Source organism: Elaeis guineensis, chromosome 1 (genome assembly GCF_000442705.2).
Source record: "Elaeis guineensis isolate ETL-2024a chromosome 1, EG11, whole genome shotgun sequence".
NCBI classification, from domain to species: domain Eukaryota; kingdom Viridiplantae; phylum Streptophyta; class Magnoliopsida; order Arecales; family Arecaceae; genus Elaeis; species Elaeis guineensis.
In genome coordinates, this window is record NC_025993.2 from 85,714,760 (window position 1) to 85,786,848 (window position 72,089).

Sequence of the window (72,089 nt, forward strand, 5' to 3'; positions counted from 1 at the left end):
TGGAGCCGTTGGAGAGTATTAAATAAGCATTAAATACAACCAAAATGAGCTGAAAAATTAGTCATTATGGAGATTTTTCGTCGCAGGGATCGACTCATAGGGTCGTCCCCTGCATAGGGGTCGATCCCAGGGGTCGATCTCTGTGGTGCAGAACAGAAAGTGACTGTTCTGTATCTTTGACTTGCACAGACAATAGAGGTCGATCCCAAGGATCGTTCTCTTTGGGTGTGCCAGCCAAAAATAGCGTGCCGTTCAGCTCCTTTTGACAGGGATCGATCCTAGGGATCGATCATTTTCTTTAAATTTATTTTTTTTCTTAAAATATACATCTAAAAAATATGAAATTATCTTCAATAGATCACAAATCTTCTATTCTTGCTCTTGAGGCTTTCGAATCAAAACTTGATAAAATTATGATTTTGCTCCTGAAATATAATAAACTTTTTTCAAGCCAAAATCATTAGTAACCCTCTCAAATATTTTATAATCATCAAAATCAATTCATGGAGCAATAATCTCTTCCTTTTTTATGATGACAAATCACTTGAGCAAAAGCAAAATATAACATATATAAAATATTGATTAAGAATCTTCAAATTTATGAAGATGCATCACTTAAACATTATAGCCAATTATTTGAATAAAATACATCATGAGTAGTTTGAAGATTAGTTTGAAAATTGCTTATAAGATTATTTTCTTTGATAAATTTACTTATTATTTGATTTTATTTTTCTACTCTCCTTTTTTGACAACATCAATTAAGATTTTAAGAGATTTTTTTAAGAAAAAAAATAAAAAGACTCCCCCTCACTATAGCAATCATAAAAGATATTTCAATTTACTCATATAGAAGATATTGCCATTCATAATATTTCATAGTATATATAACAACATCAATTAAGATCTTAAGAGATTTTTTTTAAGAAAAAAAAAGAAAAAGACTCCCCCTCACTATAGCAATCATAAAGGATATTTCAATTTACTCATATAGAAGATATTGCCATTCATAATATTTCATAGCACATATATGAGGTATTTTTCATATCATATAATTAAGATATTTCAATTGATGCCATTCATAAAAATCAATCCAAATGACATTCATAAAAGTTAAAAGCATATATATACACACACACACACATACATCCAAAATATGACTGAAGAGTTATCAGATACATAAATGTCACTATACATAAGAGTCAAGTCAAAATATATAGGCCATACAAAAGTCATAGATAACAAAAAGTACAACTATCCATGAGTCAATCAGTCAACAAATACAAAGGCCATAAGTTAGATCCTAGACATAAAAGACTAACTATGCTAGATCTAATCAATATCATGGCTAGAGGCATCAGAATCAGAAGAGTCAGAGATATGATGAGGAGACTCAGGATCAAAGCCACGGGCACGTCCTCGACCATGTTTGCCTCGACCACGGGTAGAAGTACCGACACGAGTAGAAGGGCGAGAAGGTCCTGGAGCCTAGAAAGATATGGGCTGTGCTAGAAGAGCAAGTTGATGGTGTCCAATTGTGTCACAGCTCACGACATGGATTGTATCAAGGTACCAATCTGAGTAGAGACAACCTCATTGGAGCCCCTGATCTCTCTCCTCAAAAAATCAAAGCCACTCTCCAAAACACCTCGAAGCCTTGCCACCTCTGCAGATAGGTTGGAGACCTCCGTGATGTCCTCTCACAGCTGGGGATGGTCTGAAATACTCTGTAAATCTAAAACTCTGCCCGTCAGTCTCAGAATATATCCCTCAAGCTGCTCAAGTCATGCGGACTGAGCAGTAAGCATCTAAAAGATAGTAGAGATATGAGGGATCAAAGTCTGATCTGAAACAGTCTGAGATGTCATCCTCTGAGCAAAATTTGAGGTGGCAAACTGTTGGGATAAAATGGAAGCAACATGCTGGGACATCAATTGAATCTGATCGTCTGCAAGTCTGATCTCTGAAGGATCTACTCTGCTCCCTAACTGTGGTACAAAAGCATCCCTCTTCACTGACTCTGAGGGCCAGCCTCATGATCAGACACGAAATGAATATTAGGAGATGCTTTGTGATCACGAGGAGGTGAAGACGGTTCCTCCTCCTCTGCTCTCTCCTCAACATCCTTTGACCAACTGCTATCAGTCTTTGAAAAACCCATGCGGTGCAGTGTGTGGCGGTTGATGGTGTCAGAATGTGATAATCTGGTGACTGCCTCTCCCTCAAAACAGACTCCAAACCTCCTAAAGACCAGGGTGAGTGCCATACCATAAGGCAGGTGAGCCTTAGACCTATTTAGGGTCTCTCTTATGGCCTCAAACATCAGAGTAGGAAGGTTCAAGGGGGTTTCGATGATCACATGGTACATGATGCATATATCTCTACCAGATAAGAGGTCATGTCTGTCACTTCTAGGGATAAAAAGTTTGATCACTATATGATGCAAAAGTCTCATCTCTACTGAAAGAATCTTTGCTTCTAATATATTTAAATTTTTAGTAAATATTCTTCCTAAAATAACACTTAGTCCCTCTTCTTTGATTGGGAGCTCCATATGAGTATAACCTTCACAAGGCAGGTGCAAGATTTATCCCAAATGCAATGGATCAAGAATAATATTAACACCTTTCACTAAAGACTTTATTATTCCATTACAGTAACTTAAATTCAAATAAAATTCTCTGACCAAATCAACATAAGTATTTTTCTTCAATAGACAGTAAAACTTCCATCCTTGACTTTTAATTTTTGAACCAATTGAGAATCTTTCTTTTTCAAAAAACTTAAAATCTATATTCTTCCCGGGTTCTACTTTTCGATTGAAAAGTGGTACCTTGCTTGGACTAAGTGGGGATTGTGAAGAGGCTGGAGCAAGACCTAAAACTGGAGTTGGAGCAGGAGAGGGCTCGACTGCTATTCTTTTTCTGCGTACTTCCTCCTCTAACCCACGAACAGACATTCTTCTCTGTGGTAGCTTCAATTTGGGAGTCATTTCGGATAAGAGAGACTTGCAAACAGCTTAGGAGATCTAATGAGAGGAGAGTGAAAAAGATTTTAGAGAAAAAATAAAGATTTTGGAGAGATAGACCGTCGGTTTGGAGAAGAGAGTTTGAAGCTAGGGTAAGCTTGATCGACCCAAATGAAGAAAAAAAAGAAAGGAGATTTAGTTCTTAAAAGGACGATTTGAATGGGAAAACACAGTGGAAAGAGAGATTTTAAAAGAATTTTTGCGGTTGAGAGAGTGGAGAGGAAAGAGATTTTTGTTTGGTGGGATAAGGAAGACGAAAGGCAAAGGGTCGGCTCCTTTACAAACAGAGATTTTTCAATAAAATAGAGCGTCCGATGGGTTTTAATGAAAATTACAAACTTACCCTAGGGTCAACCCCAGGGGTTGACTCATGGCTAGAAAAATTCAAAAAAATGATGAAAAATTTCAAAAAAAATTAAAACTTAAGGGAAGGGTGTCTATTTAAGAAATTGATCATATGAAGGATAGTTTTAAGCTTTTAAGAAGGGAGAGATGAGAATTAAGCTTAAAAATTGGTTCAATAAATTTTTGACAAAAAAAAACTTGAAATCAGAAAGATACTCAAGTTGATGGATCAAGAATTCTTAGTTCTCTCTTAATTTCACAAAATCTATCTTCACTTAAGGCCTTGGTAAAGATGTTAGTCAATTATTTTTTAGTACAAACATAATCAAGAATTATATTATTATTTTGGATATATTTTCTTATAAAATGATGTCTAACTTTAATATGTTTTGATCTAGAATACTGAATTGAATTTTTAGTTAGATTAATAGCACTAGTGTTATCACATCTCATGTGAGTTTCATTGAGTTTAATGCCAAAGTCCTCAAGTTGTTGCTTAATCCACAAGATTTGAGCACAACAACTTCTGACTATAATATATTCAGCCTCGATCGTAGACAGTGCCATCAAATTTTGCTTCTTGCTAAACCAAGAGATTAAGTTAACTCCTAAAAATTGGCAAGTTTTATTAGTACTTTTTTTATCTAATCTACATCCAGTAAAATCGACATTTGAATATCCTATTAAGTCAATTGATGAGTCCTTAGAATACCATAATCTTAGAGTTTGTGTACCTTTTAAATATTTAAAATTTTTTTTGACTGTATTTAAATGTGATTCTTTTGGATTTGATTGAAAGTGAGCACATAGACAAACATTAAACATAATATATGGTCTACTAGCAGTTAAATATAATAAGGAACCAATTATGTCTCTATAAAGTTTTGAGTCTACATTTTTACCTCTTTCATCCTTATCAAGCTTACATGATGGGCTCATAGGGGTACCAATTGCTTTGGAGCTCTCCATTCTAAATCTTTTGAGTAGTTCTCTTGTGTACTTACTTTGGATGATGGAGATCTCTTTCTTTGTTTGTTTGATTTGAAGTCCGAAGAAGAATGTAAGTTCTCCCATCATGCTCATCTCGAACTCTCCCTACTTGAGCTTAGCAAAATCTTGACAAAGAGTTTCATTAGTAGATCTAAATATAATATCATCAATGTATATTTGTATAACAAGATATCATCATGATTTTTTTTAATGAAAAAGATTGTATCTACATTTCCTCTTGAAAAACTATTATTAAGCAAGAATTTACTTAACCTTTCATACCAAGCCCTAGGTGCTTGTTTTAAATCATGTAATGCTTTGTTTAATTTGAAAACATGATTAGAAAAAGTATGATTTTTAAAATCGAAGGGTTGTTCTACATATACTTCTTCAGCAATATAATCATTTAGAAAAGCACTTTTGACATCCATTTGGAATAACTTAAAATTCATAAAGCATGCATATGCAAGTAAAAGTCTAATTACTTCTAATCTAGCAATAGGTGCAAAGATCTCATCAAAATCAATTTTTTTTTTGATTATAACCCTTTGCAACCAATCTTACTTTATTCTTAATTATATTTTCATGTTCATCCAATTTATTCCTATATACCCATTTTGTGCCAATTACTGGATAATTTTTAGATCTTGATACTAAAGTCCATACATTATTTCTTTCGAATTGATTAAGTTCCTCTTACATTGTATTTATCTAATTATAATCTTTTTCAGCTTCATCTATGCTTTTAGGTTCAAAATGAGAAACAAATACAAATTGATTGTATGCATCTCTAAGTGAAGAATGAGTTCTTACTTCATGTGTAGGATCACCAATGATTAATTCTTTGGGATGATTGTGATCATACCTCCATTCTTTGGGTAGATCATTTATACCTTGAGATTGTTCTTGTTGTTCTTCACCTTCATCCTCTTATTTGTTTTCATATTCTTTTTCATTTTGAATTGTTCAGTCTTTTAGGGTGAGCTCCTTTATCCTTTCTATAAGAGGATCTGCATCATCAATACCTTCACTCTTTCTTGAAGGAAGATCATTAGTCTCATCAAAATAAACATGTATTAACTCCTTTACTACTAAAGTTTTTTTGTTGAAAACTCTAAAAACTTTGCTAAAAGAGGAGTAACCAAGAAAAATAGCTTCATCGAATTTTGCATCAAAGTTTTCTAATCTCTCTTTACCATTATTCAAAACAAAACATCTACAACCAAAAATATGAAAGAATGTAATATTTGATTTTCTTCCTTTTCAAAGCTAATAGGATGTTTTCTTTAGAATTGATCTAATTAAAGCATAGTTTAAGATGTAACATGCCGTGTTAATTACTTCCGTCCAAAAATATCTTGGGAGGTTGCTTTCACATAGCATGGTATGGACCATTTCTTCAAGGATTCTATTTTTTTTTTTTACTATCCCATTTTGTTGGGGTATCCTAGATGCTGAAAAGTTATGGTCAATACCTTTTTCATCAAAAAATTTTTTAAAATTTTGATTTTCAAATTCGGTTCCATTATCACTTCGAATATTTTGAATTGAAAAATCTTTTTCATTAGTAATTTTTTGATAAAATTTTGAGAACATATGAAAAATTTTATCCTTATGTGCCAAAAAGAAAACTCATGTAAAATAAGAGAAATCATCAATAATTACAAAATCATATCATTTTTCACCTAAACTAGTAGTTCTAGTGGGTCCAAATAAATTCATGTGCAATAATTCTAATGGCCTAGAAGTTGAAATAATATTTTTAAATTTAAATGAGACTTTTGTTTATTTACTTAGTTGGCATGCATCATAAATTCTATCTTTTTCAAAATTTAATTTAGGTAAACTGATAACCAATTCTTTTTTAATAAGTTTTGAAAGTAAATGCATGCTAATATGTGCAAGCCTACGGTGCCAAAGTCAACTAGTCTCATTAATTTTGGCATTCAAGACTACTAGGCATTGCATGTTTATCTTGAAAAGATCATTCAAATCTACCATATAAATATTACCATGCCTATGCCCAACAAATTTAATGCCTTCATCATTGGGACTAGTTACTATGCATAATAAAGATTCAAAAATAACTTTGTACCCTTTGTCACAAATTTGACTAATGCTTAATAGATTATATTTCAAACCATCTACTAATAAAATATTTTCAATATACTTGAAGAGAGTGATACCAATGTTACTTATACTGATGATCTTTTCTTTGCTATTATCTCCAAAAGTGACCATCCCTCCATCTTTTGCATCAAGTATGATGAATTGAGATTCATCACCAGTCATGTGTCTTAAGCACCCGCTATCAAGATATCATTTTTGATTTGTTTCTTGGGATGCAAGACACACCTACATACAAAAATCAAGTTTTGACTTTAGGTACCCAAGTTTTTTTGGATCCTTTTTGGTGAGTCACAATGGTTCTTTTTGGAACCCATATTTTCTTCACATTAGAATTTTCAGATGTACTAGAGAAACATGTATAGGATTTGTGTCATACTTTACCACATTTAAAGCAAGTAATATTTGAAAATTTATTGCTTGATGAGTTCATAAAGATATTTTTTAAAAATTTTTATTTCTTTAAAAGGTTGTAGCCAAGACCGACTTTATCATAAACGGTCTTTTGATTATCAAGTATCATTTGAAGTTTATTTAAACTTAGAGTGAACTTTTCTACCATAGATTTTAACTTAGTAATTTCATTTTTCAAGTTCAAATTTTCTTGTGTTAAGACTAATTTTTTATTTAAAATAATCTCATTTTCTTTTAGTAAAGATTGATTCTTTGATTTCAATTCTTTGTTCTTTACCCCTAACTTCTTTAGGTCATCAACTAGATCATAAAATGCTTCTTGAAGTTCTTCAAAAGTAAAGTCATTAGGAGTTTTAGCATTTACCTCATTTTCATATGCCATAAGGCACAAATTAGCTTGTTCATGTGAATTTTCTTTTTCGGAGCTTGACTCATCACTATCACTCCATATAGCCACCATAGCTTTTTTCTTATACTTCTTGGGGCTCTTCTTAAGTTGTGGACATTCAGACCTAAAGTGCCCCAACTTCTTACATTCATAACAAATAAGGGGCTGCTCCTTATCCTTCTCTTTGCTATGCTCCCCTTTTGTAGGTGGCCTCTTCCTCATCCCTTATTTTTTTTCTTCAAAAATCTTTTAAATTTTCTAGTGATGAGGGTTATTTCTTCATTTTGCTCTTCATTTTCTGTTTCATCGGATTCCTCATCGAGTTGAGCAGTGGATTTGAGGATGATTGTCCTCTTCTTCTTGATATCTTCTTCTTGATGTTGTTTTATGCTTAGCTCGTGTATCATTAGCGATCCTAGAAGCTTCTCCAAGGATAAAATATTCAGATCTTTGGCTATTTGGATTGCGGTCACTTTGGCCTTCCAAGTCCTTGGTAAAGACCTAAGAATCTTTCTCACAAGATCGCTGTTAGAATAAGACTTATCAAGACTTTTTAAATCATTAATAATATTCATAAAATGAGTAAATATTTTAGTTATTGATTCATCATGCTCTATTTTAAAGAGTTCATATTTATACACAAGCATGTTAATTTTTGATTCCTTAACTTGATTAGTGCCTTCATGTGTTACTTCTAACCTATCCCATTTTTTCTTAGCCGACATGCATGTTGAAATACGATTAAATTCATTAGCATCTAAAGTACAATATAAAATATTCATGGCTTTAGTATTGAGTTGAGCTATTTTCTTGTCAACCTCATCCCATTTTCTTTCAGATTTGGTTGATTCTACACCATCAATTATCTTAGTGAGTGTATGTGGTTCATTAACTATGATACTCTACATAACATAGTCAAGTATTTGAATAAAAATTTTTATCCGAGCTTTTTAATAGGTGTAGTTTAACCTATTGAAAAGTGAAGATCGATTTGTGGACTGCTCCTCGGCTAGTGAAGCACCAACTTGAGTTGCTATAGATCTTTAGCTCTTTGATGGCTAAATCAAAGTAGGGCTAGAGCATCGAGCTCTGATATCACTTGTTGTCCAGCTATGCAACCCAAAAGGGAGGGTGAATTGAGTTTTTAAAATTTTAAAGTTAATTTAGAACCATAAGGATTAAGTAATAAAAAGCAAGTTATATATACTTAGTGATTTAAGCAAGGTGTAGAAATGAGATGCAAGAATATAAGAAGATAAAAAAATTTAGAAAGAGAGCAAGTAAGTATAACACAAACAATCAAAATTTATAATGGTTCGGTGCCAACCTTACACTTACATCCACTCCCCAAGCTCCTACTTGAGAATTTAAATCCACTAAAACGTATTCAATAAGAATATAATATCGGTACCTCCGACTCTAGCTATCCCAAGTTAGAATACTTATTTTTTGGATACAAGCCAACCTAATATAATCTGATTCAAGGTTTGGATCAACCTATCCAAGTTTTGAAACTCTTTCAAAACTAAAGATCAAGACAAAAATAGAGTATAAGAGTTAATGACAAAGAAATACAAGTTTAGCTCCTTTAATGAGCAAATAAAATTTTAAGTATACTTTACATAATAATGAAGAAGCTTTTTTAATTTTTCTCAAGGTTGTTGAAGACTTGAATGAGCTCTTGAGGGGTTGGTGAACTTGAAATGAAAGCTTTTTTTGCTTGAAGAGGGCTTTTTGCTTAGGGCTGAAATGAATGCTTGAATCTCTTCTATTTTTCTCATCTTTAAGTGCTTTTATATCTTCAATAGATGGTGGAGAGAAATTTGGACAGGTTTGGAGCTGTTGAAAAGTATTAAATGAGCATTAAATACGGTCAAAACGAGCTGAAAACTAGCCATTACGGAGATTTTTCGTCGTAGGGGTCGACTCATAGGGTCGTCCCTTGCACACTCTGTGGTGTAGAACAGAAAGTCTGTTCTGTATCTTTGGCTTGCACAAACAACAGAGGTCGACCCCTAGGGTCATCCTCTTTGGGTGTGTCAGTCAAAAATAGCGTGCCGTTCATCCCCTTTTGACAGGGATCAGGGGTCGACCTCTGTGGCGTAGAATAGAAAGTGACTATTCTGTATCTTTGGCTTGCACAGACAACAGAGGTCAACCCTTAGAGTCATCTCCTTTGGGTGTGTCAGCCAAAAATAGCATGCCGTTCAGTCTCTTTTGACAGGGGTCGATCCTTTTCTTTAAATTTGATTTTCTCTCAAAATATATATCTAAAAAATATGAAATTACCTCCAATAGATCACAAATCTTCGGTTCTTGCTCTTGAGATTTTTGAATCAGAACTTGATAAAATTATGATTTTACTCCTAAAATATAATAAATCTTTTTTCAAGCTAAAATCATTAGTAACCCCCTCAAATATTTTATCATCATCAAAATCAATTCATGGAGCAACAGAGCCGAGGTCTCATCTGAAATCAAAGCACATTAAGTGGCAGATCTGCTGACATAGCAGTTGAGCCAGCCAAAGATAAAAGTCCACCTTGAGAAGATGGAATTTAGATTAGTGATCAATTGACTTTAGTCCAAGTGAAAGATTATTAGATGTATGTCCTAGAAGTCAATATGGTTGGCACATTGTAATAAATCTAGGTATAATTTTATACTTAAAATATTGATTTGATTAATAAAAGGATAAGTTTAATTTTCATTTCAAGAGTGATGTATCCTTGAATTATCCATAAAATTAATACTTCAATATATATTCTTAAAGTATTGAAAATTAGAGATATACATATAATTTTTAAATACTCTCGATCATAGTATCATCATGAGGATGATGATCGATCTGGATGGACCGCCATACAAATCGCTTCTTTCAGGATAGAGACACTGAGTGATAAGTACGGTTAGTTGTTAGATAATAACTAGTACTGAGCATGATCATATGAGAGATTACTTAAATTTTTACTCGATCATCAATGATCATCTCGATGCTGTAGTTGTGTGAATGATCTTTTGATCTGCGACGATATGATTGTCCGCAATGAGACTGCTGGAGTTTGACTGATACATAAATATGGTTTCATTGAGACCTTGTACTGGATGTTGGCGATAGTTGGTCTACTGTAGAAGTAGGATGTGCATCTAGATAGAATCTGTCGATCTTGATAGAGAGGAGTAGTCCTATAAGATTTGAGAGGTTTAGTTTGAGAGTCTATGGCTATAGTAGTGTGATTAATGGAAAAAAAATTTTATGAGGATCACAATTGGACTTGAACTAATCGAATCTATCATATGATTGATGATGAGATTTGATGATTTATCCATGATCTGCCATCTAATCAAAACTCACGATAGAGAGACTGAATCATATGTAAACTATATCTTAAGATTATTTTTTGATTCTACTAGATTGCCACTACATACTGCTAGGTATTACTGATGGATTGTGAGAGCTCACTAGGATTGCTCAGGATTGACAATCCTTGATGAGTTAGAATGGAATCGTTTCAGCCCATTGAAAAGAGTTTCAATGATACTATGATAAAGATCGAGGTATATCTCATTATCAGATAGAATTGAATCTATAGGGTCATACAATAAAGGGATTAGATCTAGAATAAGTAATTGGGCTTACAAAGTCTCAATTGAATTTAGAAAAATCTTATTGAGTTCAGGATAATTTTGCTAGCATATGATTAAACTCAATTTTCTCTTTGTACTTGAATTACTTATTTTGATAAGATTAATTTGAGTTATTTATCTGCTAATAATCTTAGTGAATAGATTCATTGAGCTTCAATTATTGGATGCCTAGGATTTTGGATCATATGCATGAACGGTTCAAACCCTTAATCAATTTTTTTAATTATTTGCATTGGGGCGTCACTTGATTTGGTTAAGTTAGGCATGCCCACATAATAGAGAATATGAGAGACCAGCATGGAGTGTCCCCTAAGCCTCATGTGATGTATGAAAAAGTGGGTGAAAAAGCTCCAATTGTTGACACCTCATGGATCTCCTAAAGGGGGTTAAATATGTAAGGCTACAAGAATTCCTAATATAAGTAGGACTTATATTAAGGGACTATTTGATTTTGAATAGGATTCAAATCTTTTGCCTATTTAAAGGGGCCTTCTCTAAGGCTCTAAGCACCAGATTTTCAGCAGCCCCACACCTCCCAAAAGCCTCTCCACGCCCCTCTCTCTCTTCTCCTTTCAAGTTCCAACGTCCAAAGGAGTTTGGGCATCCTCCATCTCCATGCCCAAAAGTGCTTGGGTGTCCCACTTGATGGCTAGTTTTCAGATTTTGGTTGCTTTATAATCAAGAAAAGGTAAGAAAAGAAGGGAAGAAAAAAGATCAAGAAAAAGATCAAAGAGTTGATCGCGATCCAGGGTTCATTTAGATTCACAGGGTGATGTTCTTGAAGAAGAAAGATCAACACCAAAGAGGGCTGTTTCAGACTGATCCTAATTGGATATCCATAGAAATCAGATATTTGCATGGCTAAGAAAGAACCTACTCTCTTCCGGAGTCAGATTTAAAAAAAATTACGAAATAGATATGTAATTCGATCACATATTTAATTTCAGCATAAAATTCAGTATACGTTTAATTTTAGCATATGAAATAGATCCTTGTATTTTATATTTTATGCATGCATGATTTAGATTAAAAGATATTTTAATCTTCTATTCTGCTGCATTATTTAGAAAAAAAATTGAAACATACATGCACGTTCCTCAGTAAAATTTTAATAGAGTAGGCATTTGGCCAAGTTGTATTTTTAAAAAATATTTAGAAGTATTATATATACTAAAAATTGCTTAACAAAGTTTTCAAAAAAAATAAAAACTATATAGAAGGTATTAGAGGAGAAGAGATCATAGCACTATATATCCAAGGCATCAACAAATGTGGACCACTTGGGTGCCACCGCGTAACCCATCCATATATAAGGACAACCTATACCCTATACGGGATGGCCAAGTGATACATATGCATATATAGATGAGTATATTGCTGCATGTATTGCCTTTCAAAATAATACCCTTGCTCTTCCCTTTCTTTACTATGCTAAGAATATTTATGCAAAAATATTTTTTTATTTTGTTAATTTGGAAATCAGCAACTTTTCCATATAAAACAACATAAAAAAGATTTTCTTCAATAAACATGTATTATGTGATTTTCATCTATCCAAATATAATGATTACCTCGCTATTTTTTTCAGAGTTAGAAAAGATCAAGAAAAATAGTCTCTATTAGTGGAAGGGTACATAGATCAAGAAGAATAGCCTCTATTAGTAGAAGGGTACACACTCTAACCCTATAAATATCCTAGCCCCCAAGCGACCTCTCCCAGCCTTCTGCCTCGTCACTACCTTCGCCCCCGCTACTGTCACCAACCTCAGCCCCGGCTTCGACTTCCTCGACTGTCCTATCAACGGCATCGGTGATATTGTCATTGTCGCGGTCGACCCCGCTGCCCCTATCGAAACCCTCTCCATCTCCTCCATTTCCGACATCACTGCCTCCGCCGCCAAGGTCAGTCGTGACCCCCTTTGGAACTACGCCGACATCATCGACATAGCCACCATGCAGGCCCTCGGTGTCGGCTCCTTCGGTCTCTCCCTCCACCTCAAGAAGGGCCTCTCCTTCGACAACGGCCTCAGCTCCAGCATCACTAGCACAGCTGCAGCTGTCGTCACCGTCAACGGCCTCTTTGGCGGTAGCCTCTCCTCCAGCGAGCTCGTCCTTATCGGGCTTCACCCCTCAACCATACTTCCACCCCTCCTCCGATCCCGTTGCAGGTCCCACCATCGGTCTTTGCCTCCACCTCTTTGTCACTGTCCAAAGGATGATCTTGTTGTCGTGAGGCTCGTCATTGTGAATTTTTTTTATATCATTCTACTGGAATAAGATTGACTTCGTTTGGGTGAGTCCGGATTCGATTATGGAAAGAATGGATCATTTCTATTCCTCTCTGAAATAGGAATGAAAATGAATTTCTCCCCAACCAAACAGTTAGAATAGGAGTCATCTATTTCGATTCCCATTCCAGATCTTAATTATTCCAACCAAACACCCCCTAAATATTATTAGAAAAATGAATGGAAAGGGCTAGTTGCAAAGAAAAGATATTTTAAGGATGTAATTAAAAATTTTTAAAATTTGTGAGGTGTATATGAAATATGAGTTTTATGGTGCACTATTTTGCACCATAAAATAGTGTATAACCATGTCATCTACCTTGTGTTTGGGAGGGTTTATGAAAGGAAGGATGGATGATCTATATCTACCATTTGGCTCACAAAATTTGATGGAGGATGAATGAAAATAAGGGATTGCCCATCTACTCGGGCCTATCATGTTGCATCCTTTCAAATTGAGAGAATGCAAAAAAAGTTGGATGGAGTATGAGGGATGAATTTCTATATTGACAAAATTATCTATTTAATATTTTATAAAATTAAAATATTTTTTTATTTTTTATTTATTTTATTTATATATATTTTTATTTTAACTATACTAATTACTTTATAGTATTAAATTTTATTACTAATTATTTTAATTTTAGTATATAATTTTCATAATCATAAGTTAATAATTAAAATGGTTTTCTATTTTTTATTCATATTCACTATTTTTAATTAACTATTTGTATAAATTTAATGAACTATTTAAATTTAATTATAAATTAATAATTTACTTATATAATTAATATATAAATAAATTTATTTATAATATAATTAATTTATAAAATTATTTATTAAATTAAACTAAATATTTATTTAATTACTAATTATAAAGATTATAACTTATCTATTACTTTACTTGGTATGAAAAAATGTTATAAATTAATAATATTAAAATTATATTTTTTATCGAAAGATAATTTAATAAAAATATCTATAAATATTATTTTTTATTTTTTATTTATTTTAATATTAAATAAAAAATTATTTTTATTTATTTTTATATTTTATTAAATATATAAGAAAAATGAATAGAAGATTCACCCATCACCTTTCTTATCCACCCTTTCTTCTCTATTTATCTTCCCTTCGATATTTTTTTTCCCTCATAAAACAGAGGATCAGAGGCGGACGGCTGAATGTAATTTTGTTTTTTTTTTTTTTTGAAAAAAAAAAGGGACAAACTCTCTCCTATCCGACCTCGACCCACGGTCAAATGGCCTCCCCCGCCGTCCTCCGGCCCTTGCCACCCCAACCACCGCCGCCCTCCTCCTCCTCCACCGACCTCCGCGCCCACCGCCGCGCCACCATCCGCGGCCTCGACTCCTGTGCCTCCATGACGGAACTCCGGCAATACCATTCTCAGATCGTCCGCCTCGGCCTCGCCGCCGATAACGACGCCGTCGGTCGTCTACTCAAGTTCTGCGCCCTTTCACCCTCCGGCGACCTCGCCTATGCCCTCCGCTTATTCAGCCATCTCCCCCGCCCAGACCCCTTCGTCTTCAACACCCTCTTCCGTGCCCAGCCCGCCTCTGCCCCGCGCTCGGCCCTCCTCTACTCCGATATGCTCCAACGCCCCGTCCATCCCAACGAGTTCACCTTCCCCTCCCTCCTCCAGTCCATCGCCGCCGACCGGGAGCTTGGTCTTGGCCGCCAAGTCCATGCCCACGTCCTCAAGCTCGGCTTCGGCGCTGATGGCTACTCCGGGAACAATCTCCTACATATGTACCTCAGCTGTGGCCTGCTCGCCGAAGCTCACAGTCTTTTGGATGCAATGCCTCACCGAGATGTTGTCTCATGGACGACGATGATCAGTGGGTTGTCCCAATCAGGCTTGTTGGACGATGCCCGGAAGCTGTTTGATGAAATGCCGGAGAGGAACTCTGTTTCCTGGAATGCGATGATTGCAGGCTATGTGCAGGGTGGGCGGTTCAAGGAGGCATCCAAACTGTTCGATCAGATGCAAGCAGAGGGGGTTGAGCTCGACAGGTATGTCGCCGCTAGTATGCTGTCGGCTTGCACTGGTTTGGGTGCATTGGAGCAGGGGCAGTGGATTCATAGGTACATTGAGAGGAGTGGGATCGAGCTGGACTCGAAGCTCGCCACCACCATCATCGACATGTATTGCAAGTGTGGTTGCTTGGAGAAGGCTTATGAAGTTTTTAGTGGATTGTCACGCAAAGGTCTCTCATCATGGAATTGCATGATTGGAGGTTTTGCGATGCATGGTCGAGGGGAGGAGGCGATCAAGCTGTTTAAAGAGATGGAGAAGGAAGGGGTGATGCCTGATGATATCACTCTCTTGAATGTACTAAGCGCATGCGCACATGCCAGATTGGTACACGAGGGCCGGCATTATTTTGAATATATGGTTCAGGCTTATCATATCGAGCCCAGGATGGAGCATTTTGGGTGCATGGTTGATTTGCTCGGTAGAGCAGGGTTGTTGGAAGAAGCTAAGAAGATCATAGATGAGATGCCTATGGAACCTGATGCTGGCGTGTTGGGCGCACTTCTTGGGGCATGCAAGATTCATGGCAATGTTGAATTGGGGGAGCAAATTGGGAGACGGGTCATAGAGTTAGACCCTCAGAACAGCGGGCGATATGTGTTGCTAGCTAATTTGTTTGCGAGTGCTGGTAGGTGGGAAGATGTGGCAAATGTTAGGAGGTTAATGAATGATAGAGGAGTGAATAAGGAGCCTGGATGTTCTGTGATTGAAAGGAATGGTGTGGTTAGTGAATTCATTGCTGGAGGAAGGTCTCACCCTCAGGCTAAAGAAATCTATGCCAAGGTTGATGAGATGATGGAGAGGATAAGAGCTGAAGGTTATGTGCCAGACACTGGTGGGGTGCTGCATGACACTGATGAGAAGAACAAGGATCATTCCTTGTACTATCACAGCGAGAAGCTAGCGATTGCTTTTGGATTGTTGCACACGAAGTCAGGTGAAACGATTCGCATATCGAAGAACCTGAGAGTTTGCAGAGATTGTCATGCAGCAAGTAAGATCATGTCAAGAGTTTTTGATAGGGAAATAATTGTGAGGGATCGGAACCGGTTTCATCATTTTAAGGGAGGAGAGTGCTCTTGCAGAGATTACTGGTGAATGCAATTTGGTGGAATTTCAGAAGCTTGCTCGGTCAAGTGGCCCATGAGGTAACTATGTCATATATTGTAAAGATTGTACAGGATTCAGCTGTAAATAGAATGAATGGTGGAAGCAATATAAATGGAGGAAACTGTGGAGTTCGTTGGTCTTTATGATTTTGTTGAATGCTCTACAGGAGGTCGTTTCTGAGATCAGAGGAGTTCTGAGTGTTCTAATTCCGACACTGGGTGTGGCAAGAGAGCAGAAGGAAGCAAGCAGAAAGTTTTAACGATTATATAAATCTAGAAAAGATTTTAGGGCCAGGAGATCATTCAAGTTGGGTCGAGATTAAGTATGACTGGGATCAAACCTCAAATGTTGAAGTTAGGGCTGAGACAAAGTTGGGTGAAGTCTACATTTTAGCTCAAGCATTTGGCTAATCTTTTATAATGAAAAGTACAATAATTGATAGTTACAATAAATCCATAAAAAAGTTTAAATAAAACCAAAAAGGTCAAGAACTTTCATTCAGAAATTTTTAATTTAATCCAAGAAAATGATCGTTCTTGAGATGCAATTTTACTAACTAAAATTTAAAAACGAACATTGCTATGGTTGAGAAAATTACAAATAAGAATTTCATCAGATCAAATAGCGCATGTTTAAGTATGATTAAGGTAAGGCAGGTGAGTTCTTGAGATAAAGAGACGAATTAATTTAATGGAGGGTTCATTTGATGAATTGGAAAAGTCACCTAGAAGGGAAGACGAAAGAGTTTTATTTGATTCAGATTTTTTGCGTTGAGTTGTTTCAGTTCAGGTCCGGGTCAAGCTGCGCCCATCTGTTTATTTATCTAAATTACACCCACATGATATGCATATCAGGTTGGGTCAAAAAATACAAAAACCAAACTCGACCCTATTTTCAAATTGGATTTAATATTTGACAAATCAGGTCGGAACTGGGTCAATTAACCTAACAATTCTTACATGTTGTCACCAATTTATATGTTTAGAATACAATTAAACTTATATAATTTGGACTCTGTTGCAACTTAAAAATCTGATGGATCAATATCATATATATTAAATCCAATCCTACCGTACGCTTGCAATGGTGAATCGATTCACACATTTGAATATTGACGGAATCCAACCCATCCCTGGCTCAGCCGAACCGCTCAGCCCATATCTCAATGGGACCAAACCAGGAGCCGAAATATTGTAATTTATTTTTTTTGACGAAAAATATCGTAATTTATAAGCAACGAGCTTGGCACAGGACGTGTAGAACCCGCAACCACGGCAACAGAGACTCAGAACGGGGAAGAGGAGATGCAGGGCGATGAGGCGAGAAGGCTTTTAGGGTTCTCAACCAATTCTCGCCCCACTACTTCTCAGGTACTTTTCGACCCTCTTCTTGCCCTCTTTTAGATAAAAGAATTTTGATCCATTAGTCGCAAATATTTTCCTCTTCGTCCTGCTCGATTCATATTGGAAGTGATGTTACTGCAATTGAATCTTGCTTTCTAGGTTTTCTCCACTTGTTGTTGTTGGATTCTTGTATGTTGGCAGTCTTTTAGTGTTGGATTCGGTCCATTTTCTAATGCATGTAGGATGATCGGCAGGAGTTCCCTGAAGTAGTGTTAATTGCGTATAGTTTTTGAAAATTTTGGTGTTTAAATTATATAATAAAGATGCCAAATCCTGCAATCGGAATACTTCTTGGTAACATAATTGCAGATGAAAATAAACCTAATTACATTAATAACAAATCTGAATTTCTCGACTACATTCATGGCTTGGTAAATACATTACTAACTCTCGTGTTGTATATACGAAAGCACCGGCCAAGTGAAAAACATGAGTAGTTGGAAGAAGTTATTGTGCTTAACCTTTTTCACTCTTCCTCTCCCCCCCCCCCCCCCCCTCCTCTTCCTTTAGTATCAACCCTCAGCAGAAATCTCCATGATGAAGTAAAAATGTTGCTTTGTTAATTGCTTTCAGTCATCAACAAGAAGCCTGTTAATGGGTTTTCAAGGTTTTCATAGTACATGTGGAAGGTGCGTACACTATGATATTCCACTATGCTTTTGGCCATCATTTGTTCAAGCAATTTTTGGAAGAATCCTTACTGGTTAGAATTTTGATAGAAATGGAATTCATAATGGATTGAAATATGTTCATTGGATGCTAGAAGTAGAAATTAAAGAGTGGAGAAAATAAACAGACTTCATTGTCACTTTTATCATAACCTTCTCTGGGGCATAGTATAGTACTCATTGTTATGGAATAGGGAATAACTTATAAGAGTAGGCAACTTCCTTGTTGAAAAAGTGACTTTGTTGTCACCTTTATTTTAACCTTCTTTTCTAGTACTGGAATTTGACTAATATACGGCTCATTCCTTCTTTTTGCTAGAACACTGACTTAGAGTTCACCAATTTTCTCATATCATCAATTAGCAATTAATTATTTGTAAGGCTTCTGCTGCAATATTTTCTTGGCTTCAATCCCTACTCTTAATTTCTGCAAGGGCATTGTATAATATCTGACTGTTCTTTAAGCACTGGTTACATTATAATTTCCTTTTGCTTCCTACTCCTAAAACATAAATCCTTCACATTTAGTGCTTGCTGGCTACCTACTTAGTAGATTTATCCATAGAAACAATTAGGGAAATTACAACTGTGATAGTTAATTTCTGTCCTTAGTTCTTTTGCAAAGTGTCTTATCCCTGGTCTTCTGAATTGAACAAGTATGTTTTCGATCATTAATTAAATAATTTTATCAGGCTTTTGTGAGGTAATCCTTGGCAAAAATATGATAATTATTTGACATTCCTGGTTGGATCTGCTGTCAGGTTGGATTTCCAGCTCACAGATTGATTCGTTCTTTCATCGTTGATATTTTTGTCGAACCATGTACTAACAACAAACACAACTCTGCAATTGTATATATTAGTAGGTGATAATTTGATTAAGTGATATATTAGATCAATAAATAACCCTCTCAAGATTCTTACTATGGAAGGCAGTACTGTCCCGAATTGTCTGGTTCGGAGCAATTGAATTGTATCAACGGCGGACCGACATGGTTTTGCCCTTCAGTTTGAGACACTGGTGAGGGAGGGGAAGAGGGAGAAGGAAAGAGAGGAAGGGAGATAGAAAGAGGGAGAGAGAGGGGGGAGAGAGATGCCGAGAGTAGGCTTTTGAGCCTCCTCTCCTCCAGATGATGTGTAACAAGGGTGGAGTCCCTATTTCGAAATGAAATAGGGGCTTTGGCTCCTTCTTCTTCTTCTTCTTCTTTTCTTCTTTGTTTTTTCTTTTTTTTTTTTCTTTTTTTTTTTAAGTCGGTAGTCACTACCTCTCTCCCCCCTCTCTCAGCCTCTCTCTCCACCTCCTCCCTCCCTCCCTCTCTCTCTCTCTTCCTTTCTTTCCTTCTCCCTCTCCCGGTCTCTCTTCGGCTCTCCTTTGTCTATATGCTGCAAGTCGGCATGGCATGGTACCATATGGTACCATACCGCTGGACAACTAATACAGACAATTGGTATGGATCCCGGTTTTGGTTTCGCCAACCTTGATTCTTATAGATCAATAAAAGAGATTTTCTTCATTTTCTTCCTGTGCTCATTTCATGAGCTCATGAAATGAATTGATGGGTAAACCTCATCCTTTTTCTCAAAGAAAGGCAAAAAGAAATTTTCTTGTAAAAGGTAAATCTTTATATATAAACAGCTACATTTTTCTTCAAGTGGTATGTTAGGCAGTGTTTGCCATGGTTTATTTGATCTGTTAGATTTACTGAGGCACCTTGACATGTGTCAGCCAGAGCTCTGCATAATAGTACTATCAGCTGAATATATGAATTTAAGAATTTGCAATGACTAAATCTTTATCATATGTAATGATGGTCCAACAATTCTGCATATGTTTGTCTTTTAATGCACCGGATAACTTTACTATTGGTATCCTTTTTCCTAATTTACTAATTTTTTGGAAAGACCCTTTCGAATAGCTTGCCTTGTCGTTTCTGCAATTTGGCATCTGACTTATGGCTGCAGGTAAAGGCCGCATATAGAAGGAAAGCTATGGAGTCTCACCCTGATCTGTTTCCACCACATGAGAAATCTCAAGCAGAAGCTAAATTTAAACTGGTATTTCATTTTAGCTCATATTGATAGTTACCTTATTTGCTATGATAGTTTCTCCACTCTTACATTGTGAGCTTGTCATTCCTGATGCAAAAACTTGAAAGAATGATGATGCATCGTTCAGTTAATTTATGGAGATTTCTAGAACATATATCTTGAACTCTGAATTACCCAAGAATCAGTCATATACTTGTTGCACATAATCATCTAAAAATGCTATTCATTGTGTTGTAAAGTCATTACTTCTACTTAAAATATGTTGCATAGTGATTGTTAATGTGAGAAACTAAAATGACTACAAAGACATAGACATACACGTATGCACACACACACGTGCGTGCGCACGCACGCACACACATCCTGTTGATATTCTATTGCTATTCGATAAGTAATTTTGATGTTATTCCAAGTAGCATAACTAAAGGAGTTGCCTCATGATTGCTTTGAGAATTAATCTCTTTTCACAGATGCTCTAGAGTTGGTCTGCTATAATTTGGATCGAGCCAGAATAATTTAATTCAGTACTTTTAGCATTAGTTTTTCCATGGGTTTAAGACCTTCTGAAACTACTTAAAAAGATTTTGGGTTCATTAATAAGTTTTAGGAATACTTGGGTCAATAGAAGCCTTCATCTTTCCTTCATATCCTTCATATTGTCAAACTAAACAGGGAACTATGCTTTCTGATATGTCATGTTTCTTGAAGAATGACAGTTTCAGGCATGTCAGATTTTAGCAAAATGTTATGTGCATAAAATATAGATAAGAATAGAAAGTTGGCTGTGGTCCTGTGGACCAAGTGCTGGATTTTACAAAACAGAATTTTACACCTTAAACATATTGTGTTTAGGGCATGTCTGGTGTTGCTTCCCCTTTTCGAGATAGAGACTAAAAGATCACTTTCATTTAATTTTCAAAAAAAAAGTGCTTTGGATATTTAGGATTTAATAATCATGTGTTGTAGAACTATTTGTTATTGGATTGATCACCATATTTGAAAGACAAGGAACAATCAAAATCCATTTTTTTGACTAATTGTAGAAGCACTGCTCACTTATCTTCAAAAGTCACAAACAACTTTCTTTATGCAATGATAAATGTGCCATTAGTAAAAAAAAAAAAAAAAAGAAAAGAGCCACCATCTTGTGTTTCTTCTGAGAGCAGCAAAAATTTGTTCTGAAAATTGCTGCTGCTGGTATACTTCATTGTCAGCTGCTGGTCCCAATTACAGCAAAGGCATTTGTTTCAAGCTGTGCCATAGCCAACAATTAGGTAGATGAATTGCTATGACTATGCTAAACGGCTAAATCTTTGTTTGTAACAAAATAAGCAGTCCACATTAAGAAATTGGAAATGTCAAAGGCGCTGGCCCCCTTCGACTTCTTTTATGTCTCCCTACAAAGCAATCTGATACACAACAGCTAGTGCAAGTGAGAGGTGCAGTGCAACCAGAACAGGTAAGCCTGTAAGGTTGTTACATTTGTCTAAGAACTGCAATTAGCTACTGCTTTGTTGGTCTCAAAAATTTTTGACATCTTCTGACCATAACTCTGCAATCACAAGACTTTCATGCATCCACCACTCTTCTAGAAGCAAATTCTACCAAACTGCACTGGCATATTTTTTTGGCCCAGCAATATTAATAGACCAATTCTCTTCTGCAGAGAGTTGCTGACGTTTACCCTGCTCATTGACTTTTTCACATCTTCTACCCTGATGAGCCAAAACCTTCTTCATAAATGTTCTATGATGTTCTTCAAGTACATGAAAACAGGCCATCTCATTTAAGACCTGTACTTTTAAATTCTTATGGAAATATGTGGATCTTAGGTATCGGTTAATCAGTTGATCCCTGTTTGCTGTCAAATGCTTCACCTTGTTGAGCTAAAAGAGCAGAAAAGAAGAAAAAGGTGATTTATTTAATGATGCTCGTAAAACATGCCATCTCCAAATAGCTGGGTTGACCCTGTTTTTAATGAATAATTTATTAATGCAACATTTACAAATTGACTGATGAGAGTACCCATAAATCTTCTTGACTCAGAAGATCAGCCATGACTAGCCACCATTGCATTTGAATGGATTCATTAATCCAAATACTTTCTACCTCATATTATATTTCCAGTGATATTACTGCAACTACATAACTATGGCAACCCTGTGTGCTGCAGATTTCAGAAGCATACTCATCTCTATGGGCTGGTAAATTCCTCAATCTTGTTCATTTCATTAATTTCTGTGTCATGGTTTGCAAACTTGGCTGTTTACGCAAAGTTGAGTCTGGTGTCATCACAAGGTTGTAATTTGTTTGCCACTGGTATTTTTCTGGCTTGAATTTTCACAATAAACGTATGATGAGGGAATTTAATGGACAAGGTGGTTTTACTTTATGGTGGTTTGAGCTTATTGAGCTCAAATTAGTATGTTAGTTTTTTGGTTCTACTATGGATCCACTTTGTTCAGTGCTTTCTATCCTGGATTTGTTTGAGTCATTCAGCTTGACTTTGGGTATATGCTTAATGGTTGGATAAACAGATGGCTGGCTCATAGTATGCACTTTGGAGGTCACGTGCAACAAAAAATCTGAGTAGATTTATCAAGCAAAGCACATCATGTGCCAAAGCACTTCTCTTTTTTTCCATTCAAAATGCTACATTATTGAAGAAATAATTTTGCAAAGAACTAAATTGAACCATGAAGCATAAGCAGCTTGCTCCACAGTTCCTTTTTTCCCTTTTATGAAGATTCTTTTATTTATGAACTCACTCATCTTGGTATTGAGCTTGCATGTCTTGAAAATTCTTGTTTAAGTCAAATACTTAGTGTACTATGATCAAGGTTTTAAATCTCATAGGATGGAGGTGTCCTAGTTTCTCCATGGAACGGGATACTCCGCTGTCCTGTTTTGTCTTGGTAGTAGTCCTAGTCATCCAACCTAGTAGATATCTTCCATCTCTCTTCCTTCTTCTTTTCTTTCTTTCTTTTTTCTTTCCTTCTTTTCTTTCTTTTTTATTTACTTTCCTTTCTTTCTTTTCCTTTTTTATTTTTTTTAATCCCTTCTTTTCATTCTTTTTTCCTTTTTCTTCTTCTTCCCTTTCCTTTCTCCCTTCTTTCCTTCTTTTCTTTTCTTCTCCTTTCTTTTCTTTCATTTTTCTTTCTTCTTTCCATTCACTTTCTCTTTTTCTTCATCTTTCTTTTCTTTCTTTTCTCTTTCTTCTTCTCTCCCCACATGGATCGATTTCGGAGTCCCGACCCCATCTCGGTCCCTTTTTCTCATAGAAATGGGACAAGTTGGCCGGGATGTGCCCTGTTCTGCCGGCATGTACAACCTTGACCATGATTATTTTACCTACTGCAAATGTATTGCTGCTGTTCCTTCCACTCACTTTCTTCTTCGGTCAAGTATTTTTGGTTGCTAGAACTTTTTATCAAAATTGATCCTTAGTCAATAATGAACATTGCATATTCTTCTAATTTTTGAATCGTCCATCTTTTGTATGTAATAATCAAATGGATAGATCTTTATTATTTTATATCATTGAGTACATTTTATATGTCCACTTCCTCGATGTTTTTGTTCCCTAGGACTTTCAAGAGTAGTCCCTTTGTGCTCCTCCATGGGAATTCATATGTCATTCTATTTTGTAGAGATGCGTATCCCCTTCCAAACTTGGAATTTGCAAATGCTGCTTTACCATTAGGATTTTGATGGTATCATTAACAAATAATATTGCACATGCATGATGCAATTAATAGGTTTCTTGGGAATCAAGTTATGTAATGGAAATGTTGGCAACATATGTGGCTAGCATGTGAAAACTATATGGAAAAAAAATGTCTACTAAATGATTTGAGATGATTTATGAATGCATTTCATGTAATGCCTTTTTTTAAAAAAAAAAATTGTATCTTTAAGACATTATTGCTTTTATCTTTTTCCTTGTTTATTTTTTTTGGAGGTGGGGTGGTGGGGAGAAGAGTTTTTTATCTTCTCTACCAATTCTCTATCAAAATCTACTTAGGACCACCACTTTAGAACATTGGATATTTGTTTAAAAGTATTGTTAGGTCCAATGGTGGAAAAGGCTTAAGCTATTGTGTTAGGTGATTGATGGTTGAAGGGATAGTTTATAACAAGTGGGAGGACATGTAGATTAAGATGTGTGCTTAGAAACACAAGCAATGTCGCACTCTATTTGAAGTTTTGAAGGACTTGTGTCAGGAAGCAAAAGTATAAGAATAAAAAATTAGTTTTGTTTTGCACAAAGATGATTATGGTGACGAGAAGAACCTTTAGGCTATAATGTAAAACGAAAGCAAGCCTATGTAGTTCATGTTTCATTCTAATTGTTCCTCCCTTAGATTAGTTTCAATTTTTGGACTTGGATGGGAGCATGGTGATGCTCAAGATGATAGTAAAAGGAAAATAAGTGAAAAAAAGAATTGTATATGCACATCCTTTTTCATGTATTAGGGCACTCACCGCTTGAAGTGAGTTCCTTATGTGAACTTAAGAGGCATGCGAAATTGATTAAAATTGGATACCCACCCCATTATACCCTAACACCCACCATTGAGTATCAAAATATTTTATTCTATTTGCCCTCTCTCTTTATTTTCTTCTCCATTGACATCAAGATTTATTGAATTGGTACTGTCGTACTGGGGCTCGTACTGGCTAGCGACTAGTTTTGTACGATATGGGTTCGTACGGTACTATTTCAAGGCATACTAAAATAGGGAGAGGGATCGGAGAGGGAGAGAGGAGTTCGGTATGATATGGGTTCGTATGGTATTGTTTCAAAACATACCAAAATAGAAAGAGGAAAAGGAAAGGAGGGAGCAAGGGAGAGGAGGCCAAGGAATTTTGAGAAATTGTGGCGGTGCCTCAAGAGCAACGGTTCTAGCAATAGGGACCAAGGCAAGAGAGGCAGGAAGAGAGAGAGAGTGGTTGAGGAAGTTTGAATCATTGCGGGGGAGCTTCAAGAGCTTTAGACATGGCAACAAGGATTGAGGGAAAGAGAAAGGGAGAGATAGAGAGACTCACATGGGATTAAGGCTTCAGGGATAGAGGGTTTCGGAGATTAGGACCTTCAAACTGAGCAACTGAGGGAGAACTAAATAGAGAGCTTCGCCCTTTATATACCAAATTGACCATCTGAATCGTGCCGATAAGCGACCAGTTTGGTTCAGTACATCCCAAACCTATTAGTTTGGAATAGTTCGGCTAATCTTGATTGGCATATCATCTCCTTCTTCCTTTCACTTGTCGTATCCACCTCCAGCCACCACCCACCATTGGCACCTATTGCTCATCACCGGAGACTTCTAACAAGAAGAGCGATCTTTAATTCAACATACCCATGGCTTGATGCAAGAATATATTGCAAAGAACGAAAGTAGACTAGCAATCATCTAAAGAAGGTGAATGTGAGTCAACATATTTTTCCAACAAACATCAGAATCATGACATTTTGAAGAATGGTTCCTATTTTTTAGTCTTAGAGAAGAATGAGTGCTAATAATTAGACTATCATTGTATTTTACATCCAACTTGCATGAAAGAATCATGTTGGAATCATGCTGCAATATTCAGAATTTCAGTTGATACATATATGTTGTTATCTAAGGAGAAAATAGAAATGAGCTTTGCAAAGAATAATGAAAGGGAGATGCACAAGCTAAGCATGTTAATTCTTTGCATGTTTAAAAGGATAATCCTAACCTATTTTTATGCTCTGGACCTAAATAAAAATATCTACGGATTGTATTTTGGGTTGTTGCTAAACATAGACACAAGTAACAATTAAAGATATTTAATCATGTCCACGCTACATATCAGCAAGAAATTTAAGATATCATATGATCCATTTATAGTAGTATATCATTATAAATAATTCATATACTTTGTCGCACATTAACTGTTTTTGATCATGACTCAGTCAATATGTGGACAGCTTGCAAGAGCAATTATTATGAATTAATTTAAAGCCATCAACCATGTCATTGGACAGCTATTTTTGAACTCCTTGATCATTTCGCATATGACATAAAAAGAAATTCTTTAGAAACTTGGTTTTGTTGCCAAAAACACAAGAAGTTTATGAATAAATTAAAGAGGTGCATATACAAGTTATGGACTAATGAGAAGTTTGAGAGGTTGAAAATGATTTGCTCGATTTATCCTTGGATAGAATGAAAATGGCTTCAATGTATATATGAAGAAGACATTAGATGCTAACCTACATGCATTTGAGTGTTTCCTAAGTCAGGCTGGGTCAAAGCTCAACATTAAGGGTAGACATGTTAATAGAGAGGAATATTAGAATCATTTCCTGGGGGTGGGGAGAGAGAAAAGAGTTAGGATAGGAAAGAGAGATCAATGCATTCAACCATGAGAGAGGTGGAGAGAGCAAGAGAGGGGATTGAGAAAACCAGTGCATGAGAGAGAGAAGGGGAGGGTACCCTCAGGGCAATACATGTATGTAAGTCATAATATTATAATGTATTGTAAACTTAGGCCAGTTAGAACAGCCCTATATAACTTTTGGTCAGCCCAAGGTCATATATGAACATGAATCAAGGCCTACATTCTAGGTTTGGCCTCACCTGAAGGGCTGGCCCTACTAGGCTTGTCCATTTTCAGGTTGGGTGTGATGTGAGAGAAATGCTCAGTTCTACTTATAGGCAATACATTTTCTACTAGGATAACTGCGAGACAATAAAGTATAAACTCCTTTAATTGGCAACTATATAAATGAGAAACCAATTACAAAGTGTTTGTGGGATAGCGTGAAGTAGCTGTCCCTGATAGATGTTAAAGAGAATTATTATTAGATTCTCAATTTGGTGTAAGACAAGATTTTAAATTCCATGGGACGGAGGTGTTCTGGTACCTCCATGGAACGGGATGACCTGCTGTCCATGGAACGAGATGACCCGCTGTCCTGTCTCATCCAGATAGCCATTCCGATCATGCATCCTAATAGATATCTTCCATTTCTCGCCCTTCTTTTTTTCTTTATTTTTTTCTTTTTCTTTTACCTTCCCTTTTTTATTTTATTTTTTGTCATTCCTTCCTTTGTTTCTTTTTTTTCTTCTTTCTCCTTCCTTTTTTCTTTTATTTTTCTTCTCCCTTCCCTTTTTTCTTTCGTTTTTCTTCTTCTTCTTTCCTTTCACTTTTTTTCTTTTTCATCTTCCATTCATTATTTTCTCTTTCTTCTTCTTTCTCTATATGGATGGGTTTCGGAGTCTCGACCCTGTCTCAGGCCCACTTTTTTATAGGGACGGGACTGGATGGCCGGGATGCCTCCCATCCCGTCGGGGTGTAAAACCTTGGTATAAGATATCTTTTGCTAAAGTCTCCATGACTTTTGAACTTCAAATGCTATCAATGTAAAAGAGAGAGATATTGAATGAATTTTACATACAGTAAGTTTCAAGTTGAAGTTATATCATGCTTGTTGTGTGATCAGAAGTGGATTTGCTGAATGTCATCTATAGGTAGAAGGATTATAAGTACAAACAATCTTTCTTGTTGCATTGAACGTCAATGTTTCAAGTATATATCCTATTTATGTCCTTTTGAAAAGATATCTATGTTGGTATGCAATCATTGTCCTACAATTTTCAACATGCTTACTTATTTTTTTGTTATTTATTTATCCTTTATATTTTATATATGTGCATCAAACAATCTATCTCATTATATTATATATGCAAATAATGGATGAGGGATGCAGAATGTAATATAACATTAATCAAAGGCCTTAGCCCATGCAGTGTAGTTTGAACTTTGAAGTGTTAAAAAAAAAAAAAACTTTATAAATTAACTCTAACATTGATGCAAGGACAACATAAGGAGTTTGGAAAGCAATGACAGATTTGTTAATCTTTTTTGTTTTTTAATTAATAATAATAGCTTTTCAAGGCCACCCACCTATCACACTGTCTTCATTAACTAAGCAATGGTCAGTCTGCTTGATCCACAATTGTTGCATGAACAAGGAATTTGGGTTGCCTCTGATGATTTAGCCCTGCAAATGGAGCATTGTTATCTCATATTTGATCATGACATAGTGTCATATGAGATGACATCTCTAAAATTGATATAGTCATTTCCACTCTTGGCATAGACTCAATATAAATTTCTTGGGTGCTCTTATTCGTTTAAATTCCAAGAATAAAACAAGATAAATCCTCCTACACTTGCAAAGAATTCTCATGATAGCATTTGCATCTCCCTTTAGTAATGCAAAACTTGTTCTTTGTTGAGCATATTTACAATTTTCTCGAGACATACTCACAATTTCTCTAGCATATTTAAAATCAGCAAAGAATTGTCTGATTTTTTAATTTATTTTGTTATTTACTTTTTCTCTTTTTTGTTGCTTAATGGTTTTTTGTGGACTGTTCCATTACCATATTGACCTGGCCCTAAATTAGGACGGGACCTGGTTGGAACTGAAACCCTCGGGTATCATGTACATTTTCTCAACCATAAATACCATAATATCCTAATTGATGCCTTGCATTTGCATGCCATCTCTAATTTCATGGACTTCCTCTTTGTCATCATATGATTAATTTCTGAACAATGTCAATTAAGCCATTCTAATTTCACTTAAATACTTCTTTATCATACAATTTCAAATATTTCTTTATCATATAATTTCAAATGAGTTATAATTGCCTTGGCACTACAAGACTTTGTGAATGACAATTTATTGGCTAAAATGATGAAAAAGAAATAATGAAAGTTGCATGAAAAATTATTAATGGCAGGATCAAGTATTTCTACCCGCCTAAATGCAAGAGCTGACTCGGATTTGAAGATAGTACTCAATATATTGCTTGCATAAATATATAACATCTTGCAGTATGACATTTTTGAATTAGATAAAATAGATCATTTTCTAGTATGCACTACTAATTTCTTCTTCTTCTCTCTCCCTATCTCTTGTTTGATAATGCACATCTCCAACAAACTTCAGTTGCTCAGTTTATTTATCTTTTAGAGATGTTTTGAAGAAGATATGTTCGTTTTCTTCTTTTCCCCTAATGTCTGTTGTTTGATAATGCACATCTTCAATACACTTTAATTGCTCAGTTTATTTATCTTATAAAGATGTTTTGAAAAAGATATGAGGTTCTTTATATAAGAGCAACCATTATTGAGAATGTCCGGGCTGTGGTTTGGAAATTGCAGGATCATCAATTACACCCTGTATATCTAACATAATTTCGTCAGTTCCCATATGTAGAATTCAGAAGATTTATGGCTTTCTTTTTCATTCTCATCATCCTCCACTACAGCTAGTTTCCATATGGTTAATGTTATCGAGAGAAAATGCTAAAGCAGTGATACTATGGGTTGTATGAGTTAATTCTGGATCTTGAGTTTGCAAACCATGATACTAGCAGTATATATTTCAGCGACAAATTATAGTTTGTGACGTGTGTTATATATGTGCTGCTGAATGTTTTTTCCATGGCAACAGGCGCAAGATCTGGAAGTCCGGTAGGAGGTAATGCCTGTTTTGCATGCAGTTTATTGTATTTCAGTTCATTTGTAAATAGTGTATTGTTCACAAAGTGTTTGTTTCAAATAGCTACATCTGTACGTGTTGTGAGAACCGGAGTCCCTACCGGGTATCGGAGATCCAATCCAGTTTTGCTGAAGGCACCATTTCTCCTCATCATTCTGGGAACAGTTTCCCTCGGTGGTTTGAATGCTATGAGGTTAGAGAAATTTTCAGCTGTTAATGGTCATACTATATTCCCATATATTGATCTGGTAACCGGCTGTGCATCCTTTTCTGCTGTTCAGGGCATACCAAAGGCAAAAGGAGGCATATCCCTCTTTCAATCCATTTCTTCCATGAAAGAACCATGTCTATAAAACTGTTCGATAGCGATTACAACAGGAAAATAACTACTTACAAATGTCAAATAGAAGTTGTTTAGCTGGGATTGAACTAGAAGATGGCACTTCATCAGGGTAGGGGTAGTGGGCTACCCCTGTTATATAGGCCATTGTCTATGGACCATTTTTTTTTTTTTTTTTTAAACATTTGAAAGTTGGTGATTGATTTTAAAAATCTGTACTTCAAACCAGGAACAACTATCCTAGTTAGGATAATTGAAATGCTTTTTTTTTTTTTTGGGGCCACCACCTCGTTCAATTGTTTGTGCACATGCATGCCTATATAGTTTGGTCATCTGCTGCATTGCTTCGATTTTGTCTCACTCATATTAGTAGAGATGCTGGTATAAACCTCATAACAAAGGCGATGGGCTAGCCTTACACCAATTTGCCTACCGTTGTTTGGGATATAAATCTGGACCCCTTTAGTACGGTTAACTGAAAAAGTATAAATTAACGGTGCTCTGCAAAAAGGCCTAAGAAATCAGAAATAGAAACGTATATCCTTGCACCCTGCTACCTATGTTTTGGCAGGTTAAAAAGGGAAAGTGGTTTGCATGAAAATTATATGAGATATCATGGCATGAGAATAAGTATATGACTCGTGAACCTGCTGACTCTAACCTCAAATATAGCCACATTTTCCCCTTAAAATTATTTTTAGGTAAATTATTACAAAAAAATCCTTTCCGGATGCTTCTCTGGATATCCGGAGCTGCACGGAAGTGCACGTCTGCGGTGCCACCGTCCACCTCCTTCCTCTGTGCCGTCACGGCCGAGAGGCCATCAATCTCAGACTCCGACAAGATAAGTGGAAGCAGAGAGCCTGCCGCCCTCTTCATGGAGGCCAAGGATTCGCGAATAGCACTCCGTGGAGTTGGTGGAGCATTTGACGTTGAGGTACCTAGGGCCGGGGAGAAGATCGTGGAGGATGACAGTGAGGTTGTGATGCGGAATATTTGGCTGTAAAAATAGTGAAAGTCCAAATAAATGGGTTGGAGTGTCAAAACAAAAATTTAAACTTCAAATGATCATAACTTTTGATCCAGAAAAAATTATGGAACCTATAACATATCAACAAAAAGTTCATTTCGAGCCCTACGATCGTGAATCGAGTTTACCTGTTCATCCAGTTTTCAGAACCAAATGCCATTATTTTAATGGATTCCGAGACCGTTTTATATTTGTGGTTCCATCTTTGATTTATTTTAATATTTTTATTTAATTTTCAATTTTATGAAACTATCTGTGTTATACACTATAAATATCTTATTTTGTATATATTTAGTTTTTTATCAATAAAATTATAGAATTATTTCTTCAGTTGGAGCGTAAGATCCTTCCTTGTTATCTGAAAAGTTTTTATCTTACGTGAACCCTGGTTCTTTTCCGCCAACGCTGCGTCAGGTTGGGCTTGAAGGATGCTATGGTCGGCAACGGCTGTGGTGGCAGGAAAAGAAGTCGGCTTCAATGAGGTCCGGGGTGTAGCGTCGAGGACGAGGTGAGGGATGGCGGAGGAGTGGATGATGAGGTGGGAGAGGGCAGTGCACGGCATCGCGATTGAAGGAGGCGGCATTGCATTGAGGTTTCTCCTGATGGGAGACGCAGTTCTGGCATGCAATGAAGTCATCCATGGGCATCCTGCATTCGAAAAATTTAAGGCACCCACGAGGGATCCCTAGGACCACGACCTTGAAGGGGATTGTTTTTATTTTTTTGGATTGGAGAAACTTAGAATTGCGAGGAAGAGAAACTTAGAATTGTGAGGAAAAAAAAAAGTGTTTGCTTAAAAGTATGAAAGGCAAAAATTAAAAATAATAGAATGAAAAGGAAGAGATCAAAGAAATAGAGAATTTATTTTGACAAGCTGACCAATTAAAACCATACGGATATCCTCCTAGTTTCATTAAATATGTACATGAAACTAAAGTATTTATAATGAAAAATTTATAAAAAAATGAGAACAGAAAAAGCATTGAATCTAATAAAATCCTTGTGGGGGTTTGGAAGTATTTACATGATATGAAACTAATTTGGTTGGCTGATTTATTTAATAAAATTTTAAAGAGTAAGAAGATGCTTCATAAATGAAAAATGAGTATTATAATATCGATTTATAAAAATAAATATGATATTTAAAATTATTTTAACTATTATGATATTTAACTCATAAATCATATTAAGGAACTTTGAGAGAGTATCATTGAGCACAAATTAAGGTATGATATAAAAGCATTAGGGAAATTGACTATGAAAGTTACTTTTCTTCTTGAAGATTAATGAAAAGTATAGAAAAACGGGACAAGATTTTATATATTTATTATTAATTTAGAAAAATCATATAGAGTCCTTGGAGAAGTCTGATAATAGATGTTAGAAAAGAAAGTAGTTTCTCTTACATATATTTATGCAGCAACAGACGTACAATGAAGTGGTTACAATAGTGTAAGAATATTGATGATATTAGTGAGTTTACTATTCTAATTGGTTTGCATCAAATATTTATTTTAAATTCTTATTTTTTATGCTAGTTAGGGATGTGCTTACTAAATATTTTCATGGTAACATTCATTGACCCATGCTATTTTTATCAATGATTCAATTTTGATGGATAAGGCTAATAAAGGAGTTAATTATAAGCTAGAATTACGAAAGATTGCATTAGAATTTTAAGAATTTTAGTTAAGAAAGATCGAGATAGAATAGGTGAAGTACATTTTTAGTAAAATTATAAATAGAGATGAAAGTAGAGTAAAACTTAAAAATCATGGAGCCTCTAAGAGTGATCATTTTCTATATATGATCAATTATTTTCAATGACTAGAAAATTGAAAAAGGATGTTGTAGAAAAAAAAATAGGGTTGATGAAATGGAGAATGCAATTTTGATATTATGATTAGGGATACAAATGAGCCAAGCAACTTATGAGCTACTTAAACTTAGTTCAGTTCCAAATTCAACTTGATTTGATTGTTATTGAGTTTGAGTTCGAATAACTTAAATAATTTTTCAAATCGAACTCGAGTAACAAAATATTCGACTCAAAGACTTGTAAACTTAGACAAATATATATATTGTTATAATACTATATTTTATTTATAATATATATTAATTTAATATTTTAAAATATAATATTTATCTTTTTGTAATTGATCAAATTTTTAATTTTGAACTATATTTTTTAATGATGACCAAGACTTAAATTTGAGCACAAATATGGCTCAGTTGATATTTAAATTGAGCCAATCTTGAGTATTGATTTTCTTTGATCTAATCAAATCCAAGCATGGCTATTAAGGCTTGACCGGCTTTGAGTTGAATTTCAACTTTAATTATTTTAAATCAAGTCAAGCTTTTAACTATCGACTTATCTCTAATTATGGCTATAAGATACTTAACAAGTTGAAGAAAAAAATTTACAAAATAACTATATGATCAACTATACTTCATGATACAAAATCCTAGATGGAAAAAATAACATACGGACAAAATAAAATATGGCTAGAAAAAAAATATTGAGATAAATATCCAACAATATAAAAAAAAAAGATAAAATAAAAAATGAAGTCATTTATAAAAAAGATGATAATAGTATCAATTGAAGACAAATTAAGAAATGGATGATTTAGATGATTTGAACATATACAGCTCAAATCAAATGACGCAAGTGATTTGTGAATATAAAAGTGACAAAGAGGAATAAAAGTAGACTGAAAATAGTATAAAATGAAGTCATAGGAAATTGCCTTGTATCTCAAGATTTTTTAGAAAGCGTGATCCTAAAACGAGCAGAGTGGAGAAATGATGCATATAAACAACAACTAGCTTGAGACTAAACTTAGTTAAATTGGACAATCATCAAATTTGGACATTAATCAAGCCCTCCCATGGAGGAAAGGATGGCCCAAGCAGCTGACGACAATATTCAGGTTGGAAAATGTCATGTTTTTACCTGCCAAGAAATTCAGATGCCACCTATATAATGGCTAGGCGTGACACAGCTTGATCTCGCCTCGTATGTGAGGCATGGAACGCAAAATCATTCATGCATATAGCCGATGCTCAAAATGCATCTTCAAACAGCCTATAATAAAAGAGGAATGGACGATGAAAACAACCAATCCTAAGCACCCGAATCAGAAGCATAAATTGCATTCAAAACATACTTAACATAGTTCACGATATATACAAAATCCTTAATATTTGACTGATAACAGACATCGTCGTGCAACAAAGATGGAACAATCTATAGAGATTCTGAAGAACGAAATAGCATCCAAGATAACCAAAAGCCTCAAGTCTCAGTCAAATCTGCCATCAACCAGCTGCATGCCTTAAAACAACAGAAATCCAGGCAGCTCATCCAACAAGCATGCGTCGTAAAGCTGATGACCGAAATGTAGTACCATAGACATTTCTATAAAATATGCTGCAGCTGCTTAATCATCTAACGAAAACCGCAAACAAAGTAACATAAATCCTGACACAGCAGAAGAAAGCTAATCCCAAAGTTGATGTTTCACAACCCAGCTGCAGTTACCACCATGATGGGGCACCTCAGCAAATCAACCTCGATACGAGAATCTGAAGTTTCTTACATTCAGTAAATCCAACTAACATGTAAACACAGGATGTTTTAATTCAAGAACCCATTGCAGTGCATGCCGAACAATGTGCTTCCTTTGGAGACATCTCTGCTGCAAAGTATACCTTCTGTTACATCAATTAATCAAATGTTCTGCCAATGATTATATTATAAGAACCAAAAGAAAGCAAGCACAAGGAGTGATGATATCCAAAGGCATTCGATAGCTTTCAGCTATGCAATGATACCACTTGACATGTCAAGACCAGAAGTTTCCGGTACTCTTGTACCTTGTCCATCCCCAAATAGAACAAACTTGATATGACACAGCAACACCACCTGAACCTGCAAACTATATGGCCTAAATACAGGCCCTGTAAACACGAGAATTACCTTCATAAGATCTCATGCTACCACTTTCTTTGAAAACATTCCTCCCTTCCAAGTCTTTCCACTCTTGTACCACCAATTACCACCGAGGAATATAGAAGTAATCTGCTTCAACGGTATGCCACTTCAACTATAGGACAAGCTATCTTTGCCTCATATTTACTAAATCTAACATTCTACCGTGTGAAAATGAAAGGATCCCTACTCAAGTTTTTCCACTCTAAAGCTAGCTTCAGATCATCACCTATCCAATGTCAAGGATTGGTACAGGCACTGCCATCTGCATTTGTATCTGAAATTGATACATTAAAAGACAAAGGTTGCCAACCTGAAGAATGAGGTACGATCCATTTCTTCACAGTGATTACAATATGCAAGATCTGAAGAATATCACCCAAAACAAGCTGTTTCAAGCAATGCTGCTTAAGTATGATTGCAGCTTGATACCTGTATACAATAGGCAAGCAGCTTCAACACTGCGAAAATATTGAATGGAACATCACAACAATCAGCTTAGTAATACCACTTACCTGCATTGTGAGGACCTCAAAGTGGAGCGTCCATTTTTTGAAGAAAGAAACTTTTGAACTGCATCCCATGTACCTTTTGGATGTTTAGCATTACCATCCATGACATTCACACATTTCCATAATGTATCATTTTTTACGATATAGAATGGTAAGTTACCTCCTAACTTGTGCATCACAACAAACTGATACTGGACAGCATAGTCAAGAGCCATCTTAACATTAAAATTTTGCATATTCATCTCCCCATAGTGAATGCAATCTGCTATATTAACTTCTGTTGGGGCCATTTTGTCAGTTTTCAGTATATGCAAGGCACGTAGAATGTTCCCCATGAGATCCTGGACCTCCATTGGTGGTGCAGTGCATCCTGGGGTACCCCAGTGCGCATTATTGGAGGCATTGTTGTTCATGGCAGGTATAGGTGGAGGTCTGTGCGTATAGTCAGGATAGAAAGGTTGTCCTTGGTATGGAGCATTAGGACGCTCCATTGCACAAGTCATACTTGGTTCTGGGGTTTGCTGACAAGATGGAGTGTTATGGTGAACACTACTTGGATAATCTGACATATTAAGCCTATTAATATCCGGCAGATTCCCAGAAGGTCCCGAAGCATAGGGCAAACCACTTGGCCAGGTTTGCAGTGAAGTAGAGGGTGGGCTGCTAGTCCAGCTTGGTGGTGGATAACAGCTGTGCTTTTGAGAATTTGGTACAGACAAATTCCCAGATGTAATATTAGTTTGTGGATGCAGTAAATCACTAGGCCTTAATGGCTTAGGATAATGGTTTTGATAATTGTTTGGGAAGTATTTCCCATTGTTCATGGGGAATTCAGGATAGGGTGTACTGTAATCTGGTGTGGGTGCACTTGATGTGTTGGGCTTATTAGCTCCAAAGAACTCATGAGGAGCCTCCTTAACCTGAACTGTCCCCGACTGATGAGAATACCCCGATTCAGTGGATGGCTTTTGAAGTGATGACTGTAGGAAAGAACTAGTTCCTGGATGGTTTAACTGAGCACCTTCCTTGACATCAAAACTTGATGTCATGGAAGTGGAAGCTTGATTTGGTTGCCTCTTAGTCCATTTTGGAATACCATTATTAGGTGCTCCATTCATGAGTCCTTCAGTTCCAGATCGGTGCTGCTTATTCTCATTGCTAGACGTTCTTGGAGTGTTACTACTTGCTTGACTTGTGGTTGTGTTCCTTCTAACTTGCTTCCCCTTGTAACGGTTATCAGGCTTTCCATTTCCACAATTCCTTTGACTTCCCAAGTGCAAGCTAGTAGCAGGAGGATCAATGGGCTGTGTTGTCTGCACAGCATCTGGGATATTGTTTTTTGATGTCTCTGTCCCTGATAAGTTGTCATTCAATGCATTACTTGGGTAAGGGGACTCTGACAATGGAGGCCCTCCTGCCAGAAGATTTTTCCAGAGCCACACACTCTTTGCAGCAGCTACAAGTGCTTGGGATACATTTGGTGGCTGTGCTAGAAGAATATTATATCTCCTCATTCTTAATTGATGGAGGGCATTGGAAAAGTCACGATCACCAGAAATAAGCAAATAGTTCGCAGGAGGAGGATTATCTACTGCCCAGAATAACATGTCAACTAGAATTTTTTTATCACTTGCATCTTTGACACCTGCATTATGTTAAGAACCCTATCAGAACAACACTGAAAGGAAAATTCAAAAGGAGGACAGGGCATATGATATCTTATGAAGCACTAGTAGACAGAACGCCAGAAAACTATAATAGGATCAAAGAAATATATACCAACTTTGGTTTGGAAGTTGGTAAGATTCAATAGAATGATCCAGAAATCTATCAGATAATAGTGGTTGCTAAAATGCAATCAAGGGGCTGATACCAGGGGTTAAAATGGGTATACAATAAGAAATATATAATCAAAATTTCAAGTAACCTATGGGAATGGAACATATAGAAAGGGAAACATTAGATTTTGATGTAAGGATTTAAGCACCATGCTGTACCAGTCCATACCAGCCATGCTACACCAGTCCATACAATACTGTACTGGTGACAAACCACTACCCAGGAAACCCCTAATGTACTGTGCCATACCAACACATGCTACAGGGTATCACTTTTGCTGTGCCAACATGCATCAGTATTGTACCTACCAGCAACCAACTAGGTACCAGTACCAAGACTTTAAACCTTGATCTAGAGAGAATGGATGGTTTCGTTTCTTAAATGAAACTCAATTACATGAACAAACAGTATAAAAATGAGATGCAAAAATTTCTGCAACTGGGTCTGACTCACAAGGGGTTAGGGTTGAAATCGGATGGAGACGGATCGGAAATTAGTACATCCACATTCATATTTGTTTTGTTTGACAAATATAGATACGGATACAGATATTAGTTGCATGCAAAAAATTCAAATCCATATTTATTTTAAACGAATGTGGATACAAATTGGTAACGGAAGTATGGATATAAATATGGATATAAATTGGATAATTAAATTTTATGACCATAGAATCAAAGATATTACTAAGTGAATAACAAATCAAGCTAATAGAGTGCTATATAAAATGAAATAGGGTTACAAATGGACTCATAAACTTTTAAGGTCCTCACATCATGTATCTGTTCCAAAAAAAAAACACTAGCTTGTGCCATATAACTACAGACCATGTAGAAATTGCATTCTAGGAAAACAAAGTAACTGTGAACACAATGTATTCCAATTCCAAAAGTTACACTTAATTCTGTAGCAATGTAACAAAGCAAAAGTATGGGGGGTTATTTAATGAAGTCACATCAACAAAAAGATCATAAACAACAAAAATTCATGGGTCTGGATGTAAATGTTGCTATGAAACATGCTTAAACAAGGAAAGCTTCGAACCTAGACTATTCATATAGCTAAGGATGCCATTATGTGAAAAGGAAACAAACAAATGCTCATAAAAAGATCGAATGTGATAAAAATAATCCATATTGGAGCACAGAACTAGAAAATTGAATCATAGTTCACTGAAAGTGAGCAATCTACATGATTTCATGTGTGGTATCAATTTTCTGTTTAATGTCTCAACCATTGGTGAGACAGGCAAACAAGCTAATTCTACAAAGATGATGTCAACTGGAGGAACACAGGCGTGCACTAACCAATCATTTCTTAGATAACAGAGATGATAGCTGATGACAATTGACATTGTTGTTTAAAAAGGAGAAAGGGGAAAAAGAAAAAAAGATAACAAACTGAATATCAGGGTTGATTTGAGCTCTACATTACATACTAAAAAATCTCAAAACTGATACATGGGATATTTAAAGAAAAATAGAACACAACTATGTGACTGCACCAGTTACAAAGATAAACATTCATCATTGGACTTCCTGATCAATTGAAATTAGCTACAATTTTAAAGAGGCTGGAAAACATAAAGCTATTCTTTGAAAAAAAAAAAAAAGAAAGAAAGAAAAAGAGAGAAAAAGAACAATGCAAGCTAGATGACCATTTGAGACAATTAGCTTATACTCTATGGAGAAAATAAAAAGAAAAGGAGATACCAGGAAAATATATATAGCATATTTCTGTATTGACAAGGTAGTGATTATGTCCTGATGTTGAAAAAATAGGTAAAGAAGATCATCCTCCTTCCTAGGGAAGTGGCATTCTTGCATGAAACTCTTCCTTCTTAAGTCCATCATTGGGCAGGAAATAGTATCAAACACAATATCTGGCTTCAGTCAGTCAATCCCATTTTTAACCGAACATGTCTGACATAAATAGTACCCAGCTTAGATGCAACATTTCTAAATCCAACCAATAAAGACAAGCTCCTAAAAAGGCATGTACTAACCCTACAAGCACTCAATAAACTTCATAAAATCACCAATCACAACAGTAAATTGATTAAATAAAGTGTCAAGTAATAGGGAAATTGTTCACACAAGCTGCAAGCTTCTGTACATTAGATGATCCACTTCTGCTAGAATCAAAATTTTCAAGTAATGAAGTCTTGCTTTAAATAGCAACCTTCACCTTGATCCACCCATTCATTCTCTGAAAGAAAGAATCCTATCAAAACTTCCCTAATATTGTTAAGTACATAAACTGCAGCATAACCATGGGAACCATCACCCCTGCATCTTTCCTCCCACAATTCCTTTGCATTTATCCATACATGTGGCACCAAAAGTACCTCTGGAGTATAACATTTAATACTCTTCATAAAATGTAGCCAGTTTTAACTTACAGCCTCTGTATCTTTATCCACAATTATCTGTACTCAACTCCTTGCAAATCTCTTCCCCTAGATAATTGCTCCCTAAATTATAATCTAAAATCAAGCAGATTTCAGGTACCCCAATACTTTAAAAATCCTCAAATTTATGCTCATAAATGAAATTCATGAATATAATTAGTCACATCCTATGAAGCACGGATACTCCTATTTCAGGCATGTACCAGCATCGGATACATTTTCGATGCGGATACGTTTCCGTACTGCACCGGTACTCCTATCTTTGCATTCTTGAGATTGTAAGCTTGTCCCTTGATGAACCAAATGTGGAAAAAAAGTTTTTTGCTGATGATGCAGAGAATGAAGCAGCTGAAACTATTATCACTTGATTATCAAGACTTACTATTTTGATTTCTTCTACTTATTTAGACTGCTAGTATTTTTTCTTTTCGTCAATTGCTAGTGTTTGTTTGTTTTTTATGATGATATTTATAAATTTAGTTGAGATTTGAGAACTTAATTTTATTAATATTTGAATATTATATATATGATTCAATTTTTTCATATATTTTTATTAATATTAAAATATTATATATGTTCAAATATTAATAAAAATATAAAATATTTAGCCGTACTCGTATCGTGATTTTTTCAATTTTTGCCATATCAACATACTCGTACCATAAAGTATCCGTACCGTATACCGGTATCTATGCTTTCTAGGCCACATCACATCCTTTTCACCTTTTAAAAATTTATCCTTCTCATCCTCTCACCATTTTACCTACTAAATTCCAATCATATCTGAATACAAGCATGAAATAACAATATTTATAGTCCAATGAAATCTTAAAAGGAGCATATGTTAGCCACTTTCAGAATCACTATACTCTGTCTAATGGCACTCCAAAGGTAGAAGATGGAATTCTGCTCCGACAAAGTTGGGTATCTACTAGGGTTATCAAACCAGTCCAATCCAAATAACAACAATTTGATATGAAGCACATTCTAAACTATAATTAGCACAATGATGAGATAGAATAGATAGATAGATTGTTTCATTCTAAAATGCAATTAGCACGATGATGAAAATGAATAGATAGATATAAATTACCAAGATAGTAGCAATAAAAGGTGGAAGCTTGCTAGTTTCATGTCATCCAAACATAACCCATTACCGTGGAGAATTAGCAACAAGGAAATTGCAATCAAAACAAAAATACTGGAATAGATTGCAAGTTCTCAGAAAGCATGGAAACTATGAAAAACTAAATTGTTTTTATGAAAAAACAAATCTTCAAAATATATTTTCGATAATGTTCGCCGTCTCAATATTGGATGTCATACCAGTACCATCCTATTATAGTGTTGGTACGTAGTATGGTATAAGATAGCGAAGTGTATCAAGTGTCAGTATGGTATAAGACTGTATATCAGTTTGGTACCAGTACGATATAGTACACTTGGTATGGTACAATACTAACCAGAGAAAGTTGCTTTAAATTAGCTTTAGATGATAATCATATATAGATCTAATGAGTAGAAATTGGGATTTGAATAAAAAGCATTGATGACCTTCCATACAGCCACGAACTAAAACTATGAGCAACCAACATCTTTACATGAACAATGACTAATAAAAGATAGGCAAAAGGTTACGAATCAGAAGAAAATCAAGTGGACAAATCTAGAAAACATGCAAAGCATAAAAAGCACCATTTTTGCTCCAAAAAGAAAGTTGAACATCCTCACCTACCACTTCAAGCAAAAGAAAGAAAAAGGAGCCAAAAGGTTCACAAACGAGTCAAGAAATTTGGGCAAAAAATCAAAAGAACTTCCCATTCATACGTAAAACAATGGTAGGTTCATCCATGAATGTGCCCTCACAGCCAATGTTAAATGGACCCGAACATGAGAATTGGATTTGGACATGTATCCAAGTGTTTGGATACATGCATACACAAAAAAAATTCAATTAAACTATATTTTTCAAATATCATATAAAAGAAAATATCAAAAGATATCTCAAGGTCTTTCACTATATGTGTTTCTCAAGCTTCTTTCTTTGTTGAGGGATACAAGAAAAAGGACAGTTTGCAAAGTTATTTCATTATTTATTTCCTTGACCAATATCTAAAAAAGGAAAAAGGTCATTACCAACATTATTATGGCAGGTTGAACTCATTATGGAGGAGCCAATTATCCACCTATCTATAAAGGAAGGACAAGAAAAAGGTAAGTATCCAAGTGTTCGATACTTATCCGATTCAAATACATATCCAAGACATATTCTTGGAGCTGGATACTAGTGTCCATGCAACACAGATAACAGCCTATGTCTCCTATATGCCTTTTTAACTAACACAAATGTTCCCTAATCAGCTACACAGCAGATTAGCATCATGCTTCCAACAGCGGCATAAAAATCAGTTCAACAGGATAATGAATGTGCGCATACTTATCCAGCTAGAACAAAAGAGTGAAACACATTTACTAATGTAAAATGAAGTAATGAAAAAATATGTTTATAACAGAGGTCACAGAATATGAGTACTATAATCTAACAGAAGACCAATGTTACAGCCACTTGGGCTCAGTTGCAGATAAAAGCATGTTCACTAACATGATCACCTAAGACAGGATCTAGTGTAGCACACCCAACTGCTTAGCATATGTGGAAAAAAAAAAAAAGGGGAGACACAATTATATCAATCATAAAACAAAAGCAATAAAGTACAGAAATCAGAGCAATTTCTCCTCATACCAAAGCATTAGAACCCCTGAAATCTGGAAATCCAACCACCCACCCAAAAAGGAGGAAAAAAAGGGAAATCAAAAGATAATAGAGAATCAAGATCATCAGATCAAACCATTCATGACCACCCTAAAAAATATCCAGCGCTATGCAATCTAATGAAGAAAGAAATAGAGCAACAAGATGATCAAAACCGTAAGACCTCGCAGAACTGGGATAGATGAAGACAACGATCAAACAAATAACGTCCGAACAAACGCAACGATATACGAGAAGTTATTAGAATTAGGGTTCCAAGATCTTTTACCGGCCGGGACGTGATTGAGGGAAATCCCGGTGCTGGAGAGCGCCTGCTGGACGACCTGCGAGATCTTGCTGGTGTCGCCGTAGGCGGAGATGGAGACGGCCCCGCGATAATCCATGGCCTCCAGCGCCAATCTGATGTTCTGGGCGATCAGATGAGGATCGCAGGCCCTCGGGACCTGGCAGTTCTCGATGTCCCACCACACCGACGTCTTCGCCATCGAGTACTGCCCCTCCGCCTTCCCTCCCCCGCCCCCACCACCTCCTCCGCCGGCGCTCATCGTCCGCCCGTTCAATTCACCAAGATCTCCTCGAACTAGATCCCTCCTCGCTTCCGATCGTCGCTCCAACGACCGATCAGGTGTTTATACGGCGGCAGAGGATGTAGGGTTCTAGGGAAGGAGGCCGCGGCGGAGGTGGCAGAGGCGGCGGAGGTGGCGACGGTGGAGAACTCCGACTCCGACTGCGAGCGCGTGCCCGGCCGGCGACGCCATGGACGAGGACTAAGGAGAAGTCGGACGGCAGCTTCGCTACAGGAAGGGTTGAGAAGGGTTTATATAGGCGGCGGAGTAACGCCGGCTTTAACGGGGCCGTTAACGCACCGAATCAGGGGACAGTCCCATTAACGGCGCCAGTTACTGGTTGCCGTATTTAGGAGCCTCGGATCAGCTGTTTGTTTGGGAACAGGAACTGAACTCTCTTTGCACAAGGGCCCACCAGTGAATTGGGCAATCGCTGTCTCATAGGTGGTGAAGGCTGTTTGGTGTTTGCAAGTGGGAATCGGACGCGCAGTTTCGAGCGCACTTTTGACTGATTGAATTCTACTTTAATGCGTGCATACGCCCCCAGAGTTTCATGAATTCACATAGCATGTCATTCAGGTGGAGTGGGATGGTAAGATTTCTTCTCGGCGAAGATACCGGTTTGTATCGGTATCGGGTGCATACTATATATATCAACGTTACGACATCGGAATGATAGATCGGCTGATATTTTCTAATCTCTCTTTGTTTGTTTAACAACGGGTAATTTTGGTCGTGAAGGGAACTTGGTGGGACTACGACCGGATGGGAAAGGAGTAAAGGAAAAAAGGTGAACAACTAAGAATTTTAGTTTTTTTCTTTTTGGTATAAAAGGTGCTTCATTGATGACAAGGTTGAGGTACAATGAGAAGAAGATCTTTTATCTGTTCACCAGTGACAGAAGTGTAACAGGTAAAGGATGTCCAAAAGGCATGCAAGCATGCAGCTGAAGATAATAATACAAACTGAGATATAATATACAACATCAACATAAAAAGAACATAAGAACTATATGAACAGCCCAAGCACAGAGTAGGTAACAAGGATAAAAGATGAGAGTGCAGCCCCAACAGCAGTGGAAGAAACCAAAAGCTTTCGAGTAGTAGTTGAATCATCACAGCAGCTTGAAAAGATGAAGCATGGAACAAAAGTATCAGTTAGGTCCAGGCTAAAGGAAGGATACAAAGCAGTCATTCAATATAAGAAATCCTATAAACATGTGGCAAGGGCAACAGGTTTGCTTAAGAAACAAAGCAGCTCTGAATAGAAACATAGTGCGCCATCTGCAGTATGCTCGTGCCAAATTATAAAGAAACTGAGCCAGATGATATGTGGATGGATATGTGTTGTAGAACTGGAGCAGTGAATGTGTCACATCAATACTACAGCGGCAGCATTTGGACGGTCGATACTCTACAATTTGGGCTAACATTGCACATACATAAGCCTTTGAACTGCTTGATCCAGCCACTTGGACAAAATAAAGAGTGTAGAATAAAACTAATCCTGATAAAACAGCTGATACAAAATATAGAAACAAAGCGGAAGTACAGATGATCTTGGTAAAACTCTGTGAACAATTGTAAAGACTTCCGCAAATTAAGAAACCAAATAATAGTATGTAAAGTCTGCACAGCTGAATGTAGAGGACTTCCAAAGTATAATTGTGTGGTAATTAGGCAGTGAAGATATATATTATAGTCTAAGAGGATCCACAAAGCTGAAAATTCACTGGCTATCTGATTAATAGCTAAATAAAGAGCAGAGCAACCATGAGTATAGATTGTAAACAATAAGCAAGATAAACTCTTCGACAACTGCGGGCAGAGAATATGATATGAGATGCTAGTGCACAGGTAATGAAAAAGGTAATACTTCCCCTATTGCAGATAAAAAATAGGTGACAGAACCTTTGAAGCCAAAATGTGGAGCTTGAACCTGAGCAGATTAAACCAATGACAACCTAGTACATACAGCCTTACATACATCATTAAGAAGTCAGTGTGAAGCTGAATATAGGCAGCATGTTGGAGAAACGTAACTAGAGAGGCTGAAAAGATTAAGGAGGATGGGGAAGGATTGAAAATTTGTGGAAAAGTTGTTGGAATTTCAGATTAATATATTGGGACTACATTCTTCCCCTTAATATAAGATTTACATATGTTTACAAGTATGGAAAACAATCAATCAATCATGTACATATGGTAGGTGCTCAATTTTTCTAACTATATTTAGAGAATTCTTTACAATCAACCAATCTTCAATTAAGCCTTCAATCATCATCAATCACCAATGCTATCTTCCTAATATAGCTTAGAGGAGTTACCAAATATTCAACACTCTCCCTCAGGTTGGTGCATTGATGCTTATCACACCCAACTTGATTAATGAACTTTTCAATCTACCCTTTCCAACAGCTTTAGTGAATATATCTACCAATTGATCTTCAATAGGAATATACGAAGTAAAAATAACTTTGGCTTGCATCTTTTTTCGAACAAAATGACAATCCACCTCTATATGCTTCGTCCTCTCATGAAAGACCGGATTTGAAGAAATATGTATGATAGCTTGATTATCACATTTTATTTCTATAGGAGTATCTTGATCAAATGTCATGTCTTTGAGTAATTCTTTCAAACATATCAACTGCAAGTAGTGGATGCCATTGCTTTATATTCAGCTTCTGCTTTCGAACATGATACAATATTCTGTTTTTTACTCTTCCATGTCACAAGATTACCATCAATAGTAGTGCAATATCTGGTAGTAGTACATCTATCAATAGAACATCCTGCCCAATTAGCATCTAAGTGCCCAACAATCTCCAAATTGCCATTCTTTCACATTAAAATGTCATTTTTTGGATCGCACTTTAAGTAGTGCAATATTTTATTTACAAGATTCATGTGAGTGATTTTTGAGGAATGCATGAATTGACTAACTGCTCCTACAGCGTAAGAGATGTCAGACTTTGTAATTATAAGATATATCAAGCACCCAATTAACCTTTAATATAATCTGATATCTTCTATCGGGCTGTCTCCTTCTAAATCTAGTCGAGCATTAACTGGAGTTTCTATGGATTTTGATGCAAGCTTTTTAGTCTCCTTTAGCAAGTCTAAAGCACATTTTCTTTGAGAGATAAAGATCCCTCTCTTTGACCTTGTTACTTCGATACCGAGAAAATATCTTAGCTCCCCAAGATTTTTGATATCAAACATAGTTTTCAACCATTGCTTTATATCATCTATAGTACTCTGATTGTCACTTGTGAGAATAATGTCATCTACATAAATAAGCATAATGGTAGTACTTGTTACCTCCTTTTTGACAAATATTGAATGATCAGCAGAACTTCTTAGAAAACCAATTTAGACATAGCAGACGTTAACTTGTCAAACCATTCTCTTGATGATCATTTTAATTCATAGATTAATTTTTGGAGCTGACAAGCCATGCCATTCTCTCCCTTACTCGTCCAGGAGGTATTGACATATAAACTTCCTCCTATAGTTCTCCATATAAGAAGGCATTTTTCACATCGAATTGATAGAGTGGCCAACCCATATTAGTGGCAACGGATAGAAGAACTCTAATTGTGCTCATCTTGGCTACAGGAGCAAAAGTCTCTTTATAGTCAACTCTATATGTCTAAGCAAAACCCTTGGCCACCAAGCAGACTTTGTAGCATTCTATGCACCCATCTGGATGATATTTGATTTTATAAATCCATCAGCAACCAACCAATTTTTGCCATTAGGAAGCAACACCAAATCCCATGTATGATTCTTCTCAAGAGCCTCCAACTCCTCTTTCATTACCTTCCTCTACTCAGGCCTGGTTACTATCTCTGCATGCCTAGAAGGTTCACTATTCACATCAACCGATGCAAGAAAAGATTTGAATTTGTTAGAATAAGCATGATAGGAGATATAATTTTCAATGGGATAAGAAACTTTGGGTGCATTACGCTTTTCTTTTCGTAAAGCAATAGGTAATGAATTTGGATCAATTAAAAGAGATGTTTCCATATTTGAGCTACCTGAATGGAGTTCGCTATTAGAGCCAGACTCCGAGGATCTTGTTTGGTGAGGTGGCGAGATAGATGGATCTTGATCTTGGTGATCAGTTTGTATAGCTTCTTGATCGAGATGAGAGAAAGATAACATAGGAGAATTATAGTTTTCGAGATGTGAAACATTAGGTTGGACAATAGATAATTGAGGGTTAGAATAAAGTGGACATTCTTTTATGTGCTCAAAAGACTCTTCTTGATGAACAATAGGATCTAGAGTGCAATCATCTTTGTTAGCATAATATGGAATGGATTTAGAGAATTGTACATCATGAGATACATAAGTCTTTTTTCTTTTTAGATCATAACATTTATATTCTTTTTGAGTGTTAAAGTATCCACGAAAAATGCACCTAATAGACTTATGATCGAGCTTATCTCTATGTTGTTTAGAAATATGAACATAACAAGAACATCCAAAAACTCTAAGATGTGAAACCGAATGTTTCTTACTAGTTAGATGCTCGATTAAAAAAATATCTTTAAGCACAATTATTAACAATCTATTTATAATATAACATGCTATTAGGATGGCATCGGACCACAAAACTTTAGGCACATTCATTTGAAAAAGTAATGATCTTGCTACCTCAAAGATATGTCGATTTTTGTGTTCAACAACTCCATTTTGCTGTGAACAATCAAGACATGTGGTCTAATAAAGAATGCCATTCTCATGCAAATATTAGCAAAATTCTGGTTGACATATTCAATCCCATTATCGATCCTAAGAATTTTAACTTTTGCATCAAATTGTGTGATAACCAACTTATGAAAAATTTTGAAAGCATAAAAAACATCACTTTTTGATTTTAATAAGTATATCCAAAGCACATGAGAAAAATCATCAATAAAACTAACAAAGTACTTAAAACTAGAGTAAGATTCTACAGGTGCATAACCCCAAATATCAGAGTATATTAATTAGAAAGAAGAATCACATGAACTCTGATGATTACGATAAGGAAGGCGATGTTGTTTGGAGTAGAAACAAGTCTCATAATTATTAAATGAATATTTTAAAGAAGGAAAAAGAATACGAAGAATATGATCAGATGGGTGATCCAAATGAGAGTGCCATTTTCCTTCATGATTATCATTCTTGCAACTGACCAGAGCACGAACATTCTGATCTAACAAGTAAAGCCTCTCTTTCTTGTGTCCTTCACTAATCGTCTTTTTCGTTGTCAAATCCTGAAAGACACAATGATGTGGATAAAAAGTTACAGAACAATTATGTGTTTTGATCAACTTACTCACAGATAGTAGATTTGAGGAAAAAAAAGGTAAAAATAAAATAGATGATAGATCAATGGAAGAAGAAATGTCAACATGACCAATCCATTGACTTAGTTTGTGACCCATCAGCAAGAGTAACAAAATGCTTACCAACTATAGGTTGCATTGAAGATAGACTAGAAGAGGATCCTGTCATGTGATTTATTGTACCGGTGTCAATGATCTATGTTGATGGAGATGAATCTACTAGATATATAGAGGCAAATTTACTTGATCTTGAGGAAATGGAAGGGGATTTCATTTTATTGTATACATCAAGAAGTTCAGAAAATTTTTCTAGTGAGATTTGGGAATTTGCTTCTTTTGAAGTATTAGCAACCTTAGCTTCGGATTGCTCTATAGGACAGCCATGAAGATCCCAGTATTTTTCTTTGATATGACCCAACTTATTGCAATGGGAGCATCGAGGTTGATCTCTAGATCTAAGGCCTCTATCGTGGTCATGTCCGTGATCTCCACACCCCTGAAAATTTGTGGAGTTAGAAACAAAGGCCGAGTGCTCATGAGTAGATGATTCAATTGGCTTCATAACAGCTCTTCTTTTTTCTTCTCTTTGTAGGAGAGCACAAACATTATTGAGTGAAGGTAGCTCAGGTTGCATCAGAATCTGACTTCGAACTACCTCATAGTTAGAATCAAGTCTTGCAAGTATTTCAAAAATTTGATCTTGCTCGATCCTTTTTCGAATAACCTTGGGATCTATGGAGATTAGAACATAATAACTTGTTTCCTACCATATTCCACAGAGAGTCCCAAGATATTCATTAAAGGTCTTGCCACCCTTATGAAAATGAAAAATTTCTTATTTCAACTGATAAATATGAGCAACATTATTTTTTTTTGAATAAACTTCTGTTAATGTATCCCAAACTTTTTTTGCAATAGTTAAGAATAAGAAGCCATCTCTAACATCAGACTCCATGGAGTTGAACAACCAAGATATAACTAAATCATTATTGGACTTCCATTCATCGTACTTGATATCATCACCAGAGGGTTGAGGGATTTTACCATTCACATATCCTAGTTTTGATTTTCCACTTAAAAAAAGGATTGCCAATTGTGACCATGATAGGAAGTTATTGTTTTCATTCAATTTGAACAACATTATCTGCAAGCATGGATTCTTCGGTATGCCTTGAAGTTCTCATGCAACTATGGCATCAACCTTTGAGGTCGCCATTTGACTTTGAAATCTTGAATGCTTGATGATTACACCGCAGGCGTACAAACTCTTCACTGGACAACGTAAATCTTCTTACGAAGAAGTGGGATGTAGTGGCTAAGCGTCAATGGATCAGAAGTACTCTGATACCATGAAAAGATTAAGGAGGGTGGGGAAGGATTGAAAATTTATGGAATAGTTGTTGGAAATTTGGATTTATATGTTGGGATTGCATTCTTCCCCTTAATATAAGATTTACATGTGTTACAAGTATGGAAAACAATCAATCAATTATGTACATATGGTAGGTGCTCAATTTTTCTAACTATATTTAGAGGATTCTTCACAATCAACCAATCTTCAATTAAGCCTTCAATCATCATCAATCACCAATGCTATCTTCCTAATATAGCTTAGAAGAGTTATCAAATATTCAACAAAGGCATCTGCAGCCAAAGTGTGAGGTACACAATCACCCTTGAAAAAAAAAATCATTTGATAAAGCATGATTTGCTGGCCAATCAGCTAGTTGATTACTTTCCTACAAATATGTGAAACGTTAAAAAATGAACAAGATTGACTCCATAGTTTAATGTCTTAAATCTATGGTGAAGATTTTTCAGAGGGTTTACACAAATCAACTAGCCATGAGACCACAACTATAGAGTCACCTTGTAGGCAAATTTGAGGGTTAACAAAAGATGCCATAACTGCACACAACACAAGCCATTCACCAATGAGTTCAACAAAGGGCATGATATATGGTATTAACTAATTACCATCAGCAAATAACATGGCTCCCTCATGATCACAAACAACAAACCCCACTACTGCTGCATGCTTATATACAGTGCCATCAAAATTTAAAAGAAACACTCCACAGAGAGGAGGGTCCTATGCAATATAAGAGGAAGAGAGCTGATTATTCAGTTGAGAAGAGCACCAGATTTGTGACTGAGTGCATCGAACATAAGGTGAAGAGAAATTGAAAATTATGTCTATCCGAAAGCATGGACATTGATGTAGTAATTCTATCAGAGATCGATTTTTCTGTTGGAAAATCTAAAATTTCTATACTTCCCAAATCAAAGCGATCATATGGCAATTACAGCCTTCTCCACATTATGTACTAGGGATCTGCAAGAAAAGATAATAAATCCAACAAAGAATGTGGCTTAAAATTAGTGGACACTTGCGCCGAGCTAGTCCAACACTAATTAGCAAAAGCACAAGTAACAAGTACATGCTGAGAATCCTCAATAATATCATGGCATAAATCACAAGAAAGACGGGCATTAGACACTATTTCCTTAGAATGTAAGAAATCCTTGGTGGTAGCTTTCCCCACTGTAATTTCCAACAAAAATACTTAGTTCTCATAGGACCCGTCAACTTCCAAACCCAAGAAAAAAAAGTAGGTTCTCATATGAGGAAGTGTATAAATGCAAAAGATCCTTTATAGGGATATTTTTTTAGCATGAAGAAGCCCATCCCAGCTGATCAGACCATGGCCCTTAAGGAAGGGGAATAGCTAAAATCATAGTTATCATATCAGCATTGAAAATCTGAGAGAGAAGAGGAGAATTCCATATTTTATCTAGCATAATAAAATCAGCAACAGTGTAGTCAGCAAGATCAGCTAAAGAAGAAATAAAAGTAAGCCATCTGTTTAAAGGTAAATTGGAAATCTAAGGATTGGTCCAAACATTTACCCAAGCACCAATCCCAATTAATCATTTAAATTCATGTTAAATCTTCTTGCCTTGAGCACAAATTTTTCTTGATATAGGGGAGCAAATTTTAGGGATTTTATAAGAGAACCACGAATAGAAAAACTTATATTTAGTGGCCACAAATTATGCCCATGATGAAGAAGGATGAAGCAAAAAGTTTGTAGCCATTTCAGCCAACAACATATTTTGTAATGTTTGAAGAGACTTAAAGCCAAACCCACCTATAGACTTTGGTGTACAAATAGTATCCCAAGATAGTAAATGCAAATTCTTTTGAGAGGTTGAGACTCACTATGAAAAAGTTCTAAATTCACTCTCAAGAGTTTTAACAACTGCCATAGGAATGTGAAAGCATGATATAGAATAATAGGAATGGACAAAAGGACAGAGCTTAGAAGGATTGTTCTTCTTGCAAAGGAGAGAGCATTTCACTTCCAACCTGCAACCTTAGCCATAACTTTTTGCACTAAATAGTTAAAATGAGCAGCTGGAAGTTTAGCAGCAACAATTGGGACATCAAGATATTTTCAAACTCCATACTTTGGTAGTATTCCAAAAATAGAAGAAATAATATGCTTTACCTGTGGTGGTGTTGATGGACTAAAGATAATGTAAGTTTAGAAACATTTGTTGCCTGTCTAAAATAATAATAGTAGGCATCAAGTATCGGCTTTAAACATAAAACATCCTAAGTTAAAGCTCTAATAATTAACATACAATCATGAGCATAAAGGACAAGTGAGATATGTGGACTAGTTGGTCGAGGCCTATATACAAGCAGCAAATTAGTAGCAACCGTAGCTTTCAAGAAAAGAGACAACATTTTAGAGTACATAATAAAAAGATACGGTAATAATGGACAGTCTTGGCAAAGCCCACAAGAAATGAAAAACCAAAATATAGGTGTGCCATTAATAATCAAAGAAAATTTAGGATTTTGCACCCAAGCAGTCACCCAATGCATAAATTGATGATGGGATCCAAATTTTTGCAGCATCCTAGTGAGATAAGATTATTGAACTTGGTTATTTGCTTTTCTATGTCCACTTTAATCATCATGAAACTTTTTGACCTAGAGGCCTTATGTAAGGAATGCATTAGCTGTTGAACTAAAAAAAATTCTCTATGATATTGCAACCAGATACAAAAGCTCCCCGCACGTTAGAAATTAGGGTTGGTAACAATGGTTTTAGCTGATTAACAAGAATGGATATAATAATTTTATAAATAATATTGCACAGGCTAATAGTTCGAAATTCTATAGCAGAAGACAGGCTAATACTCTTAGGGATAAGAGTAATATAAGTCTAGTTCCATAAAGGATTCATGTGAGAGATATAAATTAAAAGAAGCATTGAACTATCTGGACAACCTCCTTGCTAATATTATGCCCATACTCTTAAAAAAAATGAAGAAATTCGTCAGATCCTGAGGCTTTATTTGGAGATAGCGTGTGTAAGGCATTAATTATGTCCACCGTGATAGGGCTTTGAAGTTTTATATTTTGTTCTATAGAAATAGTACTCATAGGTTGTGGAAGCCATAAATCAGAATATTACATTTAATAATCCCAATGATGCGAAAAATGGTGAAGTAATTGTCTAACAGAATTTTCTCCTTCGATCCAATTTCTCTAATCATCTTTTAAGACCCAAATACGATTCTATCATCGATGCAATATCGTAGACTGATGAAAAAACTATCTTAGAATTTTCTTCAGCCAACCATGTGATTTGAGATTTTTTATGCCAATAAATCTCCTGCATCTGCAGATTTTTATTATATTCCTGTAAGAGACCTAAAAGGGTTATATGTTTATAATTAGATAAACTTTCAAATTGAGATGCTAATAGCTATAAATACATAATTTAGTTACACAAATACTCCCCACTTTTGAAGATACAACCAAGCTGATAGCGATTCCATTTCTAGATAGCAAGCTTAACCTTATGCAAAAGATATGATAAATGAATATCTAGAGGATAATAATCTTCACCTTGCCAAGCCTGTTGAATAACTTAATGGACACCAGTACATAGTTTCAAAAACTTTTTAAATCTAAATGGGTGGTGCCTTATGGACCAATGCTGTTGCATGGTAATGAGTAAGAATTTTAGCACTTGAAATTGGGGATCAACCCTGGTTTTACTATATTATCCTGTATCTTGATATTTTGGCCAAAATATATCAGAATATATCAACCAAGATCAGAAAGAATTTTGATTGTTTGAATTTTTATTTGTTTTCGATCTCCAACAAGATGAACCAACATGTTGATTTATGTTGGTATAGACCACTAGCCAGGATAGTTGATCTTGATTATTAAAAAACTTAATAGGATGAGAAGCCTTTTTATTTTCTTAAACCAATATTTTCTAGAATTTATAGTATGCAGTCAAACAATTAAGGATTGATTATATTTTCTATAATCGAATCCTATTTTTTTTTTTAAAAAAAAGAGAAGAGAGAGAGGCTGGTATGCATTGATATTATTGATATTTCATTTTTAGGGGATACACCACCCAAGTCTACAAATTTTTAATTGTTAAGTTGAGGACTATGGCCGCTAAAACAAGTTCCAATTTTCAACTAAAATATACATCATTAAATACATCATGATTAATCAAACAAAATTATTAATTTAATTATGAGCATTATTTGTTTGATATTATTTTTTCTTAAAAAAGGCATACTACATTGATATTTGGATAGAAAAGATGATTAACATGTGAAAAATTCTTTTATTATATTAGTCAAATATGCTTGATTATATCATAGGATTGATATATATATGAAGAAAGAATTATATTTTTCCTAAAGCTTAATATATGTGAGTTAATGATAGAAATGCAAGTCTGATGATAGAATTTTACTAAAATATTAGAGAAATTTAAACAAATTAATTGAAAAAAAAGTGATAATGTACATTTTTGAGATTAGAGTAGTGCATTACGATTCAATAAAGCAAGTTTATATAAAAAAAATTGCATTCAAATTAGTTGATATATCTAGATATGTGGTAGAGGACAAATAATGTTGTACCATGATGTAATAGAAGATAGTAACTTTTACTTGCTATTAGAGCTGGCAAAGACTTTAATAGATTTTTAGAAATCATTAAGTTAAGACTACAATATATAGTTCAAGATTAGAAATGCCAGCAATACAAAAGTCTAATATAAGAGCAAAATTGATGGTTTTTATGTCTTAGTTTACAAAAATGACATAATAGTGTAAGATATCTATGCTGCTGTATTCTTTTTGTGAAAAAATAAATCTATTAAAGAAGATAGTTTTGAATTAAGGACTTTTTTTTCATTCTATCCTTCATTTGTGTATGAGAAAAAAAGCATCAATCAAATCTATATAGTTTACAATACACATGTAAGCTAATTATTGGCTCGATATAAGCATAAAATACAATATATATGAGTGGTTGGCATCTATGAATAAACTTATTTATTCCAAAGTTTATTAATAGTTATAATTATATCAAATTTATTACAACAAACATTCTTCTATTAAAGTTTGATATGTGTATAAAGAATCAAGTAAAAAAAGATAAATCAAGGCAACCAAAATTGCATAGTAAAAAGTATATATAGCAAAGCCAAATTCAACTGTGACTTGCACAAATATAAATAAATAAGCAGGATTGAATTATACATTAATAGAGTAATGATGGTTTTCTCTATAATAGATGAAAATTTATGAACTTCTTTAGCACTTTGCTCAACAAAATAATTCAAAATAAAGCAAGTAACATAAACAACAACATCTATATATAAGTTTATGCATCTATATATGGGCTTGCATATCTGCATATACATACACCACATATATAAACAATCAAACTCAATTAGAAATATATTTATACAAACCAATATAACAATAGAACAGTTGAACAAATAAGATAATTCTCTATATTTTATATCAAGAATTAAAATAATAATTATATATATATATATATTTAATAGTCATGTCCAATATCATCGTCTTAGAGCTACTAGCATATATGCACTTATAGTGCATATTAAATATAATAAAAATAAAAATTTAAAATATAATTTAATAATAACTAAAAAGGATATTTTAGTATATGAGGCTTTCATCACTATAAGATTTGGAAAAAGTCAGATGTTTAAAACAGGATGAAAATCAGATTGGATACGAATTGGATACCAATATATCCACATCTATATTTATTTTGTCTGATAAATATAAATATAGATACGAATATTAATTAGATGTAAAAATATATATCCATATTTATTTTAAATAGATATAAATATAAATAAGATAGTAGAGGTATATATACAAATATGTATATAAGTCCAATAACTAAATTTTATGATCACTAAATCAATGATATTATTAAGTGGATGATAAATCAAGTCAATAGCATGTTAATATGATTGTATATTTTTTTTAAAAATTAATAGATATTATATAAAATTAAATAGAATTATAAGTAGAATCGAATATTTAGATACAGATCGAATAGTTGTCTATCTATATTCTTATCAATATTCTTTAATGGATATGGATACGAATATAGATATTAGTCAAATATTTAAATTTCTGTCTATATTTGGATAGATTTGGATATGATAATGAATCCAGACAAATAATATCCTATCCACTTTTACCCTAGTTTCTAATCTTAACCCCCTATACAGGATACTATTTCTACATTTCAGACCTATGACATTTAGGTTATTATGAATTTTCCTTACTGATGCATTGAAACTCATCTTCTATAGTTTAATGATAAATAATAGATCCTAAAAACTAAAATGAATCTTTTAGAATACAAAAGCAATAAATTTATTGTATATTAATATTTTGAATATATAATAATAAATAATATATATATATATATATATATATATATATATATATTTAAAAGAATGTACGTTAAGATTTTTCTTACTTTGTGAAAATATAACTTAAACCTTTTGGTTTTGGTGGGAAGAAACAAAGATCAATGCAGTAGCATTTGAAATGATATAGGAAGTGATACTCCTTTTCAAAAAAAAGATATATTTGAGTGAGTTTTCCATATAAATAGAAACTTCTAAAATTTAAAAGAATTAATTACATGAAGTTCTAATAGTTAATGGTGGAATTTAGAATTATAAAGTTGAACGCTTGAGATATGAATGGTTGAGAAAAGAAAGAGAGTGATTATGAACCACAATGTGATATGATAATTGAAGTTTGTTGCTAAGGTCATGAAATTTAATCTTCATAATTATCCATTATTTTTCAAAATAGCATAGAATATCATATTCATAAATGACAATGATATGAAATAAGTGAATATAGAGATAAGAAAAATAAATTAAAAAAATAGAAATATTATTTTATTAGTATAGTATGGAAAGAATGATCAATTAAACCATATTTACTATTAATGCCATAAATATAAAAAATATTTATAATAACAAATTTCAAATATATTATTGATGGAAAGAACAACTCTATATTACCACACACTCAATTTTTTTAATTATAAATACTATTAAATAAATTGTAAAATAAAATATATTGTCTTAACTTTCTATATAATTGGTATATAACAATGGCTTTGCTTAGATGCCCTATTGACTTTTTGGAATATTAAATCTTGGTTATAGTATCAAAAAAGGTAATGCAACCACCCACTACATGCTGGATCTAGAAGGAAAATTGAGATTGTTTTGAACTGGTGCAGAGATGATGGCTACGGAGGATGTCATGTGAATATAAGGATAGAGATATTTCTTCAATAAAATATATATTTAAGTATTTTTAGCCTAAACTAGCACCAATGTAGCCCAATAAAAAGAAGAGAAATCAAATATTAAGAATAAAAAAAGGAACAACAAAGAAGAAAGGTGATGATTGGAGACGATTGGTGATGATGAGTTATTATAGCTTACTTAACTCATCAATAGGAAAGGAAATAAAAGAAAAAATCATCCTGCATCCATCTCTCTCCAAGCATTATTCTAATATCAACCTCTCCATCTTCTGCTATAAGATGATCAATAAGGCTATCTAGATCTACCATAAACCACAAGTTCACAAATAGAAAGGAAGGAGGATAGTAGAAACTCCTTGTTTTGTTTTCTAAGTAAGACTATTAGAATTTTATAGTCTTATCCTTGATTTTTTTATTCTCTTTGACTAAATCAGTACTTCAAGCAATATTTCAAGTAAGATGAGAAAATTTGAACCATCCAACAATATATATAGATGGCTTGAAACTTTTGCATGGTATAATAATACTTATTATAAAGTGAATTAGAGGCTATCCTAATAGCCACATGCCTCTACTTAGCAATCAAAAGTTCTAAGCTTGAGACTTAATTAAATGATGCATCCCCAGTGTTATGGACTAGGTAATTACAATATGTGTGGATCTCCCCCCCCCCTTTCTCTCTCTCTGAAAAAAGGCATTCTATGGATATAGAATTAAACTAGAGAATTAGTTTCTATGAATGAATTGATGGAAGATTATTAATTAGAAATGCTAAATATAAAATCATACAAAAAGAAGGTAGAATAAGAAGTAATAGAGTGAGCAAGAGTAAGGAAGAATAGAAAATAACCAAAAAATATAATAAAAAAATTAGTAAGAGAAATAAGATAAATAGAGGCTCATTTAGCTTTGTGATGGTCCAATCATGAAAAGTTTGCTTCCCTTTTTTGGGAAGGTGCACCACTGCAACTTCTTTCAGTTTCTCAAGGGTTATTCATAGGATATTATCCACTAATTATTTCTTACTAAAGATCTCTCTAACATTTAAGAGGTACAACTTTGGTATCATATTATTATTGTTTCATTCTTGTTAGACTAAATTATTGTTTAAATTTATTGTTTATTGCATGCTCTTCCATTATGCATAGTTCTTTGAAAATTTGAATTGAACATATGAACATTTCTTTCTAATAGGATTTACATATAATTTTTATATTTTGATGTGTCAGTTAATGAAAAAAAATTTAGTATAGATAATTTCTAGTTTAGAGTGATAAAGAAAGAGAAATACAAGGAAAGAAGAAGATGAAACCTCTATAACTGTAATTGATTCCTTACAATGATATGCACATTATAATATATAGCCTTATTATATGTTTAATAAAAAAAATATTAATCAAATTTGGACTGATATAGCTAATATCATGTTAACACATCCCCTCAAACTCAAGATGATATGATTGGAAATTAAGTCTCGAAAACATCCAAGTGGATATGTCTTAAAAAGATATTTTTAAGCTGGTCATTTAAGGAAATAAAGCCAAATTGTATGATACTCTGTGGATGTGTTGGCCACAATTTCAATATATTTAGTATACCCATGAAAATCAATACCATAAGTAGTTTGAATAGCATTTTGATTATCACAGTAAAAAGTTGTAGTACTATGATGAGTGAGTCCTATATAACAAATACTTGAGCTAGATGAGTTCATCCATATTATCTGAGGTCCCCTTCGCTTTCCATAAAATCGGCCTTGGAATGATTGAGATATTGATTGGCTGACCTTTTCTTTCTTCCTGCTCAAGTTGGAAGGCTTTCCCCTTCGATCATGAGAGATTTTGATTGTGCATGATATGGATGACCAATAAGGATCAATACTTTACTTTGAGAGGCCATGATCTTCCCTTCTAGCAATAGTTTCACAACCAGCCTCACTGTTGGATCTGAAAATAACAATCTACTTCTTGCTACACCCAGAGATAGAAGAATCTTTTAGAAAGAAATAATTACTTGTAGTTGAGCATATATTAGTAGAAATACCAATCTAATTAGCATTAGAATATACACTTAGGTACAAGAAGGAATTGTCAGTAAAATGCAAGCTTTGAAATAAAGTATCCTTGACATAGCGTAAAATGTGCAAACCGATGGTATAATGAAGAAAAAGATGAAATCTCTATAACTCTAATTGATTCATTAGAGCAATATGTACATCATAATATGTAGCCTAATTATATATCTAATGAAGAAAATATCATCAAATCTAGACTAGTATAGAAAATATCACATTAGTATAGAGAATGCCATCTAACTAGAGGAGAACATGCGTAACCTTTTAATTTTAGGGGGATATATATATACCATTAGCAGCCATCAACTCAAATTATGATTAGAGCTATTTAAAGCTTATTTTTTAGTAGAACCAACAAAACTTTCCTTCAATCCACCACTAGAGGCCATTTAATTCTCAAGCATGTTTATATCAAAAAATAGCTAGTGCTAATAGCTAATGGCAAGGATGTTGGCACATAAAGATACTTAAAAGGATATTCTAATAAAATATAAAATTAGAAGATCATTATGCGCACTCAGTTTTTGAAGGAAAAATAAGTAATAATGACATTTTGGAGAGCATATATCCAAATCATTTCTTTTTTTTCCTTTTTTGATGAGACATCCAAGTCTTTTCTTGATCCCATTATTATTTTGCCCTTGCTATGATAACATCAAATTTAAATGGGAGCTAAGTAGGAAAATGAGCGAGATCACTTATTTGTATGTAGGAATTTGATAAATTGCTTGCAACTATATGTATTCATGATCATTGACATTTGGATTTTTTTGAACTAAAAATCCTTGCTCTACACAATTGTGGGTTGGTCAAGGTATAGATCTGTAATCGATGATGAGAAGTACCTACAAAGGTAAAAAAAAATTCTTTGTAAGCATTTTCAAATTTCATGTATGTGCGTAATAAAGTCAATATGATTATAGTATAAATGCTTAAGTACCAAACTGTTGGGAATCAACAACAACTGTTTCTCTTCACCCTTCATTAGATATCTCTTGAATATTTCAGATGTTTCGTTGAAGTTACCGATAGCCATCATAAACTTTTCTCCATCCCTCTAGGCCTCTCTTGCACTGTTATTTTAGAAGCCAAAAGAAAAGCACTAAAGAGAGCTATCCATTAACCTATGGCATCTATAAATAGGGGTTAAGGCTTACCATGATGTGTGTGAGAAGAAAGTACAAGTGTGATGTGTGTGAGTGCCACAATGAGATCTTCCTATTTTTGGAGTGTGTATCCTATTCTAATTAATGTGTGACTGTACTTGTATACTTGTACACTACTCTTAAGTCTTTAATAAAAGTTTATTTATTTCCAAGTGCTGTCCCATTTTCTTTCTATATTTGATATCAAGGATTGTTATTTTCATGGTGCTCTTTGAAGAGATTCTACTTGGGCACAATCAGGCGCTATAAAGTTTTGCTGGTTTTGGACCAAGCTTACTTTATATTGATTGGGGCTCTATCAAGTCACAATGCCTGGATTTAGCACCATGGGAAACATTAAGAAGCCAAACAATCAAAATTATAGTATGTGGCAAACATGCATGGAGTTATACCTACAATGGTAGGATCTCTAGGAGAATGTAGGAGGAAGCAAGACCATGCCACTATCATAAGAAGATAATGTTACATTAAAAAAATGAAAGATTAAGGCTAGTAAGGCTATGTTCACGATCAAGACAATAGTAGAGGAGGAAATGCTAAAGTACATTGGTAGGCAACCACACCTAAAGTTGCATGGGATATTCTAGCCTCTTAATTTTTTAAAAAAATGATATGAGACTCTAGCTATTAGAAAATGAATTATGTTTATTACCCCACATGACATGACAATATATCAATATTTTACAAAAATAAAATCATTATATAGAGAAATCTTAGAATTAGTTTTGACTTCTAAAAATAGTGATGAAAGAATGAGGATTATTATACATGGTTTAGAACCTGAATATATAGAGGATTTATTATAGAACTTCAAGGGTGGTCGATGTAGCCATCAATAGAAGATTTAGAAAATTTGTTGGCCAATCAAGAGACATTAGTCAAACAAATAGCTGGAGTTTTATTAAAGAGTGAAGAGGAGGCACTCTTCAATAACAAAAGGAGAGATTATAATAGAAATCGAAACAGCACAAAATCAAAAAGGGAAGAAGAATATAACTTAAAAAAATTGTTGGGAATGGGTTCTTAACTACAGGGAGCTCAATGGTATAGAGATCAAAAAGGGAAGAAGGCCAAGAAGTCATGGAGATGAGTGTTATAATTGCAGGAGGGGCTAGTATGCCAGAGATTGTAAGTTTAAGATAAAATTTGTAGAAGGCAATGCAGCAACCTTAAGCAACATATCACAAAATTACAATAGTGAAGATGAGCAGGATGCTGAAGCATCACTAACTGTGATCAAGATTTGAGAGGAAGTGGCATCAGATGTGGCAAAAGATGAAGTGCTCTCATTAATAATATCTAGTCCTAAAAGAATTAATTATGAGAAAGATTGGATCTTTGACTCAAGGAGCTCAAATCACATGGCAGGTGATAAGGAGAAGCTCTACAATCTATCGAAATATAAATGAAGAGATGTTGTTGTGGTGACTATCAATAATGCAAGATTGTCAATCATACATAATAGCAGTATAGCGATTGAATCTTGTTTCAACTCCAACTAAATGCAAGTAAAAGATGTCCATCATGTGTCTGAGATAAAGAAAAATCTTCTTTTAGTATCATAGTTAATAGATTCAGAGCACTTTGTGGTATTTGGTCCTAAGGATGTCAAGGTATGTTGAGAAGTAAAATAATCAGTACATTAATCATGGAAGGACAGAAGGTAGATTCTATTCAGCAGAAGAAGTATATGGGGATAAAACTAAGAACAATGTGACTCTTGATTTGTATGGCATGCACGGCTGGGACACATCAGCTATCATAAGTTGAAAGTAACGATAAACATGTCTATGCAACAAAGCCTCCCTTAGTTAAATATTTGCAATGATATAATCTATACTAAGTGCCTCTATGGTAAGGCACATCAACTACCATATGAAGAGTCCAAGTTCAGAGTGAAGCAGTCACTGGAGCTTGTCACTCGAATGTATTTGGACCAATAAAACAACCACCACTTAGTGGAAGACAATATATAGTGACTTTCATTGATGATTATTCTAGGTATGTTTGGGTTTATGTTCTGAAAGAAAAATTAGAAACTATGACAAAGTTTAAGGAGTTAAAAAAATAGTAAAATATGAAATAGGAAGAAAAATATAATGCATACATACAAATAATGGGGGAGGATATACATCTAAATAATTCTATAATTATCTATAAGAATACAGAGTATATAGATAACTGACATATCCTAGCACACTACAACAAAATGGTGCAGCAGAAAGAAAGAATAAACAACTTGCAGAGATGTGTCTGAGTATGTTGCATGCTCACAATGTTCCTTGATGTTTCTTAGTAGAGCGTATGAAGACAATAGCCCATGTGATTAACATATTCCTGCAAACAAGATTGGGATTCATCTCACCCTTTCAGAAGCTATGGAATATGAAACCCACAGTGAGCCACTTTCAAGTATTTGGCTATGTGAGCTACATTTTCATACTTGATCATCTATGTAGCAAGTTTGATGAGTAAGCAATCAGGTGCATCTTTGTAGGATATGATAACAGATGAAAAGGGTGGAGATGTTGTGATCCAACAACTGGCTGATCTGATGTATCTTGAAATATACTGTTTGATGAAGCATCATCTTGGTGGACATCCCAAAGCATGGTATTACTTGATTCAAAGGAGATAGTAGAGAAGCTGTAGGAGAGATTTGAGGAGCAAAGAGAGAAGGAAAGCAAAATCCAAAGAACTTACACCACCACTAAAAGGTGAGTCAGAAGAAGAAATGAGCCCATGGCAAATTGGAGTATATCGAAGAACATTAGAGGGAGTACAAGAAAGCATATGGAAAGAAGTAAGAGAAGAAATTACACCACAACCACAATTAAAAAAGTTGAATAGGCAGTGAAAACCAAATCCTAGATATGCTGATGCAATAATAGCAAAAGAAGAAAAGACAAAATAATCAATAACATATGAAGAAGTATCACAATGTCTTGAGTAGAGAAATATGGTGATAAAAGAGATGCATGCCCTATAAGAGAATCAAACATGAGACTTGGTGCCTAAACCTATAAAAGTAAAATCCATTTCTTACAAATGGGTTTACAAGATAAAGGCTTGGCCAGATGGAATGATTCAGTAGTACAAGGCATGATTAATGGCTCGAGGGTTTTAATAATAATATAGATTGGATTATGATGAAACTTTCAGTCCAATAGCTAAGATAATTTTTGTTCATGTCCTGCTAGCACTCACAACCAACAAGTCCTAGATGTTGTGACATAGATGTAAAAAATACCTTCCTCTATGGAGAGCTAGAACTAGACATGTACAGTGAGCAACCACAGGGTTTTAAGAGTAAAGCTCATTCTAAGTATATATGCAAGCTAAAGAAAGCTTTATATGGGTTGTAGCGGGCACCAAGAGCATGGTATGATAAGACATCAGAGTTCTTGGTTCAAAGTGGATATTTAGTGGCACCAGTAGACTCAAGCCTAATCAAAGATTGAGAAGATAAGCTAGCAATAATATTAGTTCATGTGGATGAACCCATCATAATTCAAGATGATATGAAGAGATTCATTGAACAAAAGAAAATTTATCAGTCCACTTCCAAATAAAAGGGCTTAAAGAGCTCAATCACTTTTCGTGGCTTGAAGTAGATCACACAGAAAAAAAGTTTATTCTTGTGTCAACAAAAGTATTCAAAGGATCTTTTACAAAAGTATAGAATACTTGATTGCAAGCCAATATTCACACTGATTGAAGTCAATGCCAAGCTGTACATAGAAGAAAGCAAGAAACCTAGAAGACCCAATCATGTATTGGCAATTAGTTGGGAGCTTATAATCTACTTGACATTAATACGGCCCGATATTGCATATGCAATTGGAGTAGTAAGTTAGTTTATGCAAAATCCAAAGAAATCCCATTTAGAGGTCGTTTGATGAATCCTAAGGTAGAATATAAAGTAATAGCAACCGTAGCTCAAGAAAGTATATGACTCACACAATTGATAAAAGATCTTCATCAACCTGTTGACCATGCAGTGCCACTATATTATGACAATCAATCTGCAATTCTGCTAGTAAAAAATCTAGTGTTTCACATAGGAACAAAACATAAAGAGGTGCACTATCATTTCTTATGAGAAAAATCTTAAGAGGAGAAATTGAAATGTAATAAATAGAGCCTAGGATTCAAGTAGTGGACATCTTTACAAAAGGACTTAATACTTCAAAGTTTGTAGAGTTTAGAGAACAACTCGGTATGACCATAAGAACAAAGATTTGAGAGAGTTGATGTTGAGGGGGAGTGTTAGGAATCAACAATAACTCTCTCTTTCTCCACTTTTCACTAGATATCTCTTGAATATTCTAGATATTTTCTTAAAATTTTCAATAGCCATCATAAACTATTCTCTATCCTTAAATTATCAACGGCCATCATCAACTATTCTCTATCTCTCTAGATCCTTATTGCACCATCATTTTAGAAGCCAATAGAAGAGCACTAAAGGAAGCTATCTACTGACTATAGCATCTATAAATAGGGGTCAAGGCTTATGATGGTACGTGTAAGAAGAAAATACAAGTGTGGTGTGTGTAAAAGAGCTATAGAGAGGTCTTTCTATTTTTAGAATCCGTGTGTGTCTCATTTTAATTAATGTATGAGTATATTTGTGTACTAGTATGCTACTTTTAAGATATTAATAAAAATTTATTTATTTTCAAGTGCTATCCTATTTCCTTTCTACACAAATTCCATGCCTAAGCATGATGTACACTTATCTTTGGTCACTCTTCCTTGCTCATTCCTTAGCCTTATGGTCTCTTACACAATGTATTCCCATTGTTACTCTATTTTGAAGCAAAGAGAGATGAATATGCAAAATACAAGGGAGGGGACCTCTGCACATAAAGAAGGCGGAAGCATTATAATCTTATGCAAGTTTTAACAATATCATCATCTGCAAATTCATTGCATGACCACTAGGATAATTTAGGAACATTTTGACAAGAACTTATGACAATTAGAGATAGTGCTTCCTTCCTTATATCTTTAATATGGAGAAAGAAAAGGCCACTCAAGTCTCATCAATCACCATAGGATCTAATACTTTTGCATTCTCATGGAGTATTTGGCTTGAAAAAAACTTAAGATTTTTCTCAAGTGAAGCAAAATTTATTAACAAGATCAGCAATGTATTTTTAGTGACTTCTATTTCCTTGGAGGTGCTAGTACCTAGTAAGCAGTTGAAGGAATTTGTGAAGGTTAAAGAGTCTATTTTACCTTGTAGTCAGCTTTGTTTTATGCGACAATCATACAGGATTAACATTATAGGATTTTAGGATACCTTTTCGTTATATTATTAAATATTTTTTTGTATTTTACAGGAATTATGGTTGTGGGTTCCTCCATTAGGTCTAAGCATGCACAACCAAAGGGTCTTCGCAGGACAATTGAAAAAGAAAAAGAAGAGAGAAAAAGAAAGGCAGAGATTCAAAATGAGACCGTGGTGCAAACTAATTAATAATGCATTTAAAACTAAAATTATTGTGAACTAATACACACCTTGGGGAATGTTAGAGGAGGAGAAGAGTATGATACACTCACTCCTAATATAAAGTCTTGGAGAAAGAGAACATTTATACAAATACAAATGCCTAAATTGATGCATGCATGGGAAGAAAATGGAGCACAGAAAAGAAAGTGGGTAAAGGCAGATAGCTGAGCCTAGGAAAACCTGCTTCAGTCCATGGTCGCCAACTTCACCGAAACCTCCTGTCACTTCAAATTTCAAACCGCCTAGTAAGGACACGAAAGATGCTATTTACAATAGTTGTTCCGAAGGAGAGAGCCAGGCCTTCTAGGGTTTAAACTTGAAAAGTTAGTACGGATGGAATAGTGTCGTCGAGAGAGCATCAAGTATGCGACCGATTGTTATCCGAAAGATTCGATGGCAAAGATTAATCGTCGAATACCTGTATCATGAAATCCTGCCATATCAACGAGGGCTATTGGGAGGTTCGCGCCTTCGCGGCTGTTGCAAAATGTTGAGGAGCGAACATATTAATATTTGAAAAATTTTTTATCCACCATCCTCATAAAGAAAAAGTGCATCATTTATCACATAATGTAATTAATAATAAAATAAATGTTTAATATGGTTCAGCTTTTATTTTTAAAATTTTTTAATCAAAATATCCTTCTCTCCTTCTACTCTATTTTGCTCGTGCTAGATCAGAACACCTTAAATAATAACAAAATATCATAATAATCAACAGGATGTCATAGAAAATAATAGAACATCATATTAATGATATGACAATTTAGGACATCCTATTAATAATTATTGAAAAGAATATTACTGACACAAGATATCATACCAAGCATAAGATATAATAACATTATCCGAGATTTCATAAGATTCATAGAAAGTTATATAAGACATTAATAATAGTCTTCTTTCTTTGTTCTATAGCATTCTAAATAATATATATGATTTTCTATCTTTATTTGATTTTTTGATAATTATTCAGAACATCATAACAATCAATAGGATGTCATAAAAATAATAAGATGTTATAATAATAGTATGACATCCTATTGCAACTTATGAATAATTATTAAAAAAAATATTACTGACACAAGATATCACACTAAGTATAGAATATCATAACATTATTTGAAATATCATAAGATTCATAAGAAGTCATATAGGTATTAAAAAGTAATAATAATCTTCTTTCTTTGTTTTATAACATCCTAGACGATATATATTACTTCTTATGCCTTTATATGACTTGCCAATAATTATTCACAAAATACAAAAGGATATCATAGTGATGTAAAAGGATGTTATATCATTATTATGATGCTCTGTTATTTTCTATAACATCTTGATAATTATTCATAGGATGCAAAAGAATGTCCTGCCATTATTATGACATCAAGTTATTTTCTATAACATTTTGTTGATTGTTATGATATCCTATTGATTGCTATGATGTTCTATTGGAGAGAGAGATATTTTGGTCAAAAAAAAATTGAGAACAAAAGCTGAGCTGTACTAAATGCTTATCCCATTATAAATTATGCTATGTGGATCAATCGGATGAAATGATGCACTTTTTCTGCACCAAAGGTGGTGGATAAAGAATTACTCATAATATTTAGCAAGAACTTGCCATCCAAACCATTCAAGTTGGAATTTTGGGATTTCAAATTCTAACCACATGGTCCTACTGTTAGGAGGCTCCAATAGCAACAAATTGCCTGAGGTTTGGGAACAGAGTTTTGCTATTGTGCATCCTTATAATATTTTATAAAAAAATATTTTGTTATTAACAGGTTACACCAATTTGCTTATTATTTTTTAAAAATAATATTTTATTATTTTGTCAATCTTTTTCTCAATCTTTTTTATTATAAAATATATATTTAAGATATTACTTTTATTATTTTTCTTAATCATTTGATGATCATCTGATCAAGAATCCATGATGGTGAAAGATCCGATCTAGAAATCGGGGTGAAGCGATCACCGCTATCGGGGGGAACCGAAGGGCTTGGAGGTGGGGGGCTATAGAGGCTTGGGGGGGATCAACGGGACAACGAGAGAGGGCGTGAGTGAGAGGTGCGAGTCACCGAGGCAGGGGTCGGATCTAGAAGACAATAGCGATGGCTAGATGCAACGGTGATGGCAATAAAGATCATCCAAGAGACAAGAAAGCTGAAGCCACTACCGTGAGGTCGACTACAACTCGCCGCCCTAGTGGTGGCATAGATAGCAGCAATGACCACCATGGGGCGGCCTCTATCCTCTCCTTAGCTTGACACAGGAGGTGCTGCGGCGAATCGAAGGTGATCTAGGCATGGTGGACAATGCCCCGAATGTAAATCTTGTTGGTGGTAGCAATAGAGGAGACCCAGACCATCTTAGTGAAGCTGGGCTTCTTCTTCTTGGGGGCAATGAGGTTGGCCTTGGTGAGGATGATGGCCATGAACAATCTGAGAGTGGCATTGATGGCAGGAATAATGGCCATAAATGATTCAACAGTGGAATCGGAGGCTACGACAATGGTGTGGAGAATCTGGAGGCATGGGGGCGGGGCCCTAATGATCGGGATGGGGATGGGGGTGGGGGAGGGAGAGGATGAAGAGACTTTAACAATCGAGATAGAGAGAGAGGAGATGAGAGTTTGGATTTAGTGAGAGAAAAATAATGAAGGATTCTAAAAACCCAAATTTTTAATTATTTATTTAACTTGCTATCTATTTTCGTACAAAGTCACCTATGCAATTCAAATTATTTACAGCACTAGTCACGCACATCATAGATTAAAATCAATTACCTATGGATAAATCAATACCATCCATCTTAAATCGGATGGCCAAAAAAAGCTAATAGTGAAAAGACCAAAAAAGACTTCGGAGCACCATAGCAAAACCCTTGGGAGTGCAAGACAGGTATGAATATGTATGGTTGTTTAATAGCTTTAGGCTTGGGGTATTACATAGATTGATGGATAAGGGTTGTACCTTTCATATGAAAGAAGGATTGATCTTTCATGCAATGGTTGCTCTGAGATGAGTACAAGTAGATGAATGAAGAGTTCAGAAAGTGTTGATATCTGTGTGGGGGGAGACCCAATGATCAATATTACGAAAGATGATTGAGATTTTTTCTTACGAAAAATACAACCTTGTTGCTCCAAGAATTGATTTTGATGATCACAAACTATTTGAGGAGACTACTAATGAGTTTTTTTATCTTTGAAAAATATTTTTAGTATTATTTCAGGTAGTCCAAACATATTGAGTTTGAAAAACTCCATTAAGTGTGTCAAATTTGAAGTTTTTGCAAGTTGGAGCCATATTTGAAGCCTTTTGGAAGTGTCAATTTGATTCAAATTTATTTAAGAATATTTGATAGTGTTTTGGAAAGTTTTGGATCTTAAATGTATAAAAAATTAGGTTGAAACAAAATGGAGCGACCCAACTAGGTCATCCCCTTTTATTGGGTAGCTGACATGCACTGTTTTTGACTTGTGGCACGTAGTGGAACGACTCATGGGTCGACCTCTGAGATCCTCAAATCAAAATAGAGAGTCTGTTTTTCTTACTGGCCAAATGAGGCGACTCATGGGACTACCCATTTATTGTGGGATGATCCATTTTGGGCGAACACTCGTAACAGCTAGTTTTCAATCTATTTTTGGTATATTTAATATGCATTAAACACTCTCCAACGGCTCTTAACCGACACTAAGATACTCTCAAGTTTAAATGTAGGCTATAAATACTCTCTAAAGGTGGAAAATCAAAGAAGATTCATGCATTCAAGCTCACATTCGTGAAAGTGAAAGAAAATCCTAAAAAGAGAAGAAAAAAGTAATCAATCAGCTCACCAACCACTCTCCAGCTGTATTCAAGTGTGCCAATTATTTGAGGATATTCAGCAAAAGCTTCTTCTCTTTGAGTACTTATTTTATTAATTTTATTATACTCATTTAAGGGACTGTTTGTGCTAAAATTCCTGTACACTCATCTTTTGCTATTGTACATTGGGGTTTGAGTTTTTGGGGGTTTCAAATCTCAGATAGATTGATCCAAACTTGAAATTGGAGTATTTGTGGATTGACTTATATCTAAAAAATAAGTATTCTTGCTTGAATAGCAAGGGTCGATGTTATCTGATGGGTTGTATCTTGAAATCTTTTTAATGGATTGAATTCTCAAGTAGAGACTTGGAGAGTGGATATAGGTACAAGATTGGCACCAAACTACTATAAATCTCTTATGTTTATTATACTTACATATCTTCTTTCATTCATTATATTTTATAATTATTTACTTATCATTTGTGGTTGATCTTATTTTCTTAGCTAATCAATTCACCCCACTCAATAAGTATAGTACATTACTTGAGAGTACTAATCACAAAAATTTTAAAAAAATCAAATTCACCCCCTCTTTTTGGCTTCATATTTGGACAACAAGTGGTATCAGAGCTCGGTACTCTAGCACTTGCTTGATTTAACCATCAAAAGTCAAATATTTATGGCAGCCCAATTTAGTACATCTCTAGCCGAGGGGCAATCCACAAATCGACCTTCACTTTTCAATGGATTCAACTATACTTATTGAAAAGCTCAGATGAGAATATTTATCCAAGCACTTGACTATAATATATGGAGTATCATAGTAAATAGACCTCACATACCCATAAAGTTGATTGATGGTGTATCCCTCCTTAAGTCGGAAGGTGAATGGGATGATTTGATAAGAAAATAGCTTAGCTCAATGCTAAAGTCATGAATATCTTATATTGTACCTTAGATATAAATAAATTTAACCATATTTTTATTTATAATTTAGCCAAAAAAATTTGAGATAGGTTAGAAGTTACTCATGAGGGCACAAATCAAGTAAAGAAGTCTAAAATTAACATGCTTGTGCATACTTATGAATTATTTAAAATAGAACCTGAAGAGTCTATCACATAAATATTTACTCATTTCACTGATATCATAAACGGTCTAAAAAATCTTCAAAAGTATTATTCTAATAGTGATCTTGTAAGAAAAGTGTTTAGATCTCTACCAAGATCATGGGAGGCAAAGGTCACAGCGATTCAAGAAGCCAAGGACTTAAATGCTTTGCCTTTGGAAGAGCTACTTGGATCCCTCATGACCCACGAGCTGACCATGAAGCAATATTCTGAAAAAGAGATCAGAAAAAAAAAAGATAATTGCTCTCCAATCAACAGCGCAAGAAGAAGAAGATTCAGAAAAATCAAAAAATAGTGAAGAAGATGAGGACTTGACATTAATCACTAAAAAATTCAGATGCTTCATGAGGAAAAGAAGACAAAGGACCAAAAGAAGGCCACCAGTTAAGAAAAAGCTGAGTAAAGAAAAAAAAAGAAGAGCAGTCCGTCATTTATTATGAATGCAAAAAGTCGGACCACTTTAGATCGGACTGTCTCTAGCTCAAGAAAGGTCAAAAAAAGTTCAAAAAGAAAAAGACAATGATGGCTACGTGGAGCAACAGTGATGACTCCACCTCAGATGAAGAATCCCATGAAGAAGCCAACTTGTGCTTTATGGCACATGAAATGAGGTAACTCCTGAAACTCAAAATGAATTTTTTTTATGATAAACTGCAAGAGGCCTTCCATGATCTTTTGAATGATCTAAGAAAATTAAGATTAAAAAATAAAAATTTGAAATTAAAAAATCAAGCACTAGCTAAAGAAAAGGAAGAAACAGCCAATAAAAATAAAGAACTAGAAATGAAATATCAAACTCTATTGAAAGAAAAAGAAAAAATTTCAAGCTT

The 72,089-nt window shown here is 34.8% G+C and overlaps 3 protein-coding genes across 4 annotated transcripts; 2 read left to right on the forward strand and 1 right to left on the reverse strand.

Annotated features, from left to right (window-relative positions):
* The first annotated feature begins 14,415 nt into the window (after window positions 1–14,415).
* LOC105061500 (pentatricopeptide repeat-containing protein At5g66520) lies at window positions 14,416–16,874 on the forward strand. 2 transcript variants are annotated; one of them, XR_012140593.1, is made up of 2 exons: window positions 14,416–16,432; window positions 16,561–16,874. XR_012140593.1 is itself a non-coding variant. In XM_073255472.1 (1 exon), exon 1 carries the CDS (start codon window positions 14,490–14,492, stop codon window positions 16,380–16,382), a length of 1,893 nt encoding a protein of 630 aa, XP_073111573.1. In that variant the 5' UTR covers window positions 14,416–14,489; the 3' UTR covers window positions 16,383–16,537. The 2 variants fall into 2 exon arrangements, 1 of the variants encoding a protein (XP_073111573.1); XM_073255472.1 differs by lacking the exon at window positions 16,561–16,874 and having other exon boundaries at window positions 14,416–16,537.
* Window positions 16,875–17,606: 732 nt separating this feature from the next.
* Window positions 17,607–30,676, forward strand: LOC105061501 (uncharacterized). Its single transcript, XM_010945562.4, has 6 exons — window positions 17,607–17,764; window positions 20,427–20,519; window positions 22,687–22,717; window positions 30,016–30,042; window positions 30,127–30,256; window positions 30,345–30,676. The coding sequence occupies exons 1-6, from the start codon at window positions 17,699–17,701 to the stop codon at window positions 30,397–30,399; spliced, it is 402 nt and encodes a 133-aa protein (XP_010943864.1). The 5' UTR covers window positions 17,607–17,698; the 3' UTR covers window positions 30,400–30,676.
* Window positions 30,677–34,564: 3,888 nt separating this feature from the next.
* Window positions 34,565–43,762, reverse strand: LOC105061502 (uncharacterized). The gene is made up of 3 exons (XM_010945563.4): window positions 43,233–43,762; window positions 35,946–37,587; window positions 34,565–35,862 (listed from the first exon to the last, which is right to left on the reverse strand). The coding sequence occupies exons 1-3, from the start codon at window positions 43,507–43,509 to the stop codon at window positions 35,670–35,672; spliced, it is 2,112 nt and encodes a 703-aa protein (XP_010943865.1). The 5' UTR covers window positions 43,510–43,762; the 3' UTR covers window positions 34,565–35,669.
* Window positions 43,763–72,089: the final 28,327 nt, after the last annotated feature.

What these genes read in the sequence shown, in the direction of transcription:
- LOC105061500 (XM_073255472.1), top strand. Translation starts at nt 14,490, where the DNA reads ATGGCCTCCCCCGCCGTCCTCCGGCCCTTGCCACCCCAACCACCGCCG.
- LOC105061501 (XM_010945562.4), top strand. Translation starts at nt 17,699, where the DNA reads ATGCAGGGCGATGAGGCGAGAAGGCTTTTAGGGTTCTCAACCAATTCT. An exon ending in ATACTCATCTCTATGGGCTG is followed by an intron (nt 22,718 to 30,015) that starts GTAAATTCCTCA and finishes CCATGGCAACAG; the next exon opens with GCGCAAGATCTGGAAGTCCG. An exon ending in ATCTGGAAGTCCGGTAGGAG is followed by an intron (nt 30,043 to 30,126) that starts GTAATGCCTGTT and finishes TGTTTCAAATAG; the next exon opens with CTACATCTGTACGTGTTGTG.
- LOC105061502 (XM_010945563.4), bottom strand. Translation starts at nt 43,509, where the DNA reads ATGAGCGCCGGCGGAGGAGGTGGTGGGGGCGGGGGAGGGAAGGCGGAG. An exon ending in CCTCAATCACGTCCCGGCCG is followed by an intron (nt 37,588 to 43,232) that starts GTAAAAGATCTT and finishes AACATAATGCAG; the next exon opens with GTGTCAAAGATGCAAGTGAT. An exon ending in TTGAGGTCCTCACAATGCAG is followed by an intron (nt 35,863 to 35,945) that starts GTAAGTGGTATT and finishes TATTGTATACAG; the next exon opens with GTATCAAGCTGCAATCATAC.